The sequence below is a fragment of the Marmota monax genome, unplaced genomic scaffold, assembly GCF_021218885.2.
Source record: "Marmota monax isolate L192 unplaced genomic scaffold, Marmota_monax_Labrador192_F-V1.1 WCK01_AAM20220418_F8-fsc00202, whole genome shotgun sequence".
Taxonomy (NCBI): domain Eukaryota; kingdom Metazoa; phylum Chordata; class Mammalia; order Rodentia; family Sciuridae; genus Marmota; species Marmota monax.
In genome coordinates, this window is record NW_026695005.1 from 3,044,847 (window position 1) to 3,116,935 (window position 72,089).

General features: G+C 36.3%; 1 protein-coding gene and 1 long non-coding RNA gene across 4 annotated transcripts; one reads left to right on the forward strand and one right to left on the reverse strand.

Moving 5' to 3' along the window:
* Positions 1 to 5,676: 5,676 nt before the first annotated feature.
* On the reverse strand, positions 5,677 to 49,558 carry LOC124081362 (uncharacterized). Of its 3 annotated transcripts, XR_009225240.1 has the most exons (5): positions 49,178 to 49,558; positions 45,894 to 46,075; positions 44,209 to 44,282; positions 24,057 to 24,292; positions 5,677 to 7,959 (listed from the first exon to the last, which is right to left on the reverse strand). It is a non-coding gene; the product is annotated as an uncharacterized LOC124081362 (long non-coding RNA). The 3 variants fall into 3 exon arrangements; XR_009225241.1 differs by lacking the exons at positions 5,677 to 7,959; positions 24,057 to 24,292 and having other exon boundaries at positions 42,585 to 44,282; positions 49,178 to 49,236; positions 49,356 to 49,548; XR_006848024.2 differs by lacking the exons at positions 5,677 to 7,959; positions 24,057 to 24,292 and having other exon boundaries at positions 42,585 to 44,282; positions 49,178 to 49,540.
* Positions 16,730 to 51,487, forward strand: Rgs13 (regulator of G protein signaling 13). Its single transcript, XM_046427566.2, has 7 exons — positions 16,730 to 17,178; positions 18,434 to 18,522; positions 19,012 to 19,052; positions 23,297 to 23,365; positions 26,419 to 26,480; positions 46,897 to 47,063; positions 48,099 to 51,487. Exons 4-7 carry the CDS (start codon positions 23,301 to 23,303, stop codon positions 48,285 to 48,287), a joined length of 483 nt encoding a protein of 160 aa, XP_046283522.1. The 5' UTR covers positions 16,730 to 17,178; positions 18,434 to 18,522; positions 19,012 to 19,052; positions 23,297 to 23,300; the 3' UTR covers positions 48,288 to 51,487.
* Positions 51,488 to 72,089: the final 20,602 nt, after the last annotated feature.

Genomic DNA, 72,089 nt, shown 5'->3' on the forward strand with positions numbered 1-72,089 from the left:
AAGTTTACCACCAAAAAACCAATAACCCAATCAATAAATGGGCCAAGGACCTAAACAGACACTTCTCAGAAAATGATATACAATCAATCAACAAAATATATAAAAAAAAGTTCATCATCACTAGCAATTAGAGAGATGCAAATCAAAACTACTTTAAGATTTCAACTCACTCCAGTCAAAATGGTGGCTATTATGAAGACAAACAACAATAAGTGTTGGCGAGGATGTGGGGAAATAGGTACACTCATACACTGCTGGTGGGACCAAATTGGTGCAGCCAATATGGAAAGCAGTATGGAGATTCCTTGAAAAACTGGGAATGAAACTACCACTTGACCCAGCTCTCTCTCTGCTTGGTCTATACACAAAGGACTTAAAAACAGCATATTCTAGGGACACAGCCACATCAATGTTTATAACAGCACAATTCACAATAGTTAAATTGTGGAACCAACCTAGATGTCCTTCAGTAGATGAATTTATTTAAAAAATGTAGCACATATTATCAAAATTACACAATAGAATATTATACTCAGCAATAAAAGAGAATAAAATCATGGCCTTTGCAGGTAAGTGGTTGGAGCTGAGGAAGGTAATGCTAAGTGAAGTTAGCCAATCCCCAAAAAACAAATGCTAAATATTCTCTCTGATATAAGGAGGCTGACTCATAGTGGGGTAGGGAGGGAGAGCATGGGAGGAATAGAGGAACTATAGATAGGGCAGAGGGGTGGGAGGAAAAGGGAGAAGGCACGGGGTTAGAAATGATGGTGGAATGTGATGGTCATCGTTATCCAAAATACAAGTATGAGGACACAAATTGGTATGAATATACTTTTTATACAACCAGAGATATGAAAAAATGTACTTTATATGTGTAATAAGAATTGTAATTCATTCCACTGTCATATATAAATTTTTTAAAAATAAAAAATGAAATAAAATAAATTACACTGGTACCTGGAGGAAGTGAACAGATGAGTTTTCTGTATTTATGGTTAGAGCATTTCAGGGAGAATGAAAAATAAGTATAAGCTCTCAGATCGGGCTGACAGCAGGGAATGAAAATTTTATCACCAGGTAGGTATGGAAATCCAGTGCTGAAGAGGTGCCAAGCAGTTTTATTTAGACTTCTTTGTAATTATTTACTTTTCAGAAAGAAAACCGTTTTAAATATCACTTGTGTAATTAAAATTTTATTTTTCTGTAAATTTAAGGAACCCATACTGGAGATGCCTAGCAAATAAATGTCTATACTTTGATATAACAGTCTGGTATATCCTACTGTTCTTAATCAAAATGCTCTTAACCAAAATGCTCTGGAACACACCTCTGGTTCCTATAATAAGAGGATGAATATGTAAATCGTGCTAAGTAGCACCTGAAGTGAGATATTTTAATTTAAGGTCTGAGACTCCGATGCTTTTGATAAGTAGAATAGGTCTCCAACAGGCATAGAAGATTTTGGAACCTAAATCCTGCTGAAGGATAAGTACTTAACACTCTTTCTCCCACATATTTGTGTTCATCCACTGTTCTACATAAAAATTGGCATTCCCTTGGCCAGAGATGCTGTGACTTGTGCTGTGTGCTGTTCAGAAGGGTAAAGAAAAGATAAAGCACTTAAATAATTAACTACCAAGGATGGGATCTTGGTTAAAGGTCTCTAATAGCAGATATCTCCCCTGTTGGCAAATATGCACACCAACATCACCACCACCACTATCACCACCACCACCACCACCACCTTGCTCTACTCCTATTTGGTAGCAAAGAGGAAATCTGCAATAATTTAACAAGCTCAAAAGGGGGATGACCCTTATTTTATCACAGTGTAGGCATTAATGGTTTTCTGCACTGAAAGCTGGCAGTAGGTAAGTCAGAATTCTTTGTTGTAGCAAAAATAATCCCTCCCTAAAAAAAATCTAATTAAGCATAGAAAGAAGTTATGTATTAGAAGGCTACCGGTTAGTCCTCATACTCTCTAGGAGGCTCAGAGTTTGGAAAGCCCATCTCAGATTCTGCAGCAAAACTGGCCACACACATGCCATCATAGCCACTCCTGGGCACTGGCACTGCTACTGGCATTGCCCACACCCCAGTCTCCAGGCATCTCATGATGCTAGTAAATCCCACAGGATGGCTGCCCTTGGGAACAGACTGCAGCTGCAACCTCTTTCCACTCTCACTGGGGGGGGGGGGGGTCTATTTTAAAAATTCCTTAACAGCATTCTCAGTGAAAAGAAAATTAATATTTTACTTAGAGAAAACAAATTTTCATATAGGTTTGAAAACAGTGCAACAAACAAGAGAAAATTAGTGCAGGAGAAAATATGTGCATGGTTGGCTGTAGAGAGCCAGGCCCAATTCATGTGTCCCTCAAGCACCAAAGTAGCAGTTCCTACAGAACCATCTCCAGTACATTCCTCCTCCACACTGAAACAAAACCACCATTCAGTGCAGAATGGGTCTTCCCTCAAACTGCCCTCTCCTGTGAATAAGCAGCATGCCAAGTGGAATACAAAGTTGGGATAAATGCTATCATTATTTAACATTGACCAGACACTGTTTTAGTCACTAAATCTTTAGTACTACAGTTATAATTCCTGCTTCATGGATTATGAAAATAACTTCATGAATCTATTTCTAATTAATATTTCTATGTAAAACTTAGCTACAAAATCTCAGGGATGAAAAATCAATAGAATTATGCATTTAGTTTTATGAAAGTGTCATTAATATTTCAGCAAAAACTTTGCTAGTGATTCTTTCTTCAAGATTATACTGGCTTTTAATTATAACAGCATGTGATGACATCTAGTGGCTAATGGGCATATTTGAAGTACCCAACTTGATTAAAAAAGAAGAAGAAGATTATCTGTTCCTTGCAAGTTTAGTAAGACTCACCTCAAGTTACCTGGGGCTGGGTTTGTGTGTTGAGTGAAGATTATTCAGGGAAATGAGCACATGCATGGAGAGATAAAGATTTTCAACCTTTCATTCAAAGGTTGAAAATATTACAGCATGCATTTGCTATAATAGTTACAGATCTATTCAAATTTTCTATTCATTTTTGAATTAGCAGGTAAGTTACATTTTTTGCAGAAATATGACCATTTATTCCCTGTAGCCAGAGTATTCCTATTGTGTTTAATATTTATTTGATCTGTAGATTTATATCCATGACCTTTTCCCATCCCTAATAATGTTAAAGTTCAACATTTCTCTACATTACTTTTGCCAGAAAAAAATAACTTAAAATAATATCCTTAAGTTTTTTCCACTTTGTGTCTTATTTATCTATATATTATCAATATATTTCTTAGAAATATTGAACCCTCAGTCCTTAGCAACTGTTGTCTATTTAAAAAGCTGGAACCATTTATTTAATGTAAAAATAAAAAGAGCTTAATTTAAGATTTAAAAATTCAGAACTCTAACTCAAGGGTGCAAAAATTTTCCATTTTCTAAAGTAAATTTATTTTCTTTATCAGTAAAGTTAGATTTACTAAGAAAGAAGCCAATGAGACATGGCCACAATGCAATTTGAGATATGTGGTCCCAAGAAGACTACAGAATTTTGGGGTGGGTGAGTGTGTGAGTGTGTGTATGCGCGCGCACGCATGAGTGACTATGTGTAACTAATCAACATAGAGAACCCTTCTCCCCCCCAATCCCCCCTTCCAGGCTTGGCCTGGGGCAGGAAGCACAGTCCCTGCTTAGTAACTAGTCTAACCCCTCAGAAAAGAAGATTCTGTGCTACTCAGGCTTCCTTTCCTCCTGTGGTACTAGGAATCTTTATTTAATCCCAGAAAAGGGGAAAACTTTCTACTTGTCCTCAAAAATCTCTCTGAAGTTCAAATGCTTACATCAGAACATAAAAGTCAATACTTGCATTTTGTTCCTATTGGTTTTGCTGTCTGCGGATTTTGTGTTATCCCTCCCTGAGGGGTTGAATGTTGCAAGCCTGGCTGCCCAAAAGTGGGGGTGGCAGAGAATGGAGTGGGAGGAGGAAAAGAAATTTCCAGTGAAATGATGTGTTGTGCCTCGGATCTCTGCAGAAGCAAGTCTCAGAAGCTGACTGGTCAATGTATTAGCTTGAACCACATAAGATAATCAACATGCTCCCTTTTTTTTCTTTATAAAAAGACAGGTTCAACCTAATATAAAGTATTATAATGAGTCAATTCATCTAGGTTAACATATTTTCTTTTTAATAAAAACGAAAGACTATTCTGAATCTGTATTTCTCTGCCAAGAAGGTAATAGTCCCCTCGTGAAGCTATTCTAGGGCATTAGGGTCAGAGACTCTTCAGTATCAATGAATTTTACATTTCATAGTCCTCATTTGGACAAGTTTGGATATCTAGGAGGTGGTGCCATGTGCTTTGGGGTTTGAGAGTATATGCACATTGGAGCTGGTCAGATTGGGTTCTAGTGCACAATTTACCGCTTGCTAGCTATGTGACCTTTCTGTGCTTCCGTTTGTTAATGTACAGAATGAGGATATTAATAATGTCCATCTTATATTGTGAGCAGTGAGTGAGCTAGTATTTGTAAAACTCACAGATCAGTGCTTGGTCTATTCTCATGTGACTATTTACTGTTATTGGATATCATGGGTTGAATTTGGCCCCCACCCATGCCCAAATTTATATGATGAAGGCAAATTTATATAGAGAGAAGGAAGTCTGTGGTTTTCTGGGGCTGGCAAATGTAAATGTGGACATGTGGGATATTTTGAGAGTGGTGGTTATATTCTAACTTGAATTGTGGTGGTGGCTGCATAATTCTATATATTTACTAACATCACTAAATTTTACAATAAAGTGGGTGAAGTTTATGGTATATAAATAACTTCAAGAAAGCTGTTAATAACTTGATCACTTTTAACAGAAATGTATAGCTATATGCTTTGTATTTTGACAGCAACATGGAGCTGGCAAACATTGAGAGGCAAATGGAGAAAGAGCTCTAAAAAGAGCTGTTGCTATAGTGCCGCTGATTACCATCTTTAACATCCCATTTTCCTTCTATTAGCAAAAGTGTCGTCCTTGCCATGGAAACATTCCTAGTGTTTGATTACGTGCGTGACTTTATTTTGTTTTATGGTCTTCATCTAAGGTAGAGCTGATTAATCCCTTAACAGGACCACTCGCCTAATGTTCAGACAGCTCGCACTACATTTTACGTACAGGATATTGCTATTTAAGAAAGGATTATTTACTGTGACAAATCTTATATGGGAAATGAAGCAAAATTTAACTAGGAAAAGGTTTTCCATGCCAGAGTCAGATGTGTATTGCAAGAAGGGAAAACAAACTTCCCTCTAGAGTGGTTTGAATTATTCACAGTCTCTGACGTGATTTCAACATAATCCAACACAAATGCTTCCAGCATCATCTTTGCCAATTCTGGTGATTGTTACAATGACCCACTCCACTGTTCAGGGAAGAATCCTTTCCCTTTCCAGACCTTGTGGGCTTCCTGCTCAAAGCACCCTAACTCCCTGTGAAAACTGAAGTCACTTAAAAGAGGACTCATATTAATTCAGTCAGTTTCCTACAACTCTCTGAAAGTCCCTTTGGGTCCTTTCTTGGAGCAAACTTTTAACAACCAAATTAATTCAGTCTAAAAGTCCTTTAACACTTTTACTGCTTCTCTAGCAACGTCACGTATTCCTTTTCTAATGTTACCTTGCATAATTATATCTTAATTGCTTTCTCTAGTCTACTCTTCTCTGACCTATCAATATTCAATGTTCTTCTCTACTAATGAGACTTACTATTCTTAAGAGCAGAGACAACATCTTTATTTACCTTCAAACATCCTGCACATAAAACTGTTAAATCTTGCCCATCTTTCAAGGACCCTGCCAGGGCTACCCCTTCCATAATTTATATCTAACATCACCAACCAGATATAATTTCTTAGCCCTTGTAGGTCCTCTACAGATTATAAAACTTCAGCTACATTGTGTTCTCTTTATTATATAGTAATGTATTTACCTATCTTATTTCTTGCTGCACTGTCAGTTTGTGACAATAACAGGTATATTATACTACCTTGTGTTCTCTGTTCTGCCCCAAATCCCAACCTACCCAATATCAATCTCAAAATTGCAATGTGCTCAGTCATATCAATTAAATCAAATAGAAATGCTTAGGCCATTCTTATCTATAACAACACTACCCAAGTATGACATCAAATTCAATGGCAGCAACAGTGACAGGCCTTATTTAGTTTATTTGTGTAAGGAGCAAGAAGCATTTATAATCAATGAACGGAACTTCTCTACACAAATTTTGAAGAGGATGCACCTCTTCTTCCAATCCCACTTTCCCAAAATCTACAAATTTACAAATCTCTCATTATTGCAAGTGTTCATCTGCATCTGGAGTGATTTGTAAAATATTTTACCTTCTGATACACAAGGCAGTGGTATTGTAAATAAGATATTCCTCCTTTGTATCCACATAGACCCATTTCTGAATGAGGTAGTTCTGTTGCAGGATCTAAACATACTGATTACCCTATCTGAGGTTTAGATTCCTTACCACTAATATGAAGATCAAAGTAACGAACTCCTATGATTATTGGGAAGATTACATGAGAAAATGTGTTAAGGCACTCTTGACAGTACTTGTAATAATAATAATAATTTATTGCACCTACTGAGGACCATACACTATTTTTTTCTGAGGACCTAACAATGAATGAGACAGACAAGGAAAGACAAACAGTTTGAAATCTAGTGGAAAAGGCAGATAATTCAACATGCAAATGTAGCTTCCTGTGATAAATAGTAATGCAGAAGTACAGAGGACTTTACAAAGGAGGCACAACAATGAAATTAGAATGTTTCACTTTTATAAATTCTAAATCTTGATATTCACAAAGTATAGTCAATACTAACAATAAAATCTATTTGATGATCTGGTGCTGACATAATGTAAGGAGTCCACAAGCACAAACATGTGGATTCTACAGGAATCAAATCTACAGGCAGATATTCATTCCTTAGCTATGCAGAAGAGCCTCTGGATAAATTAAAATCAATACATGTGTCATGAATTTGCATATTTTCCTATTTTGGGTAATAACAAGACTATGTGAAGCGACAGGGACCGATTAGTAGTTTCTGCAAAGCAGATGCCCATGGTGTGTTTTCTTCATTTTCTAAAATAGCATGCTAATTTTAAAAGGCAATATAATAAAAGACATACAGGGTTGTGAATGGAAAAATTTCAAAGCTCACAAGACCTATTTTTCATTATAAGTGGCCTCTGGGGAGTGATGAGAAACCAGCATGCCACTTGTCAAACAGGAACCTGTGGGCAATTTTTACACTCGGGTTTACTTGCAGCAATCTTAGCAGACCATGAACATTACAGCAGGTGGATAACATGAGCTTAGGTAAATGAAGTCTAATGTCTTTGCTGCTTAACATGAATAACAACGGTAACAGAGGCCTTGAGCTGATTTCCGGGTGCCATGTCCTCTGTCTCTGAACAGAATTAGCGAACAGCTTCAAAGGTGGGACACCAAGTCCAAAAGCCCTTCCTCAGATTGCCATTGACTATGCTCTTCTTATCTCCACTCTTCTGTTCTCTGCACCCAGGGGAGGGAGGAATATGGGTGTTTTAACTGTTTTCCCCCTTCCATTTAAACTCTGAATATCTTGGGCAAGTACAACTTAGGAAAACCTTTTATTAGATGTCCTTTGATTTCTTGTCAGTTCTGCTTAAGGTGATTTAAAATACTGCCTTGTTTTATAATCAAAATACTTCGAGTATGTCTTCCAGAGAGTTGGCAAATATGCATGAGTTGCCATTATATTTCCATGAAAGTAGCAATCTTGTGTTTTTTCCTTTCCTCTTGCTTGCTTTCTTTGTGGGTGACTGCATTATCCAACTGCGAGAGATGATCATGCAGAGTAAATTAAGTTTTCAAAGTCACCAACTAGAAATAAAATAGTGAAGTTAAGTATCATCAACTAATTGAAATAATACAAAGGAAAATATCTTTTTAATTGATTTTCCTTAGCTTATTACAACCATGATATATGTATACAGAATTTCAAGTCATCTCTGAAGTATCAACATAGGACTATTACTGGATTCATAGTGCACATTAAGACTAAAGGTTGTAAAATAAATACCCTTGTAATTGCTCAAATAGAAATGCTCCCCTAACCGAGCCAGAAGCTGCTCAGAGATAAATAGTTGCCAGAAACTGCTGGAGGGTTGAAGAAATCCTAAAGCCTATCTCATTAAGAACCATGTGACACTGTCTCAATTTCCTCTTCTGAAAAAAAAATATGAAGATAATAAGAACTGCCTCTTGAGATTGTTGAAAGGGTTGGGCATAGCTGCTAGTTCACTGTGCACATTGCAGATACTAATGGTGGCTGTTCTCATTATTACTCTGATTAATAAAGATTCCATCACACCCTTGGAGACATCTGTAGTATAGAATGCCTCAAACCGCCTTGAGGAACCTGTCTGGAAGTCATGTGTGATACAGGAGAAGCCCTGATCCAGCTGTGGACCTGGTCACTAAAGGGCTCCACACACTTGGCTGGGCCTTTCATTAGCCTTCTCTTGCCATTTCGTCATTTAAATCTTTGAGTCAACTCAAATTGCTTGCAACTGCCCATAAGCTCACAGAATGTCATTTTTATGAATTCTTTAGATTAAACAGGACTCGTGTCCGATATCTGAGAGATGCAATATCTGAGACACCAAATATCCCCATTCTTAAATTTCTGAGCAAATAACTAGATAATGCATCAAGCGTTTGTGGGATGGTGGTTTACTACATTTGCCACATCTCCTAGAGAACTGCCAACTAGAACACTTCAACTCTTAAACACTCCTAGTCTACTCTTCCAGACCTCAAATTTGTAGTTTCTGCAAAGTAGAAACTTTCTGTTGAAAAGAGCAGGCTACTGTACTGATTGATAAAGAACTTATCTCCTAGGGGCACAGAACACTGGACAGATGCTATCATATAATAACTGTCTGTTGTTTGAAAGCAGCTAGTAAGAAAAATCATTGATAAGTCATCTGAAACACTGAAAGTCAAGTGACTTACTCTCCCAGCACCAGTGAGCACAGGAAAATGTAACCCTCTGAATTCTATGTATTCATCAGATTTCTTAATCTGGTCAACTGCCACTGCCCAAGCAACTTTGATAACCACTGTATGGCTTTCTTACCTGGCTGCTGTTACTGGGCTTGTCCTAAGACCCCAGCCCCTCACCACCTCCACCAGGTGAGATTCAGTGCTGTCCTTTGTTCTACCCAGAACATCACTATCAGCCACACTACATGGCCTCTCTACTCTGCAACTTCACATCAAATGCCCTCCTGACATTTCACACAATAAAAATGTATTCAACTGATTGAAATGACTTTTCTCTAAACCCTGTAATAGATAACAGAATTTTCCACAACACAAATTGAAGTATCCACAAAATTTGCTTTCTAATCTCTCTCCCCTGACCTTTTATGTCTCCTTTCAGAAATATTAGTTAAATAATTTGTGAAACCTAATGCACAGTGAAAATTAAGATGCCCTTTATTAACAAAAAAAATTTAGTAATTTTAAGGTAGCAACAAAAGCATACTGAAACCAACTTCTGAGCTCTATGCAAACATGATACATGCCACATGTTTATGGAGCCACACCAGTGTCTCTTCCTCCTGAGTCCTAAACTCCTCTGCAGTTATATACTTAGTTTGTCTTCATCAGCCAGGAAAAAAATAACCAGAAATAATTTCCATTGATTTTTCACCAGTCCTTTGGTTCCAGAGGTTTATATTAAAGACTATTGACATTTTCTAGTTTTTTCCTCAGAAGCCGACTGTCAACAAATGAATTCACCAAACTAATTATTACACGTGTTACCTGGGGAGTCTAATTCTCACATTCCCATTCAAGTATGACTTCTAAAATCGAAGCTGCATTTTTATGAACTAGTTTATTACTAACTGGCCAGGGAAACTCTGTGCCTGTGGACTGTGTGAATCTCAATCTCTCAAATAACCTTGCATCTGATCCACTTAGAAATAGGACTTCATCCGGGACAAAGATTCTTCAGCAGAACAATTGGTTTCTTTTCTCCAGGATAACAGACAAAATTTTTTTATTTTTCAGTATCTGGAACCAAAAGCACATCTGTAGGTTAAGAGACACTCTACCAGTTAGCAGAGGCTACATCCTGAATCAATAAGCTAAAGCCTAAAAATAAAGCCACATGGTCAATTTGGAACAGTGTTTGACTTAAAACAGACCTAAGTGGAATATTCCTTAATTACCACTGTTGTGTAATATTTTTCTGACCCCCTTTTCTCAGGCATGTTTAATTCTCAAGGGTATTTCTAGGCATTGCGTTTAAGCAATTTAAATCTGTTTCCAATCTGCAGATAATATCATTCGTCCTACCAAACAACCCTGGCCCATGGCAGAGAATAAAAATAAAATTAGAAATACATTGTTAAGTATGTTATTGTTTATATTACCAGATATAACTAGTGTTTTGAATTGCTAGAGTTGTTTAGAAAAGTTTGAGCGTCTTTCACTTTCATCAAATTCAGATGTATTTTGCTATATAGCCTATTTTTAAAATACTAATCATAAACTAAATCAGAACTTAAAGAGAAATTATTTTGTATGAGTATACTATGTAGAATTTTATTAATACATATTTTTATATGCATAGAATATAACAATATAGTTTGGTCAATTTTGTGCCCAAGGACCTCCCTGTTCCTTCCCTCTGGTTCCCTCTCTCTCTGTTCTGCTGGTCTCTCTTCTATTTTCATGAGATTCTCCCTGCTCTCCCCAACCCCACTAAAGAAATCTTTTGTAAAATAAATCTTTGTTTTTCAATAATAATAAGCATCCCTTACACTATATTTTCTGTCAGGTGTTTTATTATATTCCAATAGTAGGCAGCATGAATTATGTTCCCTTTAAGATGGATACCCAAATTTACTCATCTGAGCCAAATAAATGATTTACAAGCAGAACAGTCATTCAACTCAGTAGAGATCATGTTAATAACACTCAAGTGGACAAGGCAGGGCCATCATATGGAGTAAATTGATTATAATGAATATAATACAGCCAGAATGGGCAGAATCCATGTCACCACAGAACTGTTATCACTTGTCTTTCTGGTAAAGAGAGGAGAATAGACATATTGACACATGGAAAAGATAAGCCTTCTATGATTCTTTGACTTTCACCCAGAAGTCAAACAGAATGTGAATGAGAGATTTGAACGTCATGGCCAAAGTGCCAAGTTCTCAGGGTTGGGCTGTCTGGGCTTATCTTCAGCTCTGCCACAACTTCTGTGTTCTCCAAGGCAATGCAGTTTCTTTTCTTCAATTAAATGAAAACTTTGAACTGGATTATCTAAATTTTCTTTAAATTCTAAATGTCGGTGATGAAATTTCTACTTAAAAAGGGATAAACAAAAGCAGTTTCTGGTACGAAATCTTCTACTTTCAACACAGACAACGAATATTTAAACATAAAAATATCTCCCTTATTGTTAAAGCTGCCTTCACAAAAATGTTCAGCAAAGAATTCAGGATAGCAAACTACTGATATAAATTTCACATTTCTATTTACCTTCTGCCTACTCCCTTGAAAAAGCAATAAGATGGGAAAAATCCCCACTGATGGGGTTGGGGGCTGAGGGGCATGGAATGTCATTTTCCTGAATTACTCAGGACAATTGGAATTTTTCAAAAAAGTTAAATAAATTTCATGTTTTATTAGATATAATTTTCTGCAGTGTTTGAAGACATGTTTGAGAAAAATTAAGGTTTGTGTTTAATAACCTTCCGTATTTTTCCCAAAAATGAGAATTTATCAAAAAAAAAAAAAAAACCTCATACCTCTGTGTTCCCATTGTTCTATTCCCATTATTCTCTTTTTCTCAGCTTCATCTATTTAAAAAATAATCACTCCATAATCTCTGCTGGTTTCATGCTGTACATTCAGAATGTCTTACATGGTTCTGGCCCTCCAGAGTTATCCCTGTTATAATTATGATCCCTCTTCATTCTCCTTTGGATATAATTTTCTGTGAGCAAACTTACTGTTCTTTCATATAAAAATGTCTTAAGAATACTTTTTTTGTATTAAAAAAAAGCATTTATTTGATGTACTAGTTTAAGAGTTACTAAAGCAACTCCCCAAATATTCAAATTTCAGGAAGAAAAAAAATCATGTACTTTTTTTTTTTAAATGAAGGAAAGTATATTACAGTAGGTTTCTAAAGTTTCCATGATTGAGGTATTTCTTCAAATTCTTTGCCTTTACTAAGTATTAAAGTTGTTTGTCCAGCCTTATTTGTATATCATGTCCTTCCAGGGGTTGCAAGATACAGTTTTTTTCTTTTAGATCCCAAAGATAAACATTTACTCTGTGTTTCACTCTAGTTCCTTATTTGACAAGAGTCACAAGGGCTCCATTGTTCAAATTTGCATTTTTTATGAAAATATATATTTGTGTAAATTATACTTACAAAGCTTAGTATTTCCACTATGCATAGTTAGCAAGTCTACTAATGATAGGTTAGTAAAAGTTACAGTAAAGAGGTAGGACTAACCCTGAGGATGATATGAGACATAGGAAAACATAACAATATACACCGTCTTCCCAAACTCCATTCCATAATTTTTATGTAAGTGAAAAATGGCTGAAAAGAAAATTAAGAGTAGTTTTATTTGGGATGAATCTTACTAGAAAGGGAATGCATTCATTCATTCTTCCAATATTTATTGAGTACCTACTATGCTAGACTCAAAGCTGTGTCCACATAAGCAGTTGAAGTATGTATGAGAAAAGTGGGAAATTCCTTTTGGTCAAGGAGAGATAAGAAATACAGGCTAATCCAGAGTTCTAGACTCCTTTAGGCCCCACCACCAGCTGGTGGGTGTACCTATTCTTCTCAAATTACCCTTTTCCTCTGAGTCACAACCTAGCCATCTACTTTCCTGAGTCACTGGAGACCATCCATGAATGGGTGGGATGCAGGTGTATCTGTCACCATTCACCACTGCCCTGGGGACAGATCTGTTTAAAGATTAAGTCAACATTTTTTTTAAAGTAATGAATGATCTGCAGAAAAGTCATCCCAAACTCTCTGATAAAGGAGGGGGGAAAAAAAAGCAGGAAATGTGGCAAAAGTTTGTTCTGCTTTGTTCTCTTTTGGACACAGTAAAAAGGAATGGACTTATATAGAGAATAAGGACTGTATTTTGATTAGGTGATTTGAAACCCAACATACCTCAGCTTTGCACTTGCATACTTCTAAATAGAGGCATCCCTCACTTAAAAAAGATAATAATGGTGCTGTCTCTCCATGGCTGACAAGGAAACGCTGAAGTCCCAAATTCCTTGATATGTCATTGCACTTGGTTTTTATCTAAAAATATATAGCATTCTTTCACACAAAATAAAACATGGAGCAGAGGAGGCAAGACATATCTTGAAAGATCTCTCCACTAGATACTTGGAAATGCTAGGGGAAAAAGGAACAATATCACCCTTTAAATGCATAGTCAAATTTGCAAAAAAAAAAAAAAAAAAAAAAAGTAAGAGAAACCTAAAAAGAGAAAGAGACACAGAGAGAGAGAGACAGAGAGAGAGAAACACCAAAGGGAATCCTAAACCAGAATAACAACCTAGCATTTACTGCAGCTGAGTTCAACATTTACAATTCTTAGTTATCTAGAGTTCTTGTTTGCATGTCGGAAAACATGATGTCAGGTTGTCATAAACTGAGCCAGAGACCCTTAAACTTCCCCAGCTTCAGTGAAAGAGTAGACAGGAAAAACTAGTTATCTGTACCAACTGCTGACAAGGAAATACGTATCTTTTAGCACAATACCAGGCCTGGGCTTTCCTGGGTTTCTAATTTAAATTTACCTTACCTGTGTGATCCAGGAACCCAAGGCAAGAAAATAACACATCAGTCCAGTGTGGTACCTGGTGGCACCCAGGCCACCTGAAATATCAATGCTAATCATCTTCAAAGACTTGCACCCTCAACCCAATCCTCAGAGCACCCTACAGTTTAAACAATGTGAATGTTACAAAAAAAAAAAAAAAAAAAAACTTAATAGACCTACAAGTAGACCTACAAATACACATAGAATGTTATTTAAAAAAAAAAAAAACTAATAAATCAGTCCAAATTAAGTGACTAAGGTTTTGGTTTTTTTCCCCATGAAAAGAACACCACTTTTCTAACTATGTTAGTGTTGCCTTAAATACATCAGAGGAAAATAATGAAATCCTAACTAGATCCCTTGAAATCTGGTTGGAAAGGATAGAGAGGTCTACTAAGTGCATGGGAGAAAATGGAAACTAGGTAGGATCATTGTTCCTTTTCAGTTCCATGATGGAGATCTGAAACCTCAGAGTATTACAGTACCGACTTCCTGGGAAGGCCACAAGAATGTTTTAGAGCAACTGCCAAAGGAAATGAAGGATGATAGGGAGTTAGTGAATAATCCTTATAGAATGGCAGGATTTATAATTAAAAGCAAGTCATTTGAGTAAATGCAGACAAAACTGGTTGCTAGCTATAATTGCTATTTAAGCACATTTTTTGCTGTCAACAGTGTTGAGCATCCAGTAATCTAATTTACATTACCACTATTTTGGGTTCACACAAACCAGAAGCCCATGTTACATTGTTTCAACGGGGAATCCAGCCAGAGGGGACAAGGACAGAAGATGGGTCAAGTTATGGGTTGCAGAGCTTAAGCCACTCTTACCATGTAGGTACCCAGTCTGCAAAGGCAGGCAGAGGTTGTTCTGCAAGTATAACACCTGGGAAGAAGACCCAAAAGGAGGGATCTGTAAACAGAAAGTCCAGCAGACACAGACCTAGAGTTCAAGGAAAGCAGGAGCTTATTCTCATCTTCCTCCCACACTGACACATTTCAACTGGATACATTTCACTAAAATTCACCAGTGTCTAACAACTGATCTTGCTTCTAGAATATATTGAAAAATGCCGCCCTATGAGCAAAGGGCAACAACCATATGATATCAAGAGAATGTGCTGTAAACATCAGGCCGATTTCACAAGCAACCAACAATCACCTAGTAGCGACACTAGGAGAAGAGACAAATGGCAGATCCTAATTTCTAATATTTCATTATTCTGTTCTTGTGAAATTCATGTGGGATTTTAAACATATAAAATATTAAATATTCTTTAATTGTGAGCATTTGAAGTTTTATTACTTTGGAATTGGCTGAAATAGAAATAGAGGGAAAGTGTTCAAGAGTAAGTGGATTGTAATTTATTAGAAAAATGGGATCTCCAAATAGAGGGTATTCCCAAGCCATGCCAGCAAATACACAAGGATCCTGTTCCATTCCCTAACCCCACATCCCTGAATCAGTCCTATTCAGCTGTATACCAAGGACCACGTTGCTCTGACTCCATTAACTGAACTTTACCTCTATCTCAGGGAAACCAAAAATGCTTAGAAATTTGCTACAAGCTGGGTGCAGCGGTGCTCTCCTGTAATACCATTGACTGAGGAGGCTGAGGCAGGAGGATTACAAGTTCAAAGCCAGCCTCAGCAACTTAGTGAGATTGTATCTCAAAATTTTAAAAAATAAATAAATAAAAGAACTGAGGATATAACTCTGTGAAAAAGTGACCCTAAGTTTGATCAGAAAGGAAGTGGTGGTCGGGGTGGGGAGGGGGGAGGCACAAGCATCTACACCTTGTACTAGAATGCCCCAGGACTACCTTCTGCCTCCCCCCTGAAACTCATTGGTCCACAGTTTCTTTGTTTCTGAGCCCTTTTTGATATTCAATATTTATTCTGTAGGAAGATGTTCATGATTAATGTCATCTGTAGGCTTTGCAACTTTTACTCCTATAGGGTATAACTTCCAGAATTTCCCAGCTAGCTCCTTGCTTCCAACCCATGAGAAGGAGGAAACACTCCTGAATCCCAAGAAACAAATCATCTTGGGGGCAGAGGAGATTTAACAACTAGATTGGAGATTTCCTGAAAAGATCCAGCATCCCAGCATCCATATTTTCTGAGACACAGACGGAAATTTGGACAACCAGCAACTAGTGAAAATGGGCCCTATCAGTAAACAATATAGATCCAACTGAATTGTCCAAACCCTGCTCTTACTTCCCATAACATGGCCACAGCTACTCAACTTCTGGCTTTCTCATTTGCCTTATTCTGGTTTCTTATCTCTTAGGTTTGATACATTCAATTTCCCTGGGTTTGAGCCTCAAAATCCCTAAATATAAATAATAATGTTCTACTTCATCAGGCTCCTAAATATTTTAAGAAACATTCTATCAAACACATTTTGATCTTTCCTATTTTATTCTGGAACCCCCCAAAAAACATACACACAACACACACACACACATACACACACACACACACACGGTTGGTTTAGATAATCTCACCATATTTTACACTCATTAGAGCTCATTTGAAGCACTATGCTCAATCCAGATTTTAACAGGGATTTTAGCTGAAGAATGATGCAAAGTGCCAAAACTGCCATAGAGGACCAGTGAGAGGACCTAGAAAGGTCTGACCAGAATTTTTTTTTTAAACAAATCCTTAGTCATTTGATTATTCTAAACAGGTTGATTTTAATATTTCAACAATTCAATAGCAAGTGTTTGCAGTGGGAGTTTACTTATTTGTCCTCAGCTCTCTGTCTTTTCTAAAAGGGCATTTTACTTTAGGCCATATATTTTCTAAAACTAGAAACATGAATTCTTTGGGAAGACAAAGTTTTGACTATTACGTTGAAGATCTCATGGGGAAGCTACGGCTTCCAGTCATCTGACAATTTCCTATGCTCCGATAATATTAGATAAAACCTCTTCATCAGCAATGCATCACAGGCCCACAGCACTATTTTTCATATTCAACAAAACTTCTCTTTGCATAGATATGTGTCTGTAAAAACAGAACATTCATACCGAGGCCAGAGTGCCATAGAAGGTAATTATAGAGCCAGGAAGGTCATTTTATGCCAGGAAAAATAAAATGCTGGGTGTCTCATGAAATTTCAGAACCCAGTTTCAAAAGGATCATAACAAAGAGGAAATAAAATTCAGCATGGTGGACCGCTCCACAGGATATATTTGTAAGTATGAAATTCTGTAAAATAGCTGATGAGTGCAACTATGTTGGCTTGTTAGAAATGACTCGAGGAAGTTGATGGTCTCAGCAGGACTGCCACGAGTGTGAGCAGGGGTATTTTTTTCCCAGGGAGAAAATAAACCGGTAAACCCAACTTAGACTTTCTATTCTTAAAACTTACAGTCACACATATAAAAATGGATCTTAATTGAGCAATAGAGGAATATTACCATTTGGGAGTACATTCCTTCATTTTATGTGGGTTTGTATGTATATGTGTGTATGTTTAGTTTAAATAAAGATATAAAATCAGACAATTCAGAATTGCTGATTTTAGAAATTGCACATTGAAGTATGAGTTCCATCAATTTATTTGCTGAACTGATTCCAGGTGTGGATTCCAATAAGGTCTTGCTGAAGTATGGTTAACCTCGATTTTACTGAATTTCTTCATTGCTCCATGTTATGCCCATGTACAAAGTTTTTTTTTTTTTAAAGGTGGGAATTGTGTGCTATGACCAAGAAAATCTTGCTAAAAAGTAAATTTCTCCAGATTTTTCTACATCTTGAGGAACATGTTACATCATAAAATAAAGGAACAGAGTCAATATTTCTTTGCAGATGTACTGTATGAACAGAAAGAATTTACTGATTGCCTATCAGATTGTATTAAAATATTTAAGTATGTGAAAGGGCATAAGATTCATAAAATTCATTTATGAATGAAATTCATATTTTATTTGATTTTTAGATTTAATTTAAACACTGAAAGAAATGTGAATCTGTGTTTTGCATTTATCACCAATTCATTTACAACCACTCTAAGATTCTATTAATAAAATGTTATTTCTTTTAAATAATTACCAAGGGAAAACACTAAAGGCATAATCATTATGGAGATCTAAACTTGTTCTAAATGTTCTATGCTTAGATTGAGTTAAACTAGCATGCATGTTTACAAAGTATTAAAAAATTTAAAAAGGGCAAATTAAAGCATCTTAAGATAAATATAAGACATTTAAATGAAAACAATGGAAAATAGAAGTAAAATATATATTTGCATAGTTATGTAATAATCCATGAAATTAAAGTTCTTGATAAGGAGACAACAAATCAAAAATGTAGAAAACCACAGTACAGCATTTATAGAGTAGAAAAATTATTTACCTAAGACATAAGGCAGGGTATTTATAGAAATACTTGCCAAATGGATATTTTCTTCAGGAAGTTCACACTAATCTTCCTTTATTTTGTTGTAGTATTATTTTTCTTTTAGATTAATGGGATGTTTACATATACCATTGCCACCAACATGAGAAAAAAGTGATCATCATTGATTTGCAGCTTGGTGAGTTTATTCATAATATAAACCAGTTCTACATTATATCAGTATAGGTCATTCTAAACCGGGAACTCTATTTGCCAGAGTAGAATTGTAGCTCTATGAGTATTTGAAATGAACTTTTATCTTTGCTTATATTTTGATTGAAGGTATAATTTTACTAAAAATATTCTTACTTAAATTTACCAAATAAAATGAAGTTCATTTTATCAATAGGCTCAATCAAATCCTTATCCTGAAGAAGCTATATATTTTAAAAATATATATATAAATTACCCTTTTTTGGAATTACCAAGAATTGTTTTTTTAAAAGTTCTCAATTGCGAATGTTGAGAGGGTTTGACTCTACCATTCTATATTTTGGTATAAATTGACTGAAATGTATTATTTAATGATAAATATTGTTGGATGCAGGATTGTAGATATATATTTAAATTCCTACTTATTTTGGAATTTGTCCTCAGACTGTGAATTATATGTTCTTCATTTTGTCAGATGAGATTCCAAAGACTGCCTTTTTTCTTCTGATTTTAGAGGTATGAGAATCTTTTAATTTCTACCCCATCTGCTTCCCATCTTCCAAAATTACTTTGAAATATTTTGTTTTCTTTCCCCCTCTTTTAATCTCTTTTTCCTTTGTGTTTAAGTTTTACATATTCTTTTACTGTGATTTTACCAGTGTTTTGGTTAGAAGAGATAATAAACTCCAATGGTCAATCTATCCTTTTTACTTGGAACTAGATTAAACACTTTTGAACTTACCCTTTGTCCCAACATAAATGACATTAGGAGGACGCGGGGAGTATTCTATGACATTCCAGCAGAGTAGTGGCGCCTGGTGATTATGAACCCAGAAGTAAGAAGTAGAAAACAGCACAGGCATGTGACCACTCTGTTACAAAGATCTTAGGGGCAAGCAACAGGGCACCAAGCAATGGGCAGTTCCTGAGAGCAGAAATCCCATCACTGAGACAGCACCCAACAAGTCCCATTTCTCAAGCATTTGGAAATCCAGAGAACTTCACAACATACAACTCTTCTGTGCATAATATATCTTGTACATAATTCCTTAAATGTTTTCACAGACATTTTTATTTTACTCTTTTTCCAATGTCACCCAACTAATGAAAGTCTTGGACCAGAGAATCTCCCTCTGAATAGATCACGTAATGAGCACAGAGCTGCTACGTCTATACAGAGGCTTTGCTAGAATTAGAACAAAAAAAGTAGTCTTTCCACAACAGGATGGAGCACAGCTTGGTGTCCCATAGTTGGCAAGAATTGTCTGCCTGGATGCCAGCTTCCTCTCTCCCTTTGGACCAGACATATATGTAGAAGAGACAATCTGCAAAATTGTACCTAAGGGGACACTCTGGTTGGTCAGTTTGATCTTGTTGCTCTAGCATGCCTGAGCACTTCTGACCAAACAAACCCCACCTAATAGTCTCAACCCTTCAATATGATACTTAAGTGAATTCCTGTAGCAGACCCACTTAATCCTAAAACTGGAACCCAGCCACTAAAACACCATATGAACAATAGAAATATGGAAGCAACAAAAGGAAGAAGATTTTCAGAATATATTCAAATGTTGAAGAAAAAAATAATATTAATGAGAAAAACTGGTAATATCTGAGATGAAATTTAAAAAGAAGAATAGTCCAACAGAATGTGCATTTCCTGTACACACAAAAGAGAAATATTTCCTGAGTGACAGAGTATAAGAAGCTAAACTGGAACAGACAGTTTTTGCATATATCTCTTTTTCCAATCTTTAGAGTTCCACTTTGTACTAAAGGAAACTGAGAATCAGAGTTGACCTAACATGTCCAAGGTCACACAGCTCATAAGAGCCTGAACTCAAGTACATGTCTCTTTGAATATACTCTGTCACCTCTCAGGAACTCTGGGAACCCCCTAAACTCCATGCATCTAGAAATTACCTTCAATGTGCTTCTGACCTCACTGAGAATTGCATGGCAATTCTAAGACAGCTATGCTTTTGCCAAACAATTCCACTAAAGTTATTTGAAAAATGATAACTTGTAAATAGACATGCACTGGAGTTAATGGGATACAAAATCTATTATTAAATGTAGAGAGGAGATAATGGGATACAAAATCTATTATTAAATGTAGAGAGCATATGATAAGTCCAATCCTGGTAGAAGACAGCAGTTATACAGACAGAGAAGGCATGGGAAGAAAGTAAATTCTTTACCATCCTCCTAATTAAAAAATAAACAAGGGCTGTTGAATGACTGCACCTCATGGGTGATCAAAGAAATCTTGAACTACATGTAGTTCAGAGTTCAATTGTACATAGGACCAGTGTGAACAGCCAGTCAATGCAATAGCTTTCTTAGCCTCAATTTTTTCAAATTACTGTTACCAGCAAGAGTCCAACATCTTTAGTCTTGCATTTAAGGTCATTTAGAATCTAACTGCACAAACATATCCCACTGATAAACTCCCCCTTCTGCTTGTGCTTATACTATTTTGAATCTATATTTGCAATCAAAATGGCTAATCAATTAACCTATTCCCCTTCAACTTTGTGTCTTCCTGTAGAGCTATTTTGCTCCTCCCCACTTACAATTGAGATCCATATAGAAGATATAAGACCACACCTCCCATAAATTCTTATCTCCAAACCTCCAAATGTACTTTAATTGACACCTAAAATTTCTTCAGCCCTTCCAGAGAAAGGAAGTAACTTCTTCCTATACTGCCACTTCTCCAAGGTCCCAGCCCCACATTCTGTATTCTAGTCCCTCTTTCTTTCTCAGGAACTTAAAATTCTACGGATGGTCCCTCTTTCTCCTGTACCTTCCACCGCTCTCCATGGCTAGCATTTGCCAACTTCGGGGTGTGCCACCCATTCACATTGCAGGCTATACTGTAATGATACCCCCTAAAGATATGAAGACCAGAATAGCCAAATGTCAGAGCCCTACATCTCTGTCCCTGCTATAGCGTTCTGTCAACAGCTTTCCCAAAAGACAAGAAAGAGAGAGAAAGGGAGGAAAGAAAAAGGGGGAAAAATGCAAATTGCAAGTACCTCTGTAAAATTATCCCTCCATGTAACCTGAGCTCCATTCCCTCCCGTTTTCCTCCATCTGTTTCCGCCCTCCCTGTTCCACTGAAAACTGTCTTCCCCACGCTCATTAATGCCTTCTTGACAACATCTTTCAATTCTTGGTTCTCAGTCTCTCCCCAGCTTTTAACTCTCAATTGGCCACAGTCCTTTCTGACAAGCACATTTCTTTGGTTTCTATGAGAGCATATCGTTTTGGTTTTTGTCCTACGAGCTCCTATTTCACAGTCTTTCTCTTAAATGTTTGTGTTCTTCAGTCACTCATCTGGAGCTGCATTCTTTCCTCAGTTCACACTCTTCCTGGACATCTTATCATATTTCTGGTTTCTTACACATTTATGAAAACTGCCTGAAATCTAAACTCTCACCTGAACTTATTCACTTTCTTTTTCTCACTTTCCATGTCCAATGTATTAACGAGGTACTAGCAGTTTTTCCTTCAAATTCTCTAAAATCTACCCCCCTCCCTCCATTCTCCACTGCCACCCCCCACTCACCCCTCATCTGGACTCCTGCAGTTGCCTGCCAACTCTCCTCCCTGATTTCCACTCTTGCTACAGGGCACTTCATGCTAGTCACAAAACTGACTGCAAATGTTAACCTGTCTCCTCTGAAATGTAAAACCTTTCAATGATTTTCCAACTTCTAAATATAAAATCTAAGGCCTGCATGGCCTAATATTCTTGGCCTCAGCCTCTTCTTACAACTTCATCTCCCACCACTTTCTTGCTGCAGTAATCATTTTGAACATGATTATTGGTCCCAAAGACCTTTTCGGTTCATTTCTTTCAGATCTCTCCCTGCCGTGCCCTAGATTCATAGGGCAACTTCATTCTTTTCCTTTCTTCAAGTAGGACCTGACTGTTGCCTCCTGACCTTTGTCCAGGTAGCCTCCTTCCTCTCTCAGCACTTTCCCACACCTTCAGCAGATTCCAGCTCAGATAATACTTCACTGGGATACTACTAACCACCCTCAAGTCTAGCTGCATTCTCCTGTGTTTGCTGGCTTCCCCTGTACTTCCTGTATTGAAGCCCCATCACATGCATCTCACTTGCTTGGCAGTTAAGGCAGGAAGAGGAGAAACAAGATCTGTGTGGACCACCTACTGGCAGCCAGAGCTTGGGGCATAATAAGGTGTCCAGGACCAAGCACTTCAATCTAATTTTTTTTTTAAATCAAACTAACAATGTACAGAATGGAGAAAACTATACAGGCAACACACTTCTCAGAATTCATTCCTAAGTTTCATTGTTCATTTAGCTATTATACTATTTTATTTGACTAATTACAAAAAAGCAAATTTTTGCTCAATATATAGAGAGCTTTTGAAAAATAAAAATTGCCCAAAAAAGGAAACCTTAGAAGTCGGTGAATTCCCTTGTCAGTGGGCTGTAAATGAAAAGGTATTTCTCAGAACTTTGCATTTTTAAAACCCCATTCTTCAATGAATAGGTGGGCTAGATAATTTCTAAACTCACATAGAAATCTAAGCACTGACATAAAATATGCATGAGAGCTGAGTCATTTCCTTCCCCTCCACAACCCCACTCACTGTATTTGAACTTCAAGAATTCATCTTATTTTTTCATCATTTGTAGCTTTATGTGTTCTTTAAAAATTAACTCTAACATATAACTATTTTAAATGACTAAATGATACAAATACATACTGTATTTCTTTAGAAAAATGAGCAGGCGGAATTGCTGGATTTGTAAGATGTGCAGCAATGAGTCCAAGAGACTCCCTTCAAAGTAAGTAGCATTTAAATTCTATGGCCATTTAAGGTATTTTTGTCACATGATAAGTAGTGTGTATTTATTTAACTGTTCTCAATATATTTTGCCCAGAAAGTAAAATTTGCATTTATACATGAGTAATTTCACCAGAAGAGCAATCATGTGTTACACTAAGATTCCGTTTTCATTATTCATGGTTTACACTTGAGAATTCAGCAAGTTAAATATTTTTAGCATCTATTATGAGTTTTTTAAAGTTTGAGATTTTTCGATCCAAAATATTTTCAGAGTTCAAACCCTTCATCTGTAAAGTGCCAGAAAACTTCACTCCTGCTGGGAATGGTGGCACACACCTGGGATGCTGAGGCAGGAGGATCATGAGTTCAAAGCCAGTCTCAGCAATTTAGTGAGGCCCTAAGCAATTTAGCCAGACCCAGTCTCTAAATAAAAATATTAAAAAGGGCTGGAGATGTGGCTCCGTGGTTAAGTGCTCCTGGGTTTAATCCTCTGTACCAAAGGAAAAAAGTTCATTCCTAGATAGAATTTATGAGACTGGAAGGGTAATTAAATGCTTACCAAGTTCCCAATCTCTTTAAGTTTTGCCATAACTAAAAAATGTAGCCATTTGGAGGAGTGACTGGATTAAAATAAGAAGAAAGAAGAATGCCTGAGAAATGTGAGAAGCCATTCAGTTGGATGTACTCACCGCAAAGACTTCCCAGGTTGGAGATCCTTCTGAGGTTCATGATGAGTGCCTAGCCCAGTCCAGGTAGAGACCTCAGCTCTGGGCTCATCTCCCTGTAGGGTCACAGCTCCTGGCCTATAGGCACCTCTGCCGAAGTACGGAAAGTCCTAGAACACTCGCAAGCCACTGTGTCTTTAGGAGGAGGCTCAGCAGGAAGACCCAAAGCTCAGCAATTTAAACCTGTTGAGGCTGCTGACCTACACAGATGCATCCAAGGAGAAAAGATGTTAATAGGCAATTGAGAACAGCTGTCTGTTCCTCTCCTGGTGATTCCAATGGACTATCACCATCAGAGCTTGCATTTTTAGCTACCTGCCTTGTAGTCCCACAATGAGGGAAGGGGAAAGTCAAAAACAAGAAAATTCATGTTTACAGAAGGCAGTGCTTGATGACAGTCACTTGATAAGTGCTTTGCATTCACCACCTCATTTAATTTTCATGGTAACTATGATAGACATTATTATCCATTCTCTAGATAATGAAACTGAGGTTTAGAGATTTTTAAATACAGTAAGACCAGAAACTATTAAGGACAGCACTGGGATTAGAACCTAGAATTATCAGCCTCTGAACACTCTTCATTCCTCTGTCCATGATGTCATGACATCTCAAAATGTTCCATGTGCGATTGCCATACACTGCCTATCTGCCCAGAAGAAAGAAGGGGATGCAAAACTGGAGAACTTATATCAGGCAACTCAGGCAGGTGAGGGGACAAAGGTGTTTTCTATAATTCTGATGAGACCAATGAAATATTCCTGGGCCAGCGTGAAACTTGTGAAATAGAAATAAACATGACAAACAAAAATGATATTCAAACAGAAAGAGATTTCACAACTTTACCTTCAAGCATAATTACTCTAACCATAATCTATCTCTATAAATTTCATGACTCTTAGAGTCAAAGGAATTCTCTTACCAACAATTTCCAACTCCTAATCTTACACTGACCCAACACAGTGATCCTATCTTCCCTCAGGTTGTAGATTTTATTCTTTCCTACATAATGAGAATGAGTGGGACAGATAGGCATGCAATACACCTTATCTAGCACTTTCCATTTCCCTGGATTGAGAAGGTTATTTTAGGTTACTCTTTCCAAAGTTCTAATAAGAGAAAAGAACAATGAGTCAGGTAGAATTTCATGGGAAAAAAAAAATTTTTTTTGAAAGCAATCCTAACATAGTACACTGTTAAGCTTCAGTACTGATACAAACAGTCCATCCAAAATTGACAGGATCCATCTGAATTTTTAGAAAACAAAAGATATTTGACCTTTTTAGGGCTCCAAATCTGTTTCCATGTTCTCAGCAGTTTTTTTTAACCTCTGTAATTAATCTTCCTTCTTTGTGTTAAGAACCTGCTAATACTGATAGCTCTTCCTGCAGCGCTAATTTTGGGGCTAACAGCCCCCAACAGTACAGCCAGTGAACAGATCTTGCTTCCATCTATAGTCATCTTTGATTATATCTAGTTGTTGGGAGCAGGAAAATCAAGAATGTACCACAAATCCAATGATAATGAACACATTAACTATTTTAAAGAAGGATAATTTAAAAATCAGCATGTGAAAATGTAGTCTCTTGCCAGTTCACTTCAGGAAGATCCCCAACAAGAACAGAAGAGATGCCCTAGAATTAGTGTCTTTCACAGATATTTTCTAAATGACAAATGGCTTTGTTTATACTGTTTAAGTCAAATGTCACTCGACATATTGTAATTAATATTAAACCTTCAAACTCCCCCCCCAAAAAAAATCAGCAAATAAGAGACTGAGAAAATCATAGGTACAGAATTACTAATTTTATTATGAAAGTACATGCACATAGGTTTTGTGGGTGAACTCTTAAGATTCTAATAGACACAATGGATAAGCATGTTGCTGATGGCAGAAATATACAGTCCATAACCCTGTGAAAGCAACTTGGCAGTTTGTACCAAGAACCTTAAAACTACATCTTTTTTTTTACCCACTAATCTCTTTAAGAAATTAACTATCTTATGGGGCACAGCAAGCCTTATCCACATTTGGGGCTACTTTGGGGAATAGAAAGATTGTATCACTATGATTCTTTATCTTTTTAATACTTATTTCCTTATATTTTCAAAAATATCCTGCTTTTTATGAGTTTTATAAGTTTTAAATTTTTATTATAAAAATAAAATGTAAGTAGATACATTTCCATACAAAACCACACACAAATGGAGTGTAATTATATTTCAGGGTTTTTTTTTTTTTGGAGGTAATATAATTATATTTAATTCAGCAAAAACCTCAAGAACATTTAACCCAATCAGCATCTTTTTTTTTTCTTTTTCAAAGCCTTACTCTGGAAGAAATATTACAGTGGGCCCAATCTTTTGAAAATTTGATGGCTACCAAATGTGAGTATTATGCATATCTAATTTTTGAATAACCAGCCAGTGTCATTCTTAGGCAAAGAAGAGGGAATCTAGTTGATGAATATACGCTGTTCTGCTCAATGGCAACTGACATCGTTATAAAAAGAAAACCTGAAAATAGTTTGTCGTGTCAACTATGGTTATTTTTCTCTAGTGTTAATTAAAACAAGATTAGTCACTGCAGATATTTATTCTTCACAAGTATATGTATAAAATCCCTTGGCAAATATGCTGAAATAGTAACACATACTGAAATATGCTGCCTTGCCATAGCCTTCCAAAGTTAGCATTAAAAAAAAAAAAAAAAGTCTGCTTTGCTGTTCCAAGCGCTTTCAAAAGTAAGAGTGAAGTTGAATCTTGATGTTCTGAAACTCCTCAAAGTTTATCAGTGTCTGATTTAACTGGGCCTATATGTGGATCTGTGTAGAGTTGTATATAAGTATCAACATGATATAAAGCAGAGAGAATAGTAGTGGATAAGAAGAGATAAATTCAGAGGTTCAAGGAAGGAAATATGAAGAATGATGTACACTCAAGAGAACTGCCAACTGTACTTGGGTTAAGAAACTGGCAACTGGATGTGGTAGCACCTGCCTGTAATCCCAGTGGCTTGGGAGGCTAAGGCAGGAGGATGGCAAGTTCAAAGCCAGCCTTAGCAATGTAGCAGGCCCTAAGTAATACAAAAAGGGCTGGGCTGTAGTTCAGTGGTTAATCACTGTGGGTTCAATCCCCAGTACCAAAAAGGAAGGAAGGAAGGAAGGAAGGAAGGAAGGAAGGAAGGAAGGAAGGAACGAACGAACTGGAAGGTTGTAGAAAATGATAAAAACCAAAAGACAAAGTAGTGGGTACTCAGAAAATTTTTCATTGAATCAGTAATTTTTTGTTTTTGTTTTTGTTTTTAAATAGAGTTAGTGCCACTCAAATCTTTGTTAATTTTTACCTATAGACCCATGTTTTTACTTAAGATCCCCTTTCGGGCTCTCTGTGAATGTGGACTCCATGGAGGGGGGCTAGGTGTGCTGCGTAGATGTTTTAATTGGTGCACTGCTGTGGTTATTCTGGACAGGAACCTCCTGTCGCTCCTGGGGCCGCCATGCTGACTCAGCCCTCTTTGGTATGGACACACTGTCACTGTCTGGGCCAAAGGGTGGGAGATGGGGACCCTTGTCTACTCCTGCTAAAGACTCTACAACTTGCTGCATGGCCCCTGCCCTGCTACTAGAAACTGCACCCCAGCCTGGGGCACACCCTGAGCTCTGCTTCCCTACTAGGCCTTTCCAGTGAACACTGGGAGCCATGGTTTCTTTTTCAAACTACCTCTTTCACTTTTAAGGTGTTCCTCAAAGTTTTGTGATCCAATTCACAAGCCTGACTGTGAATTTTAAACAATATCTTTTGGGTACTTTTGACAGCATTTAAATGGGAAGAAAAGACAAAAATGTTTTGTTTAGTCAACTCTGTTGATTCTTCTTCTGTTAATAGTTTGGATTTAGGTCCCAACATTCCACAGAAAAGATGAAAGCAAGAAGACATCATACTGCTCTTTATAAAAAACAAGCAAAAATATGGTAAAAAATCTTGTCAGAAATCAAATTAGTATGAAGTTTATATAAAATATTTTTAAAAACTGATAAAACAAATCATTCTGTGGAGCAGTCAGCCAGAAAAGAAAACTATGAATATAAATATTAGACTTTCCACAGTATAAAAATGTGTTTACGTTCACCAAGGACACTAGCAAAATTCATCCTTTAAGCTAAGATATGCAGATGACTCTCTTTTACATAAATTAAAGCACTGATTCTAGAAACAACTAGTTCAGCAATTCACATGGGGAGAAAACATATTAGGCTGGGTCTCAAGAGAGGAGCAGATATTGGTTTAGAAGATGTTTTTTGGGGAGCCATTAAGTATAAATACATAGTCAAGACAATACAATTAGATTCAAATAATTCCATAAAAATACCTTTATGGAAAAAGGGATCTTTAAACAAACAAACAAAAAAAAAAAAAAAAAAAACCTCATCAATTTGAGCATAGACCTATGGCAAAATTGAGACATTAGTTAAAAATTAAGAATGTTAGATCTGGGACCAGTGGAACACACTTGTAATCCCAGCAACTTGAGAGGCTGAGGCAGGATGAGCAAAAATTGAGGCCAGCCTCAGCAACTCAACAAGACCCCAGCTCAAAATGTAAACAAAAGGAACTAGTGATGTGCTTCAGTGATAAAGTACCCCTAGGTTCAATCCCTAGTCCAAAAATAGAACGTTGGTAACCTGGACACATTCTAGATGTTATCTAATGTTGCATTGTTGACAGACAAGTTTTGTAAAATGCCGAAGACATTTTTTTACAAATATTGTGGGCCTCTATTCAAAATTCATTCAATAAATATATATTGAGCACTTCTTAGTATCAGGAAGGGTGCCTGGAAAAAAATCCCACGTGCCCATGTGACACATAAAATACCAACGTGGGAGTGGCAGGGAGTTCCAAAAACAGAAAATCCCCCAGAAAAGAAAAAGGAGGATTTCCATTTAAGGCACATTAGGGTAAAATTTAAAAACAGTAATTAAAGCAATTTTTTTTTGTAGCACTCTGAATAGAATTCCAAAGGCAAGACAAACGCATACTTTAAAAAAATAATAGCCTTTGACAAAAAAAAAAAAAAAATCAGCTAAGGCTGCATTAGGAGCTGACTGGCAACATTTTAAAGATAAAAAACTATTGTAGAAGTAAGTCCAGGAGATTTAAATGGTGTGTCTTTCAATGAAGACATGTAGTGTGGAGGATTCCTCAGGACTTCATGTGAAAACCAGCATCATTATAAAATCCTCCACAATGAATTAAGCAGGAAACACAAAAGTTCCCCCCAAATCTCCAAATGAACAAGTGATAGAAAGTTCTTCAAGTTTCCAAACATCTGAGTTTTTAGGTAATATTAAATTATTTTCAAACGGACATATAGATAGTGAGAAATTTTAAATGTTCCAAGTTAAGACTTTGTCATCTTTCCATGAAAATACCTGAGAGAATCACCTAAGAATTTTTCTTCAATGATGGTTTCCCAAACCACAGCACTGCAACCAAAACCATGGCAAAACATGAGGCATCACCAAGGTAAACACAAGAAACGAAATTCTGTGGATTTTTCTGATGACTAAGCCTTAACCAAGATACAGTGGAACTAGAAAAGGTACAGAGAAGTGCATTTGAGATGTCAGAGAACTAACAACCACCTAAATCCAGGGAGTCTTCAAAGTGGAAAGGTCAGGACTAAAAAAAAAAAAAAAAAAAAATCTATAATGCCAGAAAAAAAAATCTGTATACTGCCAGAAAAATATCTAAAATGCAGAAGGTACATACTTATATGTATGAATGAATTCTCAAAAGATGAGAACAGCGTTGCTCACTGATGTTTGTGTCAATTACATTTCATACAACTAAAAAAGATGTTTAGTTCCAAGTTGTTCCTTGGGTGAGTCACTCAATCCCAGAGTGTGTCTGGAAGAACATCCAAGACCTGGAGACATTAGGTCACACTGCTCAGCATGTGCTCCCTTTGAGGGGAGGACACAGACAGACAAGCAAGCAAATTAATGAATAACTAATTTCATAAAGTGGTCAGTGACTTGTTGAAAATGAAACCAAATGATATGACCTAAAAAAAAAAAAAATCAGGTAAAAGGTCACAATTCCGTTGATTAGTTAAAGAACAACTGTGAGAAGGAGTAAAATGTGATCAAAGAGCTGAGTGAGGAGACACAGCCACCCACGCTGAAGGCTGTGGTCAGAGTGGCTCAAGCAGAGAGAAACCACCTTTCAAAGGCCCTGGAGAAGTGAGTGAGGTTAGTGTCTTCAAATAACTGAAAGAAATTTGAAATGAGAGAAGCACAGGGCCTTACAAGTCACACTAAAGGCCTCAAACTAGAGTAACAAGGCTTAGTGTACCAGATACCCTGGTTCTCTTCTGATGAACAGAAACAGGGAGAGTGGTTACACAACTATACAATATACCAGGTCAGATTAGAATCAGTGGAGAAGATAAGGCTGGGAGCAATTAGCATGTGGCTAAGTAGCAAAAACCTCTCTAGGGTCTAGGAGATCACTGGAGCGAGGGTTCAGATAGAGAACTAAGATCCAAGAAGAGGAGAGGGGTGGTGGAAGAGGATGGGAAAAGAGTCTCAGGGGAGTTAAGAATGACTAAAAACAGTGTGTGATCATGGAAGCCAAAGGAGATACTTGCTTCAAGAAAGGAACCCTGAACTGTGTCAAAAACGCTGAAAAGTCAGGTAAGGTGAGAAAATAACAGCGCCCACTGGAGGTGGCAATAAGGAAGCCAATAGTGCCTTGATGAGCAGTTTGGAGGACACACGGTGAAGATGGTAACACAGGGATGATTCACACACGCTTTGATGTGAAGGTCAACAGACTAAAAAGCAGAGACTGGAAAATGGCTGAATAGGAAGCCTGATGTGCTTCCTCCACAATGAAGGATCGAAACAAGGAAAAAAGAAAAAAAACTGCAGCTGTTTCACTGGAGTGTGAGGCAGAGTGTTGGAGTGCAGTGGGGATGTGGCGGAGATGGTGCAGAGCACGGAGATATACTATGCCTCCGAAGGATGGGAACTAAGCACATAGAATCCATCTTTCCATCTCCAAAATCAATCCTGAGTCAAGAAGGACTTCAATCCATCAGAAGTATTTACTACTGGAGAATCATGTGGCTCTTACAAGCATTAGATTTAGTTTGGGGAAATGCCAGGTTACCACAGTGCTGGATTGCCATAGAGAAGGAGTTCAGCCCATGCTGTGCCCTCCCCCACCCACACTCTTGCTTCATGGAGCCATCTTGAAACCTCACCCACCTGAAGCAACCAGGCAATTTCTCTTGGAATCTCCACTGAGCCAGCCCTGTGAGCCACCAGGAGGACAGCCAAGCCTGTGAACTGGGAAGTACCAGAACAGCCCAGATTGAGTAGTATGGTCTGTAGAAAGCCCCAGAAAACAGCCAGATGGCATGACCCTTCCACCTTCCATCCCAGGAAGTAGCCGAGCAGCCCCACCCATCTGCCGTCTGCTCCAGAAGCAGCCAGGTAGCCCTGATCACCTACCTTATGGCCCATTAATGGAGCTAAGCCTGGCCAGAGCACTTGGGCCCATGAAGGACCAGGCAAGCAGTTGACTGGCCAGGTCCATCCACGTAAGATTCTGAAAAGCTGTCAAGTAGCCTTTCTTGAGTGGCTTAGCCTACCAAATTTCCCTCCTCCAGGGAACATCTGGGCAGCCCTGCTCATCCCCCAATGGCTCTAAGAAGCAATTCAGTAGCCTGCTCTCTGAAGTTTGGCCTGCTAGGCCTTGAGAAGTAGATGACTAGGAGGCAGCTGGGTAAACCTCCCTGGAGTAGGTCAGCCCCTGGAGGCCCCACAAAATTCCTTGTGCAGTCCTTAGACACTGACAGGCACCCCCCACTCACTACTAGACACACTGACCTGCACAGACCTAGGGGGCCCACTAGTTTGGCCTCACTCTGACATAAGCTACAGAAATTGATGGCCTCCCCATACCTGCAGCCAGATGTACTATGTACAGAGCAGCCAGCAAACCCACCTTTCCAAAGGAGCTGAATTCCATCTGGCAGTGCAATTCATAGCCCCTACAGCCTAGCCCACCAAAATACCCACAGACATCACCAACATGGATTACAGCTAAAAAGGCTTCATGAACACTATACTAAAATAAACAACCTGGAACCAAAGCCAATATAACATATCCAAATAATAACCTAGGACACATTATCAGAAGAAAGAAATTATCACTATGAAAGCTACTCTATAAATTGGTAGAGGCAATTAACCCACCAGATACAAAATTCCCAAAGTAGAGACAAGCAGCATAAACAAAAGGTAGTCAGGTACCTTCAAAGGAACACTATAAATCTCTGGCAACAAACACTGAAAAAAAGGAAATTGATAAATTGTCTGACAAATAATCCAAAGCAATGATTTTAAGGAAACAATGAAAGAAAATACTGAAAAAAATATATACACTAGAAAATATAGATGATGCAATAAAATTAGGAAGATAATTTATGATATGAATGAGAAATTCAGCAAAGACAGCTCAAAGAAAGAGCCTATCAATAATACTGAAGGTAAGAACTCAGTAAATGAAATAAAAAATACAGTGAAGAGCCTGAATTGATCAGGAAGAATAGCAAGTTTCTGACCTTGGAGGAAGAGGAGAAGGGTAAGAAATAGAAATAACAGAAGAACTTTAAAAGAAATGAAGAAAGACATTGAGACTTATGGGACACCATAAATTGGACTAACCTTCACAGTATGGGTGGTCCAGAGGAATAGAAAATGTATTCTAAAATAATTGCTGAAAACTGTCTTAATTTTGGAAAAAGATATGGATATTCAGATCCAAAAAATTGAAAGCCCCTTGGAGCACTAAAAAAGAAATCTTGGAGGCATATGATAGTCAAACTTTCAAAAGTATAAGGCAATTCTAAAAACAGCAAGAGCAAAGGATCAAGCCACTTATAAGGCAATCCCCATTAAACTAACAGTAGATTTCTTAACAGAAGCCTTACAGACCAGGAAAGGATGGAATAATATATTCAAAGTCCTCAAAAAAAAAAAAAAGCCAACCCAAAATATCATATCCAGCAAAATGGGTGTCTTCCAAAATGAAACAGAAACGGAATTTCCTAAAGAAGCAAACGTTAAGAGAATTCATCAGCCATCAGACCAACTCTACAAGAAATGTTTTAGGAAGCATTTCAAAAGCAAAATGAGGAAAACTACCATTATGAAAATATGCAAAAGGACCTAACTCAACGATAGAGTAGATATACAAAAGAGAAAGAGAATCAAACCCTAACAATACAGAAAACCACTAAACCACAAAGATGAACAAGAGAGGAAGAAAGGAAAAAGAATATACAAATCAATCAGAAAAAAAAATAACAAAATGGCATGAGTACATCTTTACTTGACCAATAATAACTTTGAATATAAACAAATTCAATTCCCCAATTGAAAGGTATAGACTGGATGAATGGATTTTTAAAAAAAAAAAAACAAGCAGGAGTGTCCATACTCATATCAAATAAAATAGATTTCAAGCCAAAGTTAATCAAAAGGGATAAAGAGGGACACTACATACTGCTTAAGGGAACCATACACCAACAAGACATAACAATCATAAATATATATGCCCCAAACAATGGTGCAGCTATGTTCATCAAACAAACTCTTCGCAAGTTCAAGAGTCTAATAGACCACCATACAATAATCATGGGAGACTTCAACACACCTCTCTAGCCACTGGACAGATCTTCCAAACAAAAGTCTAGGTTATTAATTGTGTTATTGAGTTCTATAGGTCTATAGTTTCCTTATTCAACTTTTGTCCAATACTTTTCAAGCTACTTCAGGAAATAGAAAAAGAGAGAGAACTTCCAAATTCATTCTACGAGGCCAACATCACCCTGATACCTAAACCAGACAAAGACACTTCAAAGAAAGAAAACTACAGACCAATATCTCTAATGAACCTAGATGCAAAAATCCTCAATAAAATTCTGGCGAATCAGATACAAAAACATATCAAAAAAATTGTGCACCATGATCAAGTAGGATTCATCCCTGGGATGCAAGGCTGCTTCAATATACAGAAATCAATAAATGTTATTCACCACATCAATAGACTTAAAAATAAGAACCATATGATCATCTCGATAGATGTGGAAAAAGCATTCGACAAAGTACAGCATCCCTTTATGTTCAAAACTCTAGAAAAACTAGGGATAACAGGAACATACCTCAATATTGTAAAAGCAATTTATGCTAAGCCTCAGGCTAGCATCATTCTGAATGGAGAAAAATTGAAGGCATTCCCTCTAAAATCTGGAACAAGACAGGGATGCCCTCTCTCTCCACTTCTGTTCAACATAGTTCTCGAAACACTGGCCAGAGCAATTAGACAGACGAAAGAAATTAAAGGCATAAAAATAGGAAAAGAAGAACTTAAATTATCACTATTTGCAGATGACATGATTCTATACCTAGCAGACCCAAAAGGGTCTACAAAGAAACTATTAGAGCTAACAAATGAATTCAGCAAAGTGGCAGGATATAAAATCAACACGCATAAATCAAAGGCATTCCTGTATATCAGCGACAAATCCTCTGAAATGGAAATGAGGACAACCACTCCATTCACAATATCCTCAAAAAATAAAATAAAATACTTGGGAATCAACCTAACAAAAGAGGTGAAAGACTTATACAATGAAAACTACAGAACCCTAAAGAGAGAAATAGAAGAAGATCTTAGAAGATGGAAAAATATACCCTGTTCATGGATAGGCAGAACTAACATCATCAAAATGGCGATATTACCAAAAGTTCTCTATAGGTTTAATGCAATGCCAATCAAAATCCCAACGGCATTTCTTGTAGAAATAGAGAAAGCAATCATGAAATTCATATGGAAAAATAAAAGACCCAGAATAGCAAAAACAATGCTAAGCAGGAAGTGTGAATCAGGCGGTATAGCGATACCAGACCTCAAACTATACTACAGAGCAATCAATAGTAACAAAAACAGCATGGTACTGGTACCAAAACAGGCGGGTGGACCAATGGTACAGAATAGAGGACACAGAAACCAATCCACAAAACTACAACTATCTTATATTTGATAAAGGGGCTAAAAGCATGCAATGGAGGAAGGATAGCATCTTCAACAAATGGTGCTGGGAAAACTGGAAATCCATATGCAACAAAATGAAACTGAATCCCTTTCTCTCACCATGCACAAAAGTTAATTCAAAATGGATCAAGGAGCTTGATATCAAATCAGAGACACGCCGTCTGATAGAAGAAAAAGTTGGCTACGATCTACAGTCGGTGGGGTCTGGCTCCAAATTCCTCAATAGGACACCCATAGCACAAAAGTTAATAACTAGAATCAACAAATGGGACTTACTCAAACTAAAAAGTTTTTTTCTCAGCAAAAGAATCAATAAGAGAGGTAAATAGGGAGCCTACACCCTGGGAACAAATCTTTACTCCTCACACTTCAGATAGAGCCCTAATATCCAGAGTATACAAAGAACTCAAAAAATTAGACAATAAGAAAACAAACAACCCAATCAACAAATGGGCCAAGGACCTGAACAGACACTTCTCAGAGGAGGACATACAGTCAATCAACAAGTACATGAAAAAATGCTCACCATCTCTAGCTGTCAGAGAAATGCAAATCAAAACCACCCTAAGATACCATCTCACTCCAGTAAGATTGGCAGCCATTAGGAAGTCAAACAACAACAAGTGCTGGCGAGGATGTGGGGAAAAGGGTACACTTGTACATTGCTGGTGGGACTGCAAATTGGTGCAGCCAATCTGGAAAGCAGTATGGAGATTTCTTGGAAAGCTGGGAATGAAGCCACCATTTGACCCAGCTATTCCCCTTCTCGGTCTATTCCCTAAAGACCTAAAAAGAGCATGCTACAGGGACACTGCTACATCGATGTTCATAGCAGCACAATTCACAATAGCAAGACTGTGGAACCAACCTAGATGCCCTTAAATAGACGAATGGATAAAAAAAAATGTGGCATTTATACACAATGGAGTATTACTCTGCATTAAAAAATGACAAAATCATAGAATTTGCAGGGAAATGGATGGCATTAGAGCAGATTATGCTAAGTGAAGCTAGCCAATCCCTAAAAAACAAATGCCAAATGTCTTCTTTGATATAAGGAGAGTAACTAAGAACAGAGTAGGGACGAAGAGCAGGAGAAGAAGATTAACATTAAACAGGGATGAGAGGTGGGAGGGAAAGGGAGAGAGAAGGGAAATTGCATGGAAATGGAAGGAGACCCTCAGGGTTATACAAAAGTACATACAAGAGGAAGTGAGGGGAAAGGGAAAAATAATACAAGGGGGAGAAATGAATGACAGTAGAGGGGGTAGAGAGAGAAGAGGGGAGGGGAGGGGAGGGGAGGGGGGATAGTAGAGGATAGGAAAGGCAGCAGAACACAACAGACACTAGTATGGCAATATGTAAATCAATGGATGTGTAACTGATGTGATTCTGCAATCTGTATACGGGGTAAAAATGGGAGTTCATAACCCACTTGAATCAAAGTGTGAAATATGATATATCAAGAAATTTGTAATGTTTTGAACAACCAACAATAAAAAATTTAAAAAAAAAAAAAGAAAAAACTAGACCTAACCAAAGCCTACTTACAAAAACCTCACTTCACCAGTGAAGACACACCAAGATTGAAAGTGGAAGGATGGGAAAAGATAAGCAATGCAAATTGAAACTGAAAGCTCGCAGGAGTGACTGTGCTTATTCACAGTCTGTACTTACATAGGATTTAAATCAAGAACTGTAAAAGAGAACAAAAGAGATCACTGTATAAATAAAGGGATCAATTCATCAAGAAGAAATAACAATTGTAAATGTATCTGCACTTAAAGCTGGAGCAACTTACTGTATAAAGCAAATGTTATTAGCTCTAAAAGGAGTACTAGACTCTTCACTCTGCTTTTATCAATGAACAGGTTATCCAGACAGAAATCAACCAAGAAGCACTTAAGCTAAACAACAGACCAACCTGACAAACATTTATAGGTCATTTCATCAAACAGGTGTAGAATGCATATTTTCTCACTGGCACATGGAAACTTCTCTAGGACATACCATATGCGAGGCCAGAAAACAAGTCTCAAAAATTTTAAAAAACTGAAATCATAACATGTATCTTCTCTGAGCACAATGGCATGAAACGAGAAATTTCAGAGATTGTATAAATACACGGAAATTAAGAAATAGTCCCCTGAATGACCAAGTTGGTCACTGAAGAAATCAAAAGTGAAAATTTAAAAATTTATTGAAACAAATGAAAACACAACATACTGAAACCTATGGAATACAGCAAAAGCAATACTAAGAAGAAAGTTTACAGCAATAGGTACTTACATTTTAAAAAATAGAAAGATTTCAAATAAACAAACCCAACAATGCAATCCAAAGAACTTGAAAAACAAGAAAAAAATTAAGCTCAAAATTAGTAGAAGGAAAGAAACAACAAAAACCAGAGCAGAAATAAACAAAATAGAGGCTAAAATTATCAACAAAATAAAGAACAGACTTTTGAAAAGATAAACAAAATTGATAAACCTTCAGCTAGACTAACTCAGAAAAAAAAGAAAAACCTTAAATAAACAAAATCATAGATAAAAAAGGGAACATCACAACTGATATTATAGACGTGCAAAAGATCATTAAGGATTATTATGAACATTGATGCATCAACAAATTAGAAAAACTAGAAGCCCTGGACACATGTAACCTACCAAAATGGAACCAAGAGAACACTGGAAACCTGAATAGACTAAAAACTAGTAACAAAATTTAATATGTATTGAAAAAAAAAAAAAAAACAGAAAAGCTCAGAACCAGATGGTTTTGTTGCTGAATTTTACCAAACTTAAAAGAAGAGCTCATACCAATTCTTCTCAAACAATTCCAAAGTAATAAAGAGCAGGAACCCTTCCAAACTTGTTCAACAAGGACAGCTTTTTCCTAATTGGGATTAATCTCAGGGCTACAAGGATGATTCAGCATATGCAAGGGGACAAAATGAAAGATAAAAATCTTATGATGATCTCAATAAATATAGCAAAAACTTTTAATAAAATCCAACATTCCTTCATGATTAAATCAAAACCTCAAAAATCAATAATGTTATATATGACAAACCCACAGACTACATGATACTGAATGGGAAAAAAAAAAACTGAAATTTTTCCTCTAACATCAGGAACAAGACAAGGATGTCCATTCTCATCACTCGTATTCAATACAGTATTGAATGTTTTAGCCAGAACAATTAGACAAGAAAAAATAAATTAAAATAAAGAGCATCCAAATAGGAAAGGAGGTCAATTTATGCTTATTTGAACAACATGATTGTATGTATAAGACTCCAAAAAAAATTGCTAGAACTGTTGAACAAATTCAGTAAGGTTACAGGATACAAAACTAATACATAAAAATAAGTAGTCTTGCAGAGGGCGGTGGCGTAAGCCTGTAATCCCAGGATCTCGGAAGGCTGAGGCAGGAGAATCGTGAGTTCAAAGCCAGCCTGAGGAACAGCATGAGGCTAAGCAACTCAGTGAGACCCTGTCTCTAAATAAAATACAAAATAGGGCTGGGGATGTGACTCAGTGGTCAAGTGCCCCTGAGTTCAATCCCCAGGACCAAAATAAATAAATAAATAAGTAGCCTTTTATACACCAATAATGAAATTGCTAAGAAAGACATAAAAAAGCAATCCCATTAGCTACAAAATAAAATCCCTGAATAAATTTAAACTAAAGAAGTGAATGATCTTTACAATTAAAATTATAAAACATTAATGAAATAAACAGAAAAGGACACATAGAAAAAAGAAAACATAACCCATGTCTACTGATTAGAAGAATCTATGTTGTTAAAATGTCCATACCACCCAAAGTAATCTATAGAGTCAATACCATTCCAATAATATTTTTCACAGAAACAAAAAAAACCCACTAAAATTTATAGAACACACATAAACATGTGTGTGCACATATAAAGTGGAATATTATTCAGCCATAAAAAGAATGAAATTCTGACCTTTGTAGCAACAAGGATGGAACTGACAGACATATGTTAAAGGAAGTAAGTCAGGCACAGAAAGACAAGTAAAATGTTGCTCTCAAAGAAGTAGAGAACACAATAGTTGTTACTAGAGTCTGATAAGGGTGTGGGGAAAGAGGGAATAGAGAAAAGATGAACAAGGGGTACATAAGTGCACTTCTATAAGAAGAAAAATTTCTAATGTACTGTAGCACAATAGAATAACTATAGTTGACAACAATTAATTATTTTGAAGTAGTAGTCAAAAGGAATTTTAATATTCCCAGCACAAAGAAATAATAACTGTCTGAGGTTGTAGATATGCCGATTATGTGGATCTGATCATTACACATTGTGTACAGGGATAGAAACAGCACACTGTCCTGCATAAAGAGGTACTATTACTACGTGTCAATTAAAAAGAAAGTATGTTTAAAAATAGAAAAAAAAAGTAGAAACACCAAGGGGGCACGTGGTCAATAGTGGGCATATGCGGTCAATAGTTGGGTCTTATTTGGGAAATACAGCAATCTATTTGTATGACGATGACTATTAGTGAAGAGTGGACTGGTGACATGGAGAAGGGTGGAGATAGTGATGCAATAAAAAGTAACATGAACAGAAAAAGCAAAGCAGAGCTGAAAAAAATTCCTCAGGTAATTGGAAAGGACAGGTGCAGATGGAGGTAGTTAACCAACTACCTTGCTGGAGGGAAGATAGGACATCTCCATCTGATTAAGTCTGTCTCAGCAAAGTTTGAAGGTCAACTACAGATTGCTGAAGAGAGGGTGTGTTCGAATGTTAAAAAGGGAAAAGGGATGAAATAATTTCTGGAGATTTTGAGAACTGTGATATTAGGAAAGAATGAGTTAATGACTAGACATGGTGGAGTACCCATTTAAAATGTGCAGTGATCATTTCAAGTTAGAAAGCACAGCTGTGTATTTTTCTGTGGCCTGATCAGTTTGCTCCAGCATAGATGCAGAGCAGGGATATAGCGTAACCAACCTGAGTAGGCCAGTGTTCTGAATCAGAGAGTTTGCATTAATTTTTAATTTTGCTCAAATCTTGGAAATGCTTAGTTGAATGATGTTGGATTACCATACTGCTGAAGGCAATGGAGGCTGCTCTATATTGATGAACATCTATGCTGCCTGGTGCCTCTTTATCCACATGATAGCAGGGCAGATGTTGGAAGTTACTGAGGGATATTGTTACTCCCTCAGGTGCATCTTGATCCCAAAGGCAGAGCCATTCTCTCAATTCTCTCATCTGTGGGGAAGTCTTTGCTGCTCACTCCTGATTGGCAGCTTCCTACACTATCATTTATTCTAATCTCTGCTAACCACGCTGTTTCCATAGTTACCAGCATCAACCCTTGTATTACAGCACTGCCTTGCCTCATCCCTTTGAAAGCATTTAGCACATTTTGTCTTTGCTTTCTCATACACTTCTTCACCTGGCAGGGGGGTAGAAAACCTGGCCTTTCATAGACATTGCTGCTCACTTAGTACATTTTTTTCTCACTCACAAAAAGTGAAAATGTAATAGCATTCCAGGTATGATCTTCTGGTCTCTTGAGCTTCTCAGATAGTGAATTATTAGGGCCTACTTCTTCACTTTCCAAGACCTGTACAAAATGTTCTTTAAAATGTAGAAGCATGAGAGATACAAAAGCCCAGATTAACACTTTAGTCAATACCTGCTATATATAAGGTAGTATATAAGAACTGGGTATATAAAGATGAATAAACTTCATTCCTAATCCTCAAAGCTTCTCAGGTGAATGGAGACATAGTGGAAGTAAACCCATAAATATAATAGACTGTGAGTAGGTAGGTAGATAAACTATAAATTAAAACAGATATGCACTCCATGCTATTTGTCAACTGATAGGAAGAGCTTATCCAGCTTGGGGTATTGAGACAAATTTTTCCAGAAATTGAAATATATAAGCTAAGTCTTGGATCAAGGTAGAAAACCTGCAACATGAAAGGAACTGCATACATAACACACAGGAAGTGTCTAAATAAGGCTCAGAGACTGCCAGCCAGGAAGGGCAAGGGAGGAAGCAGGGGAGATGGAGGGCTGTGTCCTAATGAGCCCTAGAACCACAGCCAAGAGGTCCGGCCTTTGTCATTTGGGAAATGGGAAAATTTTGAAAGGTATAATAGATGGTAATGACTAGGGTTTTGTTTTAGAGATTTTTCTCGAATAAAAGAACAGAAAAGATTGGCAGCTAGATCAGGTCAGAGTTGAACTGAAGCTTTTTCATATTAGAGAGTTCACAAGTCTCAAAATCATAAACAAAAGTAACACATAAAAAGGAAAGTCAGGCCAGCGGGTAAGAGCCTGTCCTAGTCACTTGGGAAGCTGAGGTGAAATGATCACTTGAGTTTGAGACCAGCCTGAGCAACACAGTGAGTCCCCATCTAAAATAAATAATAATAATTTTAAAAGAATAATGAGTAAATGGAGAATAGAAAATAAAGCCATAAATATTACAGAGAGTGCCTTTAAGATACTATCTGAAAAGTCAAGAAACACTAATGATACAAAAGAAAAATGGACAAAATGTTTGAAGTTCACAGGAAAAAAAGAAGAAAAGTTTAGGAAAAAAATTTTTTAAATATTACAGTATGTATCAAAACTCTCTCAAAATATTACATGTTCAGTTTAGGTATTTAATTCCATCAATCAATCCTAAGATAATTGGTCCTAAGGACTTATAGACCAAGATGTTTGGTATTTATATACAAAATGTTTGATATCTATATACCAAAAAATGTAGAAAAATCCAAATGTTCAATAATAATAGAATGACTAAATATACAGTCACCCTTCTGTATCCACATGTCCTGCAGCTCTGAGTTCAATGACCTGCAGATGAAAAATATTTAGGAAAAGAATTGTATGTATATTAAACATGTAGAGATATTTTTTCTTCCCTAAACAATATGGTATAACAACTGTTTACATAACACATGATACTAGGTATTATCAGTAATCTAGAGATGACTTAAAATATACAGAAGGATGTATGTAGCTTATCCACAAATGTTATCCCATTTTATGTAGAAGATTTAGCATTTTCAGATTTTGGCTTCCTCAGGGGGTCCTGAAACCAATGCCCTATGGACACAGAAGAACAATTGTCTTACAACCTAGCCCTTCAATGGACTATCATGATCATCTAAAGTAAAAAGGAAAGTGTTTGTTGCATAATATTAAGCATGAAAGAGCAATAGTGATTTTTTTAAAATGCCTTTACATTATGTCAATAAGTAACTTGTATTTGTATCTGTGTGTGCAGATGAATGAATGCTAGCTAGATACATGTTTTTACATGATCAATAGATTGAAAGAATAAAAGGAAACAACAAATTGTCAACAATGGATACTACTTTATTAGATATTTTCTGTGTTAATAACATAGCATTTTAAACTACTTTTATAATAACACAGCAAAGAAAAAGTAGGAGCAAGATTAGAAATGATTAATATCCTAGAAACCAAACCAGAAAATTTTAATAAAACAGGAAGATTTACTATAAAACTTCACACAGATTCTGGTAGAATTATGGAATTTATTATATCTCCAGTGGTACAGATTTAAAATTAAAAGGTGAATTTAAAATTGGTTTGGACATATTTCTAATGGACATAGCTCACTTTTAGGACTTAATACATGGTACAAGACTTGACATCTTACAGAAAAACATGATCCTGGAATAAGATAGACCACCATTCTGATTCAGTCAAGAAATTCCATGGGCTGGGGTTGTGGCTCAGTGGTAAAGCACTTGCCTAGCAAGTGTGAGGCACTGGGTTCAATTCTTAGCACCACATATAAATAAATAAAAATAAAGGTTCATCAACAACTTAAAAAAAGAAAGAAATTCCATGTTTTTCTACTGCATCAAGAAACGATGTCATGTGTCATCTTGTGTGTCATAGGAGTACTAATTTTAGTGACTACTTTTAAAAGGGCAAGTTAGAGATTTCCAAAAGCAACACTCTGATTCTTCAAGGAAAAGGTATACCCCACATATGCCATAAACCTATTTCTGCCACCCTCTCAACTTAAGTGAGCAATTCTGTTGCTTAGCCTTGAATCACTCTTCTGCAGCAGAATCATGGTCTCCTGAGCATAGTGCTCAGGAATGATTGTAATTTAAAACTTCAGAATGGGCCACATTGGGTTCGATTGTCTGATTTGGGAAAGACTTTTTTACATTATGATTCATGTGGTACATGCATCAACCAAATTCTAAACTGGTAATTTAAGTATGAATTTAATATTTACTATGATTCCTGAAACAGTTTTACATAAATGCACTCTCAGCGGCTTGTTTGGATAACATGTAGCATACTCAGACAAAAATTAACCTAATGTATACAGAATTCTGCAAAACATACCAATCACATAAGTCTACTCATTCCACGCATCAGAATCACATCTGAAATATCAGATGGGTTCGAGTCATCCAGGTCAGCTTCTGCTAAGTTATGATAGAGTAACAAATGACATTAAAATCCCGATGAGTTACAGTAAGAAAGGTCCCTTCCTTGCTCATGATACACAGCAACTAAGGTCAGCTCTCACTCTTTTCTCTGTCCTCATTCCAGCCTTTAGGCTAAATGAGCAGCTTTTTTTCTAGGATACATTCTCTTCATAAGGAAGGGAGAAGCAGAACCAACCACATGAGGGTTCTTAAACCATTCTCTCGGAACTACACACAGCACTTTTGCATGTATTTTATTGACTAGCACAAGTTCAATGGCCAGTGCAGATGTAAATGGGATAGGGAAATATAATGCCTTTAGAGGAAGGGCAGGGAAAAACTTAGAATAATACTGCAAGCTGTCACATCAAGCATCTATGCTAACTATATTTTATATAGTATATATGGAAATGATCACTCAGAAAACATAAAAACTATATAGAGCAACACATAGATTACTTCATTAGCAAAGGTCTTGAGAATTGTGGAAACATTAGGCAAACCTCAAAAGAAGCAGAAACTCATTCTTCTCCATCAGGAGGGAAGCGAGGAAGGCAGGTGTAAATGCAGGTGGGCTCTAAAATGACAATCCATAAACATTTTAATACAAAATCAAGCAAAACATAAACACAAATCTGAATATTACAATGTGGAATCTAATAGGGGTTTCCAGATCATCTTTCCACCCCACCCACTTATCACTCTAGGAACTATGGCTGACTCTCATTCCATGATCTATGGATTTTTACCAGGTGTCTGTTTGTCTCTCTGTCTGTCTCACATATGCTCTTTCTTTTCCTATTCACTAGCTCATTTCTTAATTTTTATTTTAAGGACCTTATTTTCTGTTCCTAACTAAGCATTAAGTCAAACTTTCTCTTATTACAAACTATATGCTTATTCATTTTTAAATACAGCTGTTTCTTTCAATATATTCTGAAAAACACTAGCTTGAACTTAACATGTTAAACCAGAAATAAATTTTTGGTTGTTTTTTTTATTTGTTTGTTTGTTTGTTTTGCTTTTCCCACCCATTCGCCTATTTCCTTAATAGGAGGGTCAGTTGCTACATGTGTTCTCTGCTCCATTTCCTGTGCCTATGGTAAGGCAAGGTACAATTTAAAGTCACTTTAGCATGAAAATAAATTTTTTGTTTGCAATCTAAGTTTAAATATATTCCCCCTTTCGGCAGGAACATCTAGTCTATGTCATTTCCTATGTCACATACCTATATATGCTCTGCTCCCATCTCATATGTCCTCCATATTGAGGTAATATTCCTGTCAAATAACTTACTGCCCAATTTCAGGAAGGCTGCATATGCTCACATGACAATATTAAGCCATGGTCTAAGTTTGTGTATTATTAGGATGTTATATTTCTTGCAGATTACCAACTTTCCATAACCATACTGCCTCCATAGAAGGTATATACCTCTATTTGAGTTTTTTTTTTCTTGAATACAAATTACTTTGTTATCTTTATTCCTGTATCATTTCTGACAGAGTAATTAGAAACCAAGAAGTCAAAAAGTCTGACTTTCTCGTGTTAGAAAATTTGATCTAAGCTCTTAGAGGAAAACATGATTAGATTACTCATTATTTCCATTCCATTTAATTATGCTTACTTTTCAAATAGTTAATGCTACTGACCAATGTTTTATTAATCAAAATCCTTTTTCACTTTCTGGATATGTTTATGGCTTTGATTATGGTGACAGTTTCATAGGTATACACTTAACTTCAAACACATCAGGTTGTACACATTAAATTATGCACAGATTTTTGTAATAGGAAAAAAAAAGAATCCTATGATAGCAGTCAGGGTCTAAATGGTCATGGATTCAGCGTGTCTATACACACATTTCTATCAAAAGTTACTTTGGCTGGGTGCAGTGGCATCTGCCTGTAATCCCAGAGGATGAGATAATTCTGAAGGCTGAGGCAGGAAGGGAAGGGAAAAACTGAGAATAATACTGCAAGCTGTCACATCAAGCATCTATGCTAACTATATTTTATGTGGTATATATGGTTGCAAATTCAAAGCCAGCCTCAGCAACTTAGTCAGGCCCTAGGCAATTTAACAAGACCCATCTCAAAAAGGGCTGGAAATGTGGCTCAGTGGTTAAGCATCCCTGGGTTCAATTCCCCATATCAAAAAAAGAAAAAGAAAAAGAAAAGAAAGTTACTTTGTTGTTTTGTCATTTAACAATTTGATTGCTCAGGCATGTCAACAGACTTCATAGACACCAAAAGAAGTTTAATATTAATCTCGAAGTATTCATGGTGAACCTTGAGAGTACTTGGTCTTCCCAAAAATTCTGATTCATGTGTTAGATTTTTGAAAGCTGTCTTCTTCAAACAGAAGTTCCTAGAAAATAGTGCCACAATCAAGAAAAGCTCATGCAACCTTTGTCCTTATATACTCATTCCAGAAAGGCAGTTTAAGACCAGACCTGAGGATAACTATCTTGACATCAAGTGTCATTTGATGATCATGCTCCACATAATCACTGCCCTGTACTAGATTCCAAGATAGTTTCCAATATCCTATCTGAATTCCATTCCTTGCCTGGTCCCTATTTCTGATGTGAACCATAAACCATGAATAAGAAGCTTAATTTTCATCCGTCTGTGTTCTCCTGCACTGACTGCCTATTCAGAAACACTTCAGGCTGTACAACCTGATAAGAATATCACTTCCACATGGCTTGAATAGTTTTCTTCCAACCCTGCCCTGTCTTTTTAGAATCTACACTCTGCTCTTACCCACCGGTTTGGCTTGAGTTCTTAGCTTTCTCTTATCATGATCAGAGCTCTTCCTACCTGCCCAGCTTAAGCCTTTTTTCTAGGTCCCTGTGACATCTCCTGTCCTATGTGTCATAGACCCATCCACAGTGGTGAGAAATTTCCTCTGAGTGACTCAGAATGAAGAGATAACCTCACCGATGACTGGATTGTTTGAATGTGCCTCAGATGTATAGATTTAAGAGTGTGATAGATACAGATATGGATATGAAACACTCACTTGATAAATAATTAGGGAGATTTTATTCAGACTTTTGTTTTAAGCTTGATAAATAATTAGGGAGATTATATTCAGACTTTTGTTTTAAGCTGCATTTTAAATATTGTTCAGACTTTCTGATAATTTTAACTATAAAAATAAACTGATTTCTCTACTACTTTTAGATGGTCCAGTAGTCTATGCAGCATACTTAAAAATGGAGCACAGTGATGAGAACATTAAATTCTGGAAGGCATGTGAAACTTATAAGAAAATTGCCTCACGGTGGAGCAGAGTTTCTATGGCAAAGAAGCTTTATAAGACCTACATCCAGCCACAGTCCCCTAGAGAGGTAAAAACCGATGGGAAATGAAATCAGTGCATCTTTTGACACTAATATCTGTTAATCATCCATACATGCCAGGCACTTTACATCCCAGTATCTCCTAATATGTTATAAATTTGATATTACTAACCTTATTTTATAGATTAAAAAAAAAAGAATTTGTAAAGTTAATGAACTTGCCCAGTGTCATTACAGTGGTAATGTTAGTATTCAAACTTAGGCAGTCTGGCTCCAAAGTTTCTCATTAGATGATCTTAATTCCCAGGAAGGTTAAAAAGAAAAAAAAAAAAGTGTCCTTGCCAACAGAAACTACAAATGCCATAAATAGGCATGTGCACATCCCAGTGGCAATCCACCACCACACCAGAGATTACTGTTCACCTTCGCATAAAACCAACAGACCCAGCAAACATCCACGTTGTGATTACCACCAGTCATTTACAGTGAATGAAACAGATTCACTGAGACTTTTCCTAGCAGACAATGAAAAATGAACATTCCTATTGAGGGAAAAGAACAGACGATGGTAACTTATTCTCTGAAATTCTTATTTGGAAATTTTTTTTGGTTTACTTAGACAACCACTTCTGCCCTCCATTTCTCCTCTTCTCACCTTCTTCCCATTTCAGGGCATATTCAGTGAAAACAATCTTTGTAACTAATAAGGAAGATAGATTTTAAAATAGAACCAACTTCCCCTTTCCTTAAAAAGAGGCCTTGGTTTCATAAGCTTCCTCGTTTGCAGACATCCACTAAAAAGCCACCAGCATCCTCCTAAGTAGAGTGTGGTTTCTGAGACTCCTGTGGTCTTAGGCCAGGTGGCTTCTTTATTCCTTTGGGATGTGAAGGTGGATATTTACTTTTAAAAAGCAAAAAAAAAAAAAAATATCTCTGCTAAATCTTTTTAGATATCTATGAACACTGTGAGCAAAATTACCTACTGGACTAAAAAGGAGGGGGGAATAAATGAAACCTTCCCGTTTTACGTGTCCATGTTTAATTGTGCTTACTTAACGCTCTACATGTAATTTCCCTTTTCAGATTAACATTGACAATTCAACAAGAGAAACTATCATCAGGAACATTCAGGAACCCACTCAAACATGTTTTGAAGAGGCTCAGAAAATAGTATATATGCATATGGCAATGGATTCCTATCCCAGGTTTCTAAAGTCAGAAATGTACCAGAAACTTTTGAAAACTATTCCTGACTGCCACTCAAAAGTTTAAATTGAAGATTGTATATAGCAAGTACTTGTTTTGATCTTTTACTTTAGGAAAGCACAAATCACAACAAAAGAAGGAATAAAACAGAAATCTAGCTAAAAATTTATTTCTAGTTCCAAAGAGAAAGATTCCAAAAGGAATGAACTTTACAATTCTTATAAGTAACACAAGGTATAGGATACCTAGCTTCATTACATTAACAGTATATAGTAGCCAACTAATGGACTTTTAATTAATTTTGCTGTCATCATGCATAGATTACTTATTTAAAAACTTTATCTCTGTGAATTATGTCTCTATCATGAACGTATTCTGCAAATATAGTATTCTTAATAACTCGAATTAGTAGACAAATTTGGTATTTGTAATTCAGTTGTATTTTATCATGAGTAATATTAAAAAGATACATTCTTGAGAGATATTTAATCTGTATAATTTTCCTATTAATCTGTTCATAACTAAGATTCTATAACATATCTTATACATGTGAAAAAATTGTGATGTTCTTTAAAATGTGTTTTTTCATTTATTCTTGCACTTAACATTGCTATAAGGATAGAAAATTTGATTCTTATTTTTTGAGAATTGATTCCTCACAATATAAATTCTTCATGATCTTGGTAATAAATAAATCTAAACATAAATTAAAAGTTATAAACATGCATTTTTCAAGGACACAAAAAAGGTATCATTTCAGTATAAATTTCTAAAGGTCTAATGTTGGTATTTTATAATGGTGAAAATATATAATATTTTTACTTTCCATAGATTTCATAGAAAGTATAAGGAGTTTAACACATTCATTTGATCTTACCTTACTGTCATTTAAAAGATCATTCTTTTAAAGACTACAGACTCAACATCCACATTTGGAAGCTCAACATAGTACTTACACGTTTAACAGTTGATCTCCTGCCTTTTATACTTAAAAAAAAATTCAGGTACTTCAAGTCTTGTATTTTGAAAAAAAAAAAAAAAGAAATCATTAAAAAGTTATTTCCACCCTGGGAATCATTTTCAAATGTTCATGTTTTTTCTTGGCTTTGGAAAGTAGATTAAAATAGATGTTACCCTTGTTTTGAAACAAAGCTTCCCCTTTCTTCCCAGTGATTCACTGCTTCTCTGTACCACAGCACTCTTAATTCCATGAGCCATTACATTTTATTGTACCTAGAAGAATGATTTTGTTGGTCATATGCCTCCATGGTTCACAGGGTCCCAGGCATTTTGTCTGTAGTGTTTATTCCACTTTTAAAAAGAGCAGCATGAGTAACTGCACAGTCAGCCATAACAAATTCAGGTGCTGAGGAGGTCCAAGCCATTAACCACCTTGATCCCAGCTCTGAAACTAAGGAGGTCTTTCTAAATAAATGAGTGAATAAACAAAGAGGCAGCACTGACAGAATAAGAAATCCACTTTGACTACACATAATGGAAAGGATAGTAGATTCATTGTTAAGAAACTTTGGTTTCAACTCTAGATATCTCAAATTATTAACTACATAAATTTATTCACCTCTGAGAAATCTACAGAAAATTATAAAAGTTTCTTATTCCATCTGCTCTTCAGTTTCCTCATCTTCAAAATGAAGTAGTAAGACTAGATAATAGACATCCCTAGCTCCTCTCCAGCTTCAAAATTTTGTACCTTCAGTACTTTTAAGTAATTAAGTGCAGCATCTAAAGGGGTGTGTGTGACATCCTGTCACCTGTCCTCTGACTTTGTACAGTTAATAGTAAGACATATCTTCAAAACTGAACTTTGTCACTCAGGTACTCTTCTAAGATCATACATGCTCAGATGTTTATAAATCATGAACAGTCACATACATACCCCCATTCCCCTGCTCCAGGTCTCCCCATAACAGTCACTGCTGAATTCCATGTTGGGCTTCAAGAAAAGGCCTCAGGATTGTGAAAAACAGTATACAGCTTCCTCAAAAAATTAACATATTTTGTCCCATAATCCCAGATATGGAATACTTATAAAAACTTAAATATATAGTATAAATCATGTAATCATATAATTATATAACATAATCATACTAAATAATTCTAATTTTAATTAAAATAAGAATATATAAGCCCTAGATTATGATTTTCAACATATTTTAATGCACGTATGCCAACTTCATTGAAATATTAGATTTGAAAACTTGGGACTTAATGGGTTATAAATAGACCTATCTTGATCCAGCACTGCACTTCTGGGTATATATCCAGGGATTGAACAGAATCTCAAAGAGATATCCCTACTTCCATCTTCTCCACAGCATTATTTACAATAGCCAAGACAGGAGAACAATCTAAAGGTCTTTCACAAGATGATTAGATAAAGAAAATATGAGACCAGACATATATACACACAAATACAAGTTGAGTATTCCTTATTCAAAATGCTTAGGACCAGAAGTGTTTCAGATTTCAGAATTTTTATATTTTTGGATAATTTGCATACACATGAGATTTCTTGAGGATGGAATATAATCCTAAACGTGAAATTAATTTATTTGTTTTATATGTACTTATATGTATGTATATATACATACAGAGTATAATTTTATATGATATTTTTAGTGCTTCTATGTTTTGACTATGATCCGCCACACAAGGTAAAGGTGTGGTATTTTTAACTTGTAGCATCATGTTGGTGCTCAAAAGTTTTCAGATTTTGAAGCATTTCAGATTTTGGATTAGGGATGCTCAACCTGTATTATGCAGTCAAAGAAAAAAGAATGAAATCCTCATTTTTGCTAAATGGATGGAGGAAAGCCAAATGAGTAAGACACAGAAATACCACATATCTCTCTTACACATGGAATCTAAAACAGTCAATCTCATAGAAGAGGAGAATAGCATGGTGGTTGCCAGGGTTTGTGAGGAGGGGAAGGATAGATATCAAAAGGTACAAAGTTTCAGATATGAAAGGTGGGTAAATTCCAGAGATCTAATGTACAACGTGATGATAATATATAATGATACTGTCCTGTATACTACTAAGAAGGTAAATCTTAGATAGTCTTAACACACACACACACACACACACACACACACACAAATACTAACTATGTAGAGATAACAGACATTAATTACTGAAATTGTGGTGATCATTTCACAATGGACATATCTATCAAAAACATCAAACTGTATACTTTAATATATGCAATTTTATGTCAAGAATATCCTAATAAAGCTTAATAAACACTATGGATATGTCAAAATGAACCCTACTATTATGTATAACTACTAGTTAAAAAAAAACTGAAATAAAAATAAAAAATAAAAAGTTAAAAAGCTCAGATTGTTCTATTAAGTTATGATAGAAATTTCAGAATAAAATATTGCTTTTCTTCACAACATACTAAATTTGGGTAATAATATCTATAAAATGATAAACTGCAAGACTTATATTGAATAGAAACAAGCGGAATATTGTTAGGATCCTTGGAACAATGGGGAATATTTGCTGATTATTGTAGAGGTCAAGAGTGTTTTAGTCAGCTTTTTCACTACTATGACCAAAAGACCTGACAAGAACAATGTTAGAGGAGGAAAAGTTTATTTGGTGTTCAAGGTTTCAGAGGTCTCAGGTCCACAAGTGGCCAAAGCTGTTACTCCGGGCCTGTGCTGAAGCAGAACATCATGGTGGAAGGGTGTGGAGAAGGAAAGCAGCTCAGGACAAGACAATCAGGAAGCCAAGAGACCTCCACTCACTGGGAACAAAATATAAACCTCAAAGGCACAGCTCCAGTGACCTAACTCCTCTAGCCACACCCAACCTGCTAACAGTTACCACACAGTTAATCCATTCAAGTGGATGAATGTACTGATTAGATTAAGGCTATTATAACCCAATCATTCCACCTCTGAACTTTCTTACATTGTCTCACACATGAGCTTTTGGGGGCAACCTCATAGATATCTAACCCGTAATGGACAGTAACAGAACAATATTAATTTTTTGAGACAAAAGCTATGTCTTACATTTCATTCTCACTGAATGAACTACAATATGCTCCAAAAAGATATAAATCAAAGAGTCAAGGAGTTGGTAAATGAATCACAGTTGTTGTTTTCTTTTTATTCACCAGTGAGAAATGAATAACTCTGGTTCCAGATCTCCTTTACACTCTAAATCAGCAATTTAAAAGCAATTCCTGGTTTGCATAGAAAATACAAGACTTCAGAACTAACATACGCATAAAATTAATATATCATGGCCTAAATTTGAGTCATTTAACAAATCCTCTATCTACTGCATGAAAACAGTGAACAAAAAACATGCATTTCTACTAAATATTAATGATATGGAAGAAATTGTGACAATGCAAGCCAACTGAAGAGAGGAAAATTAATAAGTGGTATGAGTGGGATGGACTGGTGGAAGGGAGGGCAAGCTTTAGGGAAATGCTCAGTCATCCTATCAATGAAACAGAGTCATTCTAGTGAAGTGTTTTCATTATTAACACAGATATCAAATGTTCTTTTGATTTTTTAACAACTTATAATTACTCTTCTAACCAAAGGTGCATGGTCCTTGTTCTCAATGAGAAAAAGGTGAGTTGAATGAGTGTGGATGAGTGTGTTTATCAAATTTTCTTTTGAAACAATTTCTACAAACTGAGCTTCTACATGTTTAATTAGTTTTCACTTATCATTGGTATCAACTGCACAAAATTTGCTTTGGGCTCCTGTCATGCCAGGTTCTTAGCATTTCGAGAATATACTAGTAAATAGAATAATTAGCATTCTTTACTACTTCCCTCTTCCCTTCTGTACTGCAAAGCAGAGTAAGCCTAACCTCCAGTTTTGTTTATACTCTGGTTTTCACCTCCAAGGTACAATCTGTCTTTCCGTCTCTCTCAAAGTCTTTCCACACACCTAATATCCTTAGACTTACATCTAATATCCTTAGACTTTAGCAGCAGGCTTCAGTGTCCTTATCAATACAACTGACATGATAAAGAAAGCCAAATGCTGTGCATGATTTTATTATACCCCATTACAATTTGCCCATCATTTTCTTTTCTATAACTAACTTGGACTCATTTTGAAGAATAATTCCTTCAAAAATGGAAGTTCTCATGAGGAGGTAGATAATGAACTACTTATTTTGCCTTTAAGAATAGTTAAGAGAGATCTTTTCAAATATTTGACTTAGGAACGAACAGACAATATGAACTTAAATCTTACCTCCGCTTATTAAGGGCTGTTTATCCAAGAATTTTACATAGAAGTAAATTCTATGTTAATTAATGATTAATTTATAATTTAATGAATACTTTAATATCTTGATATTCTAATGCTGTTTGTTTTTCTTAAGAGATCTTTAAAAGCAAAAAAAATACATTTGCTTTATTAAAACAATTCCAAAATTGACATTCATCAAATCGTTATAAGGAGATATTCGTATTAATGCATTTTTGATGTGATATTTTTTCCTTAGTAGTCTGAGATTCATGTATTTTTTTTAAATTGACTTCTGCAGTCAGAACCTGAATATATTCATGATTGTTTTCTATTTAGATACATATATACATTTTCAAACTCTGAAGATGGATGAGGTAAGCTTTCATTGTCTTTGAATAAAAATCAGATATTCTCCAAAATAAGCTAGTCAGAAAGATTTGTGTAATTCAGAATTCAAGCATCCTGGCAGAGATGACCACTTCCCTACTTACAATCCATCCATCACATCGTAGTTTTATCCACTGTAAAGGACTTTCTACCAATTTGGGAAAAATGACTATGGAGAAAAGAAATATGCAGCTTTCTTTAAAGACATAAAAAGCTGCAATTTTAGGAAATGGTAAGACCCACTGCTCAAAAATATCTTCTGGGACCTGAACCTCCCACCACTGGTCAGAGATGAAAAATGGCTTCTATACTCATGTTGCAAGTGAAGAGTGAATCACCAGGGCTGACACTTTAGCTGTTGCCTAGCAGAAAACAAAACTGGAAAAAATAGAATGCAGATAGGATAGCATAGGAAAATACTTAGGCTGAGTGAACAAAGACATTAGAGTAAATAGGGGTCACCAGATACCAAAAAGGACTTGCTAATCTGGAGGTGGGAGGACAAAAAGGTATTGCTTACAAAAATCTTCCTATGTTGTTTGCAGAAAGGCAAGGAGGAAGCTGAATTTAAAGTCAAATATTCTAAATTAATAATCATAGATCTTTGTAGAAAAAAAGAAGTTACATTTCTATAAAATAAAAACAAGTATTAAATTATTCAATAAATAATATGTATAGAAGTATTCCTTTCATAAAATAATTCTAATGAAGCAGAGATATTAGAAGGTTTCTGCTCTCAGGACATGTGAACTGATAATTCAGACACAAAATAAAAATAATCAATAATAATGGTCCAGGCAGACATGGGTAAAGACTGTTCTAGAACCTCACAGGAGCATCTGCTTCTACCCAGTGGGATCTATAAAGGGTGGAAGAGACAATGTTTAAGATGATTCTTGAAGAATAATTAAGAGATGACTCAAAGGAAAGGGGAAGGCTGTGTGGGTTGAACAAGGGCTAGAGAGGAAAGAATCCTGTGGCAATTAGAAGATTTAGAAGATGTTGGAGCCTCTGGAATCAGACAGCTCTAAGTTCAAACCCTGACTCCAACACTGAGCAACTATGAGAAGTTAAGAAAACTGCTTATTCTCACTTAACCTTGCTTTTTCCTTATCTGTAAGAAAATAATTACAATGCACTAATAATATCTGCCTCATAGATTTCTGTATTCATAAAGTGCATATAAAGATCTCATTTTGTGTTCACTAAGATTTGTCTATATTATTGGTTGCCATAAAAGCCCAAATGAAAGTAAATGAGAGTTTGAGCTAAGAAAAAGATAAACCTTTTCTGAGGGAGAAACGGAACAGATCAGATTTGAGCAATAAGGGAGACATCACTGATGGAGCACAGTTTCTAACAGGCAGCAGGAAAGTGCAGATGCCACTCACTGAGAAAAGGAGCTGAGTAGGATGAGCAGGATTTGGGAGACATGTAGAGTATGAGATGACTACATGCTATGAGTGGGGCTCCAGAGAGGAGAAGAGGCCAGGAATGTGCATCAGGGAACTGCTGGCACAACCAAGTCACTGACCGAATGAGATCTTACAGGGGGAAAATGTGCAGGAGAGAGCATGGAAACTCAAAGAATCCAGCCAAATATCAGGAAACAAAATAACAAATTAATAACTCCTAAAATTTCATTGTAAGCTCATAATGATATTTACAGCAATGATAATGATCATTTGTTATGTTTTACTACATAAAGTATAATATGCAACATTTTGACATGTTATTCATTCATTCAACAGATAATGCTAAACATCTTGTATGGTAACCTGGTTATCAGAGATGGGGATTCAACAACAAATCAATCAGAAAACTCATCTGCCCTCATGGAGTATACATTGCCTTTATGAATTAAAAAAGTAATTAAATAAAGACAATCCCATCAGATTATGTGATATAATGAAAGAAAATACAGAAAATAGCAGAGGCAGTGAGGATGCACTGGAGAAGATAGTCAGGGACCCTTGTATGTAATTCACATGTTCCTCTCTTCCTGACAATCCCAGGAAAGTGTAAGAATTCCAAGGCCTCAAAAGTTAATTAATGTATGTGTACATGTGTGTGCAAAGAATACTTAACGTAAGCCCTATAACTTATATTTTTTATTGTACAAAAAAAGTATGTTAACTATAGGAACAACATTGTACAGCAGATTTCTAAAATTTATTCATCTTACATAACTGAAATTGTACCCACTGGTTACAACTCCCCGCTTCCCTCATCCTTTAAGCCCTTGGGAAGCACCATGATAATCTCGGCTTCTACTAATTTGACTGTGTTAGATAGCACATATAACTGGAATCATGCAGCATTTGTCAGGAGGCAAGAGGATCCCAAGTTCAAAGCCAGCCTCAGCAATAGCGAGGCGCTAAGCAATTCCTTGAGAGCCCTGTCTTTAAATAAAACACAAAATAGGGCTGGGGATGTGGCTCAGTGTTTGAGTGCCCCTATGTTCAATCTCTGGTATCAGAAAAAAAAAAAGTAAAGACTTAAACATAAGACTTGAAACTGAAGCCTCAAGAAGAAAATAGAAAGAAAAAAAATTGTCCAAAATAAATAAGAACCCCTAAAACTAAATAACAACACCACCATACCCCCACACAGAGAGAGAGAAAAAAAAACTAGTAACCTGATTTTTAAATGAGCTAAGAAATTGAATAAATGAATTTTCCAGTGCCTCTTGACTAGAAACAAGATTGCTTTCTGATTCTAATGCCTTACTTCCTCCCACAAATAAGCTAAATGGAAAGTACATGTACAATTACCTAATGTATGTAAGTATGTATTCAAATTTTAAATACCATTATCTATACAAACTAATTTAATATGGAAGTTGGCTCTTATGGCTACCTCTCATTAATGCTGCTAATAAACTCCGACAAATTGGTTTAAAACATCTTTCATGCTTAGGTCTCCACTAGAAAAAGTATTAGCAGGGAACTGAGGTAATGATGCCTAAGTTCCAGTACTAAGATGAAACACTTTAATTAGAAAATATGTTGCATAAGCTAAAAATGGCAAAACACATATTGGGTAACCCATAAATATTTATACAAAAGGGAGAAGACGAAGGTAGACGAATCAAGCTACCAGCTTATCCATTAGTTAGAAGCCCACCAGCAGCATCCCAGAATATCACTCTTGGATGAAAAGTGAGCAGAGAAAATCTAGGACCCATATCAGGGCCACAGTCACTGAGTACCAACCGGCTGCATTCTCAATTTGAGGTCCTAGAGGGACAGGTATTGGCAAACCTTTTCACTTGCCAGCCACACGTGCAGCAGTTATCAGTCACTTTTCAAAGACACCACCCAGCATCTGGCACCTACCACTGTTGCCTTGTCCTACAACCTTACTTTAAATGATAAATTAGCCACTTAGGGCTTAGATAATGTACCTAGGTATAAATAAGTATGTTCATGGAAAGGACAAGTGACAATTTCAAATTGTAACAGTTTACCGGGAAGAGTGAGTTCACAAATGAATGAAGTTACCATAGCACATGCAGAATGCTGATATAGACTATTTTGATTAAACCTCAAAACAATTCTGCTAAGATTGAATTTTATCCCCGACATATAGAAGAGAGAAGAAACCCAGCAAACAGGATTTGGGGTGCAATCTGCACCCAAAGTGATTGAGTACTGAGATTCAAGCACACAAAGGTCTGGTAGCAGAGTGATAATAGAACCTGCCCTGCAGGGATGCTGTATGAATGGAGTTGATGGATGTGGATGCCAGACCATAGCACCTGGAAGGTAATCGGGATAGCACCTGCCTAGATTTCCAGCTACTGTGGTAATGGGACAGTGCTTAGGCAGGAAAGTCCCAAGTGCAAGGCTAGCATGGGCCACTTAGTGAGACCTGGTTTCAAAATAAAAATTTGAAAAAAGGATATAGTTCAGTGGTAGAGTGCTTACACAGCATGTGTGAGGCCCTGGGTTCAACCTTCAGTCCTACACACTCACACACAAAAGACAGTTATTAAAAGAGAGGAAATGTTCTAGAAAGTAATAGTTCCTGAGAATCAAAATGGACGGAAGCAGATGTTAAAATACAAGAAAAAAATTAAATATGTAGTTGGGAAACAGAAGCGGCAGTGGGGTAAAGTGTGGGGAATATCACCCTCATATATCAAACAGAATTCACGATCCTGGTATGTCTTAATTTAGTGAGCTCAAATTTATTCATTGTTTCATTATCACATCACTAAATACTTCATATGTGTGAGATATCAACCCGATTACAGGTGGTATGTAGTAAGCTAATAATTTGCTCCAAACCTTCAATATACTTAGATGCCCAAAGAAAGGAAAAACAATCACGATGCAAATAATGCTAGGATGGTAAACAAACAACGTTTATAATGATTAACCTCCTTCATTAGAAAACTACCCTTCCTATTAAGGAAACTTCTCAGCACAAGAAAAAGATATGCCAGATCTATAAACACATTTAGTTTGAAAGTTATCCTTTAAAAGGAATGATGTGAAAGAAGTGAGAAAATCTACTGGACAACTTGACTTCTTGACAAAATTTCAACTCATTATGCTGCTTCTAATTAATAATGTATTTTTCTATGTTATTACACACTTACAAGTGCTTCTAACTGGCAGCATATGCTGCTGAGTTCTTTCTTGCAGGATTCTGCAAGTGAGAAGAATAAGAAGTGACAGTTAAGGTAAATATAGTCTGTCTTATGCTGATAGCACTCATCCGCCCAGTGACTCATACGTAAGTTACATCCCAAGCAACTAATTCTAAAATTGGAGTGTATGTGCTAGCACAGTTTTAATGTCTCAGTTTGGCAGTTTATATCTATAGTTGCCACAATGAACTTTATTATTAGCTGAAAGTTTTGGTGAGAAGTATCATAAATGCTTTTTCTTTGAGAAGAGAAAGAGAAAAAAAATAATAAGAGTTTCCATTTCCAGGAAAAAACTTGGAAGCAACCAGGTGCCTGGCACATGGATAGTCATTTTGTTTTCCTTATCTCATGTAAGTTTCACAATAAATGTGCAACAAAGTTATTATTAACTACATTTTAATCTTGAGAAAACTAAAGTTCAGAGACATTAAAAACTTGTCCAAACACACTCAAGGAACTGAGAAAACAAGCCAAAGCTAAACCTAAGGTCTTTCTGATTCCAAATCTATACTTGCTAATAATTTTTTTTTAAAAAGATATTTTATTTCTTAAAGACCAAAATTGCAACTTTTTTTCAGTTACATGCATGGAGGTCAGATTCTGACATTGAAGGGACACTTGTGTAACTAATGATTGAGTTTCTTCATGAATCTCGAAGTATCTATTGTCATCATTCAAATGATATCTTAAAGATGATTGCCCTCATCATCATAAAGATAAACCTAGAAAGTGCTTCTTATGCAAACGCTAATTAATATAAATCTAAAAAATCATTAGGGCCTAATTTTAACAGATCTACAGATTATTTTAAAAGATCATTGTCATCATCCAAAGGCAGGAAAATGGTTCTGATAGCATAGACCTGAACAATCAATAGTCCAGGTAACAAGATGATGTTCAGAGCAAACCCCTGAGGTCACAAGCCAGGAAGCCAGTGCATCTGTTGCTCACTAGACTTGATTCAGAGTCATGTCTCACTTACTGGAGTATCATGGACATGTAACACATTGCTTTCTGTCCCCCTCAATAACTCTGCTGGGAACTGACCTGAATCCCATTTTACAGATGATGAAATTATTACTTCGGTTACAAACCTGCTAGTGATAAAGACAGGCAGCAATTCAAACCCAGGCTCGTTCTTTTTTCTCCATCTCTCACTTCCTTTCAGCATGGTGCCAATTTCTCACTGTGGTTTTTGGTTCTAGAGATTCCCTTATTTTTTTTTTATTTAAAGAACTGAATATATTATTTTTCCTTATTTCCTTTTTCTGCTTTATTGTCCTCCTGTATTATTTATCAGAATGAACGATGTCACTTATCAATTGTAATATCATTGTTGTTCACTTTTTTGTCTCTTCCATTCAATTCTCAGTTAACTTTCTATGCCCCAAATCTGCCAAAGAGCCTAAAAAATAGTTCTAAGCACACTTAATAAATATTTGCTAAAAAAGAAATTATGCTGCCCAGTCCCCTTAGTTGGAACCCTAAAGGACATCTGAGACTCCTTCCTCTCCTTCAGCCCCCATGGCCAGTTAGCAACAAATTATTAATCAACTCCACATCACTATAACAAAATACCTGGGGTAATGAACTTATAAAGAATAACAGTGTGCTTAGCTCATGGTTCTGGAGGTTCCAATTCAAGATCAGGCAATCCCATAGAGTAGGCCTCTGGCAAGGAAGACACATCATGACAGGAGCAAACCCCTGAGGTCAAGAGCCAGGAAACAAAATAAGAGAGAGAGAGATTGAATGAGAAAGGAAGGGGCATGGTTCCACAATGCCCTTCAAGAGCATGCCCCAATGACCTAAGGACCTTCCTTAGAGCTCCCCTAATTTCTTTAATAGTGCCACTCTGTAGACCACACTTGTACCACACAAACTTTGGAGGGACACTATGCAAATCATAGTACCATGTTCTGTCCATTTTACTTTAAAAGTCTCACAAAACTGTCCTCATTCTTTTCTGAAGTACTACAGTTTTCTTCTGAAAGATGGAAACACCTCTTCTCTAAGATAGCTCGCCTCCATGACATTGGGTACCAAATATAACACAGCAAAAATTTCTCCATTAATTCTTCATGGCCTCTAGCATGATGTATAAAGCTCTTCAAAGATCTTAGTCTTGCCTAACACTCTAATCTCATCATTGGTCACTGTCTCATGCCCTTCTCTCTTCTCTTCTTCTCAGTCCATCAATCTCTCTCTCTCTCTCTCTCTCTCTCTCTCTCTCTCTCTCTCTCTCACACACACACACACACACACACACACACACATTTACAAGCCCCTTGTACCCACATGCCTTTTCTCCACTGTGCAGTTTCCTGCAGCTGAAACTCTTTTCCCATCTGGGTACTTGGTGAATTTCCAATTACAAGGCTCATCAAAAGTTAATCATTTGTCATCCTCTTAATGGAGTAGTCTTCAAATATTTTCCCCAATATAAAATATGTCATTATTAATATATGTATCCCTGATTTCAAGAGTTCAAAATACAGAAATTAATTAAATATCACCTAGCATTTTGTCTTATCTGTTATTATTTTTGTATTTCAGATGACCTGATCCTCACAACTACATGGCACTTGTGACAAAATAAAAGTATAAGATACTAACCAAGATTTTTTTTCCCTTTGTGTTTCCATTTTGTCAGACCCAAACAGTAATTCAAGGGAGCACTTGAAAGTAGCTCAGGGAAAAAAATACGGTCAAAGTGTTGGGGTTTGAGTTCCAAAATAAAGTCTTGAAACTTATAACAGTGCCAACGGTCTTAAAAGCTTTTTATTCTTAAGAGGAGAATTTTCTCTGCCTCCAAGTGGTTGTCTTGAAAACCAAAGTATAAGGCTCATGCTATTAGAAAAATAAAGATCTCTAAGATGTTGCCATAAGCACTCCTTACTGAAATTTTCTAAACTTTTTTTACCTTTTGCATGACAAATTTTAATTCAAGTTTATTTTTCTCTGAGTTACATTCATCCATCTTTCTAGTTTTTAATTCTATTTTGCCAAGAGAACTTTAGAAAAATATTTATCAGAATAACTTGCTTTGCTGTGATAAAACCCACAGCACTTCCAAAAACTGTTCATATAAACACTCTTGCCTCTTCTCAGTTCTGCACTTCTCCCAGATTTTATCAGCTTGAAATTTTTGCTTTCTTCTTTAATTAAATAAACCCTGTTTCTCTCCTAAGAGCCACTTCAAATTCCACTATGTTTCCCCAAAATCCTCTATAATCACCCTGGGCCAGAAAATCATCCCTATTCCACTTCAAGTGCCCATAGCAACTATTATCAATGCACTCCAAGGACATAAATCTGTACTATTTTGTCATAATTTATTTCCTTCTTAAACCAATTAAAGTACTTTTTAATGTTTTTATTATATTTAATGTTTTTATTATGTTCAGGAATAGAACTCTTATTTGTGTCAGTAAGTTATAAACTTTTGGAGAAAACTGACTATGCTTTTCTTATCTAGATAGAGATATAAAATAGATATGGATACATCAGAGACCATGTTAGTTATTTGCAAAGAGTTAAGTGCTAAAGGATTCTTCAACATGGCATTTATCCTTTTAGTGATGATAGTAATAAAAATAATGATAATAATATCAATTATTAAGTATCTACTGTGTGCCAGGCATCATAGAGTATCAACAACTTCACGTGGATTATTTCATTTAATTTTCTTAACAAATTCATTAATTTATTTCTATTATTATTTTGATTATTTAAACAAAAACTGAGACTTTAGAGGTATTATGAACTTTATTCCAGACCACAGAATAAGAAGTAGAAAACCTAGAAATTAGTTTTATATTCTATGCTTTATTTATACTTGTAGGAGTCCTCATCTAGTATCTTGTCAGGTGGACAAATTTTATCTATTTCTTGACCGTCATTGTAGGAAAGGTATTCTTTATCAATAACAAGTGCCTGTTCAAGTAACTGTGTCATCCAAGAACAAAAAGAAAGCACTCTGATGTAGGCTGCAATAAGTAAAATGTGGATGATATTAAAATTGGCTTGTGACTTTAGTGAAGAAATATAAATATTTATGAAAAACTAAAACACACTAGCAGAAAATATAATGCATCAGACCTCTGCAATAAATAATGATGATTTCATAAATATTAGACAAGGATTTCTAAATGTCAGAGCTAGTGAGAATCCTGAAAAACAGCTATATAGTTAAAAAGTATAGCATGGTATGAAAGAATTATTGTCAAATAAATCACCATGAAAGAGTGAAGTATTTTTTAAAAACTACTAATAGAATTTGGAATTGGAAAAACCATCTGTACATGAATCATAAATAATGAAAATGAGGACAAGGAAATTGTAAGTACTTTAAGTATTGCACTATTTGTTCTTGGTTTACTATTTCTAAAACATGGAGAACCCTTACAAAGAGAAGAAATGTGAAATATTTGAGGAACTGAAAATCGTTAGGGTGTCTGATAAATAATTTCAAAACGAATACATCTAAAAATGATTTTTTTAATCTTCTCCAAAACCTATCCTTCCCTAGTTTTCCTCTTCTCAGACAGCATCATCCTGCCAGTGTTATAAATCCCAACCTTGGAATCTTCCTGATATCTGTTATTACTCTCACATTTCACATGCAATTAATCAATCCATCTTTTCACAATACATCATAAATGCTGTTCTACTCATCATCTTCACAATGTTGGCCCACCTGCCCAAGCCACTGCCACATTTTTTCTGAACTATTACCATAGGCTCCTAGCTGGCTTTCCACCTTCTAGCTACCACCACTACCAGATCCACACACACATACATACACACACACACACACACACACCACAGCGTTCATTTAAAAATGTGTCAGATTATATCACTCTTTTAAAACTCTCCAATGGTTTCCATCTCACTCAAGGAAAACAATCGAAATCCTGACCATAGTCTACCAGGCCTCGACCTACCTTAACTCCTCTCTGTCTACTGCCCTAAAACCATCAACAATGACCCAACAACCTCCCCACTTCTCCAGTCCCTGGGTCTTCATTGCTCTGCTATGAACTCATTATTCTCATCCCTCCCTACATCCTTGTACCTAGAATGCTCTCTCTGAAGTTCTCTGCTCAAAGGCCTTGTGCAGACATTCTCTGATAAGTCTATATAGAGTAACATTGCATCAACCAACTCTTTCTTTCCCCTTACCTGGATAGTCTTCATGACACTTGTCATCAACTCCCTAACATATTTTATGTTTATTTTCTGTCAACCTCATTAGATAAAAAAGCTCCCCCAAGAGAAAGGTCTTTGTCGAGAAGTATGCAAAACTACCAACTAAGTGTTATTAAAAATGATCTAGCTTTGTAAGGGTTCTCCATCTTTTAGAAATAGTAAACCAAGAATAAATAGTGCTATACTTAAAGTACTTATAATTCCTTGTCCTCATTTTCATTATTTATGATTCATGTACAGATGGTTTTTCCAATTCCAAAATGATCCCAGAACAGTCCTCCGAAAAAAATATCGATTTGAATTAGACAGATTTGGATTTTTACCTCCATTCTTCCACTCTTTTAAAAATAAATTGCATCGTGCATATTTGAGGTCCACAGTATGACATTATGGGATACGATCCATAGCAAAAACACTTATTAGTGACACAAATTAACATGTCTATCCATCATCAACTTTTGAGAGAAAAAAGATTTTGAAACCGGTTGAGAGAAAAAATAGCTGACATCAACTTATTTCACAAAAGTCCCCAATACAATGCACTTATACTGATTTTAGTCCTCAGGTGGCATTAATGACCTCTAGACTTGTTCATCCCAGATAACTGCTGTTTGGTATCCTTTGAACTACATTTCCTCCTTCCCTCTCTATTTAGTCTCTGCTGTATTCCTTTTCTTTGTATGTGAACTTATTTTTTTAATTCCACGTATGCCACGTAAGCCAGACAAAGAAAGAAAAATATTGCATTTACTCACACGTGGAATCTGACATTTTTTAAATTCATCAAGTTTAAGGATGTTAATATCTGTGAGCCTGAAGTTCCTGATTGGTAGAAAAGACAGTTTTTATGAAAGATGAAATAAAATAAGGCTGATAAGGAGAAAGGCTAGGAACTCTAAGTAGTGGCAGTGATAAAAGTGACTTCACTAAGTTGCAATGGAGTTTCTGTTATTTGCAATAGCAAATGTAAAATCCCAACAAACTAGCCAGCCTAACAGAGGCCTTCAATAAGTGCTCACTAACATACATTTTTATTTCTACTGCTGGTATTCCGTTTTCTGTAAATGGAAAAATAGAGCTGTCCAGAGTTTGATTATTGGATTCTGTAATCTGAGAGGTATGGAACACTGTGTTATGTGTGAAAATTGAAAGAGACAAGAATAGACCTATTTGCATTTTTTATGAATAATGGCTTCAGATGTTTACCTACGCCTGGGATTGTGTAGAAAAAGCAAAACAAACTCATTAAAATTTAGATTATTATAGTCTTCATTACATTATGGACCAGGACCGTTCTCCCATATCACACCTACACAATGCTAAAGTGTTTGAAGGACCAATTTTCAGGATAATTTTCTTTTGGTAAATATGTTTATATAGATAGCACCTATTTTAGCACTTAATATTTCCTGGAAACTCTAATTGTTTAGAAAGAAATGAATAGATGCTGTGTCAAAAAGCCCAGGCCAGTGTCTTTTGCCACCTAATGTTTTAAGAATCTTTGAGCACTTTCTGATAATACAAATTAAATGCAAACAGTCAAGTTGCACACAGTACACTTTATTGAGTCTTTCTGCCAGCTGAGAAGATGAATGATATAATGAGACATGTTAATTACTTGCTCTCTAGTGGCTATAATTGATTAATTTTGACTGGTACATCATGTAATGTAATGGAGTACAGTAAATATTGGGCTTGTTATTTTTTCCAGGGAAAGAAAACCATGGTCTCTAATGATTTGCCTCATTTGTAGCTTTCTCTAAAATCTGCCTGTATTGGTAGACTAAAGTTAATCTCTTTCCCAAGTGAATTTCCATATGAATTTCACATCAAGAGATCCAAAGAATATTTAAGGTGAGATGGTCTCTCTCTCTCTCTCTCTCTCTCTCTCTCTCTCTCTCTCTCTCTCTCTCTCTCTCTCTCTCTCTCTCTTCTCCCCCTCTTTCTCTCTGAGACTATCTACTGGTTTCCAGCGTTGGGCTTTAGGGTAGAAGCAGCAAGGAAGTAGTTCATTCTCTCTCTCTCTCTCTCTCTCTCTCTCTCTCTCTCTCTCTCTCTCACACACACACACACACACACACACACACACACACATACACACACACACACACTTCAGTTTCATGTAGAGCCAAGTCTATGAAAGCACTAAGAAATCCCAGCTACCATATGTACATTGCTTTCTTTTTTACTTAAGAATATGTTTTATAGACACATTTGGGTTTTTAAAACAACTAAACATTTATATCTGGTACAGCCATGAGTGGTTGTACCAGATTCAGTATTAGATTTGAAATCTTTGAACCAAATGTGAAGAGTTTAAATCATGGCCATCTAGAAGAAATTACTCCCAAAGGGGTGTTTCTCAACTTTTTCACCTTACTGGTACCCTAAGAAGCCTTTTTAAACATTTTCTTTCCCTAGTTACCCTCTCTCTATGAAATTTTAATACCACAGGTATTACCCACTATATATGTGGTATCTATACTGTAGTGTTTTCTAGGACCACAAACCATTTGTGATATCTAAGACTTTTTTTGCTCCCTCAAGAATCAATTTTTGCTTTTAAGGATAGATTATACCATTCCTTTTAAGAATGCATTCACTATTTGTGCTACTTCCTTTTTATCATTGTTTAAATTAAATACTCTCATTCAAATACATGAACCCCTCCATATTTTATGCCTTCCTAGAAGCTGGTGATTTAGGCACACCCCCAGGTATAGGAGGTAGTCAAGACAAAACATATGACACAAATGCATTTTATTTCCTTTCTCCTCTACCCCTCAAATAATGCATGCTGAATCAGGCTCAAACAATACATCAAGGCATCCTTCAAGAGAAAAGAAACCTCAAGAGTCATGTGCAAAATGTACTTTGCAAAAAGACTGAATGAATTTGACCCTACAATCTGCATACTTTCTTGAAGTATTTTACTCACATGAGCTTTAGTGCCCACATCTATTTAATAACTTATCTCTTATATATTTATTCAATAAAATATGTGTTAGCTCAATCAAAACCCCCCATGAAGTCAATGAGAAACACCTATTGATCAAGAAAAGAGAAGTTTCTTAAACTTACTGTAGCAAGCAAGACTATCACCTTCACAAAGACTTTGAATCTCCAAAGGAAGAAAATTAGGGAAACTATTTACAGGGTTATGGGGACCATTTATGAATGACTAAGGTAGTTCTTGAAGAACAAAGAACCAGTTAGATTAGACAGAGTTAATGACACAATAACTTTGGATCAGCTGTTTTCTAAAGCAGTTCTGATTAGCAAGTTATTAAATTTTTTATAAATAAACTGTTCTAGTTTGTGGTTTTAAGTTCTCATCTATAATACAGAGAATGTAATTTGCTTCAGTTGTCAGTTTCTACTATTACAGACCTTAATTTAAGCTCTAAAGATAAAGACCAACTCCCAGCACTCAATAAGCTTCTACTCCAGGAAGAAAAACCAGTTTGACTAAGCTACTCCAGGTTTCAAATCTTTTGAAAAAATAGAGGTTGATAAACAATTAAACAGCAGCAGGGGGCAATAATGAGGACAATAAAGGAAAAGGTCCTTTTGTAAAATATCCAAGACACAACAGGAAGGATCCCTGAGACTATCTACTGGTTTCCAGCATTGGGCTTTAGGGTAAAAGCAGCAAGGAGGTAGTTCATTCCATTTTCCCATTGTAACTTTGACGGAATTGACAGATGTGTCTCAGATATTTTTAAGCCTTGTGAGGATCTTTCACAAAATTAACAAGAAGACCCCCACCTCACTCTTCAATGGGACAAATGTGGACATCAAGGAATAAAAACTGTCAATCCTATAATCTAAAATGTAATAGCAATGGTTAACCTAAATTGTCTGAAATTATAATCAGCAGAAGTCTATGCCCTGGTTTTAGCAAACATTGCATCTTAATCGGTATGAATATCAGAGATGTATGTCTAAGAATCATGCCCAAATGGTATTCTTTCTTTTTCTTTCCATATTTTTTATTAATGCATTATAATTGAATGTAATAGTGGGATTTGTTACTACATATTCATACATGCACACAACATGACAATATAATTTGACCAATATCGTTTCCCAGTATTTCCCCTTTCCCTCCCCTGCACCCTCCCTCTGGTCCCTTTCCTTAAATCTACTGATTTCAGTTTTTATGAAATCCTCCCACCTTTCTTTACCTTTTGCCTCTCTAGCTTTCACATATGAGAGAAAACATACACACCCTTGACCTTCTGAGTTTGGCTTATTTTGCTTAACATAATGGTCTCCAGTTCTGTCCATTTTGCTACAAATTACATACTTTTTTTCTTTTCTTGATGGCTAAAAAAAAAAAAAAAAAAAAACAACTTCCACTGTGTATACATACCACATTTTCTTTATCCATTCATTCATTGATGGACACCTAGGCTGGTTCCACTTAGGCTATTGTGAATAGTGCTGCTATAAACATGGGTATGCGTTATCACTATAGTGATAACTTTCTTACAGATGAATTCCAAGGAGTAGTACAAATGTGTCATACAGTGGTTCTATTCCCAATATTTTGAGGAACCTCCATACTGGTTTCCAAAATGGTTATACTAATTCACTATCCCATTGACAGTGTCAAAGTGTTCCTTTTTCTCCACATCCTCCCCAGGTTTTATCATTGTTTGTATTCTTGATGGCTACCATTCTGACTGGAGTGAGATGAAATCTCAGTGTAGATTTGATTTGCATTTTCCTAATTGCTAATGATTTTGAACATTGTTCATACATTTGTTGGCCATTTGCATTTCTTCTTTATAGAAGTATCTGTTTAACTCACTTGCCCATTCATTAATGGAGTTATTTGTTTTCTGGGTGTTATGTTTTTTTAGTTATTTGTATTTTTAAAATATTAATCCTGTCAGAAGAGTAGCTAACAAAGATTTTCCTCTGTTCTGTAGATTTTATCTTCACATTCTTGTTTCTTTTCCTATGCAGAAGCTTTTTTATTTGATGACATCCTATTTATTAATTCTTGGCATTATTTCCTGAGGTTTAGGGGTCATATTGAGAAAGTCATTGCCTGTGCCTATAGGCTGGAGGGCTGACCCTATGTTTTCTTCTAGGAGCTGAATAGTTTCTGGCCTAATTCCTAGGTCCTTGATCCATATTGAGTTGATTTTTGTGCAGGGTGAAAGATAAGGGTCTAGTCTCATTCTTCTCATATGATTAACCAGTATTCCCAGCTCCACCAAATAGTTTTCTTGATACAAGTCTTTGAAGAACCCAACTTCCATACTGTCCATGCAGAAAGACAAAATTCATCAGCTGTTGAAAGCTAGAATTACTGAAGCTCTGAAAGTTAAACAAATCTATGAACAAATAGATGCAAAAAAGAAAAAAACACCATTTAACTTAATGGAATTATGACTTTGCTCTGTCTATCCTGGCTCAGCTTTGACAGACCCTCTGGACTGTGGTGCTTAGGCCAACAACCCCTCCTCAATTTTTCCATCTGTCATCTCAAAGGCACCCGTCTTCCTTCCATACTAAAAATTGACTCCATCTCCAACATTCCCATTTTGAAAATCACCATCTCAGCGGGTCAACATGCACTAACCTGTCTCAAGTACCCTGATCCACCATTTACTAATACCATGACCTGACATAAGTCACTTAAATTCTTGGTGCTTGACTTTTCTCACCTACAAAATAGAGTTTATGAAGAAATAATAATAGTGATTTGAAGTTTAAGTAGAATAATGAATAAAAGGGTTTAGCACAAAATTAATAAGCATAGAACTGTAAATTTTAGCTATTATTATTGTCAATACTTCAACATGCTTCCCTACCTTGTCTCAAGTTCTACTGACTCCAATAATATCTTGACTCTCATGATTTCACACCTCATTATTTTAACAGCTCTCCCACTGGGTGTTGTTTTTGGGGGGGTTTGTTTCTTCTTTGCCAACAAACATTCCCTGTTCTTCATCTTAAGCATTAATAATTAAATAATTATCCCCTGCTCCCAATTTCCCATTACATCAAGTTCTTGGCTTGTACACCATCTTATACTTTGCTTTCGAGGTTTTCCCTGATTTTATTTCATTCAATAAACCTAAGCATGTTGTGAATTCATAATTATTGGATTCCTTTTTGGTAGCAACTAATTGTTAGGGGAAGAGAAAACCTATAGTTCCTGTCTCCCACAGCCTCAACACTTGTAATACATCCACATGAAAGCAAGACACAGAAATGACTCTACCACTCATGCCAATGAAACTCTTACCACCTGTTTCTTAACTCAAGGAAGACTCATCACTAGTCATTCAGCTGTTCCAAAGTGGCTGCTCAGTTCTGAATTTTTGTGACCCCCTCAAAGTTCATATGTTAAAACCCTTACCCCCAAGCTGATGGCATTAGGAATTGGGGCATTTGGGGGATGCAATCAGTCATGAGGACAGAGCCATAGTGAATGAGATTAGTATCCCTATAAAATAGTCCCCAGAGACCTGTCTTGCCCCTTTTCAATACATGAGACAGAGCAAGAAGGTGATATCGGGGAGAAAGTGGGACCCCAGATATTGACTGGGTCAGCACTTGATCTTGGACTTCTTAGTTTCTGGAAACATGAGAAATAAGTTTCTGTTGTTTACAAGCCATTCAACTCATGGTGTCCAGTTATAGTAGAATGAACAGACTAAGAAAGTGGCACACATAGAAAATTCACCAGAAGCAAATTCTACAGTATTCCAGTGGCAGGATTAAACCAGATTTCTGTTCAACATCTTCTGCTAAACAACTGGACATAGGACAGGTTGAGAGTCTTTCCAGAGCAAGAGGTCAATTGAACTCACTAAATTCCTGGGCCTTGTCTATGCACCAGCTCCAATAATGCCTATACAAATGTTCAGCCTGATCAGCCTCACTTCCCAGATGAGTAAATAATGCTTAACATCCATTATACTAATCAAAAAGCAACTTACATGAACTACAATAAGGACAGAAAGACAGTGAAGCCCTCTGACTGCCTAAGACTCTGCTTAGAACCTTCTATGTTTTAATTATCTCTGTAGTGCTTACTCTTCATTAAGTTACCTAACAGGTTAACTAACCAAATTTGAAGTGTACATTAAATTAAGTAATACCTTCCATTCAGAAGTATTTTAATGATAAACTAAAAACTATAACATCAAATTTTACCTTCTCCTATTTAACACATACATTCACCTAGATAATAGCAGTTTCTTGACCTTAGCATTACTCTCATTTTGGACTGGAAAATCCTGTTATGATGAGATGACTTGTGCATGGTATGGTGTTTGGCATAGTACTGGTATCTATCCATAAGTTGCCAGTAGCATCCTTCTTCAGTTGTGATAATCAAAAATATATGCAGACGTTGCCAAATGTCACGTGTTAGTAAAATCATCCCTGGTTGAGCATTACTGCCCTAAAGCCAGGCTTCTCCCTAAGGTGATCCAAGTTCCCTAGGCTAATTTTCCCTCTTTACTTTTGCTTAGAATGATTGCAAGTCTTAGCAGTTACATTCTTCACCCTCCTACTCAAATTTGACCCATTCTAAGATAGGTAGCTCCAAGAACCTCAAAACCACATGAAGTTTTCAGAAGCGGTTGTTTGGCCTGTGTGAATGTGGGCTCCAGACTACCATAGACCCAACAGCTCTGGTAATCTCACACTTGCCCAGTCTTCCTACTTATCTTATTTATATCACTTCCTTAGCCCAAATATTGGAGTGTTTACCTTCAAAGCAAGCCTGAATCATCCTCCCATGCAATGGTCCCCCCTTATTATGTCCATTCTGATCTCTTCCTTCTCTAGAGAAGTTTTATACTCTGAAGCAAAAATAAATTAATACAATTCCAGCACCAAAATTTCCTGCAACTTAATTAACTCCTGCTAATAGAAGGAAGTTATCAAAATGGAGTATACTAAAGTTATCTATTCTTTTTATTTAATTGGAGCTTTATAGTTATACATAATAGTTGGGTGCACCCCCCAAAATTCATGAATGTATATAAATCAGTTTCAACTCATGATCATCCCCTTTTCCTTCCCTTTTTCCCCTCCCATCCTCCCACCCCTCTCAAATTCTCCTTCCATAAAGTCATCTATTCTACTGGGAAATAATAATAATACTCATTTAGTTCCACATGGAGTTTGAACTATATGCAGTTCTTGAAGGACCGAAGCCCAAAGAGTTCTGAATAAAAACATATGTGTGAATGTCCATTTGTATAACAGTCTATAAAACTCTTGGCAGGACTGCCCTGACAATGTGGCAAGATCCTGTCTCAAAATAAATAAAGAGGGCTAGGAATGTAGTTCAGAGGCAGAAGGCTCCTAAGTTCAATCCTCACAAC

Excerpts from the sequence above, each read along its gene's own strand:
- Rgs13 (XM_046427566.2), top strand. The coding sequence starts at position 23,301 with ATGAGCAGGCGGAATTGCTGGATTTGTAAGATGTGCAGCAATGAGTCC. Across the intron at positions 23,366-26,418 it reads TCCAAGAGACTCCCTTCAAA|CCTTACTCTGGAAGAAATAT; the intron begins GTAAGTAGCATT and ends TCTTTTTCAAAG. Across the intron at positions 26,481-46,896 it reads AAATTTGATGGCTACCAAAT|ATGGTCCAGTAGTCTATGCA; the intron begins GTGAGTATTATG and ends TACTACTTTTAG.